At 32.3% G+C, this 72,089-nt stretch overlaps 5 protein-coding genes across 5 annotated transcripts; all 5 read right to left on the minus strand.

Moving 5' to 3' along the window:
* Positions 1–17,759: 17,759 nt before the first annotated feature.
* Positions 17,760–19,925, minus strand: LOC139842921 (uncharacterized). Its single transcript, XM_071833019.1, has 3 exons — positions 19,736–19,925; positions 17,973–19,649; positions 17,760–17,860 (listed from the first exon to the last, which is right to left on the minus strand). The coding sequence occupies exons 1-3, from the start codon at positions 19,923–19,925 to the stop codon at positions 17,760–17,762; spliced, it is 1,968 nt and encodes a 655-aa protein (XP_071689120.1).
* On the minus strand, positions 19,922–20,512 carry LOC139842922 (uncharacterized). Its single transcript, XM_071833021.1, has one exon. The coding sequence runs from the start codon at positions 20,510–20,512 to the stop codon at positions 19,922–19,924; it is 591 nt and encodes a 196-aa protein (XP_071689122.1).
* Positions 20,513–28,499: 7,987 nt separating this feature from the next.
* Positions 28,500–28,862, minus strand: LOC139842923 (uncharacterized mitochondrial protein AtMg01250-like). Its single transcript, XM_071833022.1, has one exon. It carries the CDS (start codon positions 28,860–28,862, stop codon positions 28,500–28,502), a length of 363 nt encoding a protein of 120 aa, XP_071689123.1.
* Positions 28,863–31,120: 2,258 nt separating this feature from the next.
* LOC139845614 (uncharacterized) lies at positions 31,121–33,991 on the minus strand. Its single transcript, XM_071835874.1, has 3 exons — positions 33,391–33,991; positions 31,481–31,552; positions 31,121–31,398 (listed from the first exon to the last, which is right to left on the minus strand). Exons 1-3 carry the CDS (start codon positions 33,967–33,969, stop codon positions 31,396–31,398), a joined length of 654 nt encoding a protein of 217 aa, XP_071691975.1. The 5' UTR covers positions 33,970–33,991; the 3' UTR covers positions 31,121–31,395.
* A 1,863-nt stretch (positions 33,992–35,854) lies between these two features.
* On the minus strand, positions 35,855–39,122 carry LOC139845615 (protein ALTERED PHOSPHATE STARVATION RESPONSE 1-like). The gene is made up of 4 exons (XM_071835875.1): positions 38,012–39,122; positions 37,323–37,498; positions 36,748–36,971; positions 35,855–36,663 (listed from the first exon to the last, which is right to left on the minus strand). The coding sequence occupies exons 1-4, from the start codon at positions 39,048–39,050 to the stop codon at positions 35,904–35,906; spliced, it is 2,199 nt and encodes a 732-aa protein (XP_071691976.1). The 5' UTR covers positions 39,051–39,122; the 3' UTR covers positions 35,855–35,903.
* Positions 39,123–72,089: the final 32,967 nt, after the last annotated feature.

A 72,089-nucleotide genomic window follows, 5' to 3' on the forward strand; every position in this document is an offset into this window, starting at 1 on the left:
GTGAAGAAAGAGATCATAAAGCTCCTTGATGCAGGTCTGATTTACCCGATTTCTGATAGTCCGTGGATTAGCCCGGTACACTGTGTACCTAAGAAAGGTGGTATGACTGTTACCACCAATGATAAAAATGAGTTAATTTCCACCCGGACTATCACGGGGTGGCGTGTTTGTATCGACTACCGTAAGTTGAACGACGCCACATGTAAAGACCACTTCCCGCTACCTTTCATGGATCAAATGCTAGAGAGGTTGGCGGGAAACAGTTTCTATTGCTTTCTCGATGGTTTCTCGGGCTATTTTCAAATTCCTATCTCGCCCGAGGACCAAGAGAAGACTACTTTCACGTGCCCGTATGGCACGTTCTCTTATCGACGCATGCCCTTTGGCCTTTGCAATGCTCCGGCCACTTTTCAAAGGTACATGATGGCCATATTCCATGACATGATAGAAGATTGCATGGAGGTGTTCATGGATGACTTCTCGGTCTTCGGTGACACTTTCGATTCATGCCTTCTTAATTTAGAACGGATGTTGGTCAGGTGCGAAAAATCTAATCTTGTGCTCAACTGGGAGAAGTGCCATTTCATGGTTCAAGGGGGCATCGTTCTCGGGCACAAGATTTCTAAAAACGGTATAGAGGTGGATCCCGCAAAGGTTACCGCTATTAAGAACCTTCCACCCCCTACCGATGTTAAGGGTGTTAGGAGTTTTCTCGGGCACGCCGGTTTTTACCGACGATTCATTAAAGACTTCTCTAAGATTGCAAACCCGATGAATAAACTCCTTGAAAAGGACACCCCGTGGAACTTCTCCGACGAGTGCCAAAAGGCATTCGAGCTTTTGAAGGAGAAACTCATCAATGCGCCAATCATAATTGCTCCGAATTGGTCCCTTCCGTTCGAGCTTATGTGCGATGCATCTGATTTCGCTGTTGGCTCAGTTTTGGGTCAAAGGGTCGAGAAGCATTTCCGACCCATCTACTATGCAAGCAAGACCTTGCAAGGAGCGCAATTAAATTATACTGCCACTGAAAAAGAGCTCCTTGCGGTGGTCTTCTCGTTCGATAAGTTCCGGTCCTACTTAGTCTTATCTAAGACTATTGTTTTTACGGACCATTCTGCTCTAAAGTACCTTTTTGCTAAACCGGATGCAAAACCCCGACTTCTTAGATGGATCTTGCTTTTGCAAGAATTTGATGTTGAGATCCGGGATAAAAAGGGTGCTGAAAACATGGCGGCCGATCACCTTTCACGTCTTGAGAACCCCTCCCGTGAGGTTCTCGATGAGACGACCATTCATGATGATTTTCCCGGCGAATATCTCATGAAGGTGGATAAGGTTGATGAGCCGTGGTACGTGGACATTGCTAATTATCTTGTTGGGAGATTCTTGGAGAAAGGGTGGTCAAATCAAAAGAGGAAGAAATTCTTTAGTGACCTTAAGTACTATTTCTGGGAGGATCCCTATCTTTTCCGTTGTTGTCCCGATGGGGTTATCCGCCGGTGTGTTTCCGGTGATGAGTGTATGCGTATTTTAACCGAGTGCCATAGTGGGCCTACCGGTGGGCATTTTGGACCCCAAATTACGGGGCGTAAAGTCTATGATGCCGGCTTTTATTGGCCGACAATCTTCAAAGATGCCCACCTGGTTTGTAAGTCATGTGATTCGTGCCAAAGGGCCGGTAAAGTCACCAAACGAGATGAGATGCCTCAACAAAGCATCCAAGTTTGTGAAGTATTTGACGTTTGGGGAATTGACTTTATGGGGCCATTTCCGAAATCTCAGAATTATAGTTACATACTCGTTGCCATTGACTACGTGTCTAAATGGGCCGAAGCGCAAGCTTTACCCACAAATGATGCACGAGTTGTGATTTCGTTCCTTAAGCGTTTATTCTCTCGATTTGGAACTCCTAAAGCTTTAATTAGCGATAGGGGTACTAATTTTTGTAACGCCCAAATGGAGAAGGTATTGAAGCGATATGGAGTTCTCCATAAAGTTTCTACTTCATACCATCCCCAAACGAGCGGACAAGTTGAGAATACAAATCGAGCTCTTAAAAGTATTCTTGAGAAAACTGTGGGTTCGAATCCGAAGGAGTGGGCAAATAAGCTCGATGAAGCTTTGTGGGCGTTTAGAACCGCCTTCAAAACGCCACTTGGTACCACTCCTTTTTCGGTTGGTTTATGGGAAAGCGTGCCATCTTCCATTGGAGATTGAGCACAAGGCTATGTGGGCACTTAAAAAGTGCAATTTAGATTTGAAGGAAGCCGGACGCCTAAGGGCGGGGCAATTGAATGAGCTTGGTGAATTACGCCTAGATGCGTACGAGAATTCATTGATCTATAAAGAGAAAACCAAGCAATGGCATGATAGGAAGTTAAAGGGTCCAAAAGAGTTTAACGAAGGCGATCGAGTGCTTTTGTTTAACTCTAGATTAAAGCTTTTACCGGGAAAACTCAAGTCCCGGTGGACGGGACCATTTGATGTTGTTAAGGTGTACCCATACGGTACGATCGAGTTAAAAAATGCTAATGGTATCACCTTTAAGGTTAACGGACATCGTGTGAAAAAGTATTTTGATGGTACGTTAGAGATTAATGATGAGGTTCACGTTGAACCCGATCCCAACGCCACTTGAAGTCAGGGACGAGTCGCGTGAACGACTCGTTAAATAAGGTTCACATTGTTGTATAGTTTGTATAATTCGGTGTGATCACGGGTTTGCTGCGTCTAAATTGCTAATTGATTGTTTTTGATAGATTCCTGGTTGGTTTTGTGGTTGTTTTGAGCTTTAAGGTTAAATAAAGGTTGCTGAATAAGTGAAAACACGAGGTGTCAGGTTTCAGAGTAACGTCGCGGCGCGACATCTTGGTCCACGGCGCGAGATTTCGCGTGTTTTGGTAACAGAAAGGGGCTTAAAAATGGTTTTTACACGCGTGTATTACCGCGTCGCGACAATTGGGGTCGCGGCGCGAGGTATAACTGGTTTTGAGTGTTACGTATTTTTATAGAAGTTGGAGTCAGGTTAAGCGTATGGCCGTGGCGCGGCATTTTACGTCGCGGCGCGACGTTTCAGGCGCCCAGATCCTGAACCACCGGATATTGTTGAAAGTTGAATGGGTCAACCCGATTTTGTACATAACCCGACGCATATTACACCCTTTTTAGGGTTTTTGCCTCAGTTTTTCACCCACAACTCTCATACTTATCTTTCAAACAAACCTAAGGCTTTCAAACCCTAACTTCAATCAACCCAAATTACTACCTAATTTCTTCAATTGCTTGCTTAAACATGCCGGTTAAGGTCCGATTTAAACTAATCTCTTACTTTTTCTTCCATGTATCTTGATTAATCTTGTTAATTCTAGGGTTCATGTTTGAATTTTTAAGGGGTTATGTTTAATTGAATCTTCTATGCTTTAATATGAATTAATTGTTGATGAATATGATATTATTGTGTTTTCTTCATGATTTATTGTGTTGATTATGCATAATGTTGATTTTTGAGATTAGGGTAATGATTATATCCGAATTTTATGATTACTATTTGGGGATTTTGTTTGTAAGGGAGTTGATTGTTAATGATGGTATGTTTTAAGATAGTGTGGGGTAATTTGGGCGGGTTTTATGTATGAATGTGAATTTGGTTAAGCTTGATGAGATTTGTTCTTAATGCAATGTTTTCTTGAATGTTGGAATTGTTTAATCTTGTTGAAATTGGTTAATTGATATGATGAAGTTGTTAAATTGAGTTTCCTGTGAGTTGTTTAATGAGACACTCTTATGCTTTAGAGTTTGGAGTTGGTTTGAATTGGTTAAATGGAACACAAACATATGTTTTGGATACTTGCTATTGTTTAAATGATTAATTGAAGTTGAAACGTGTATTGATGGTAGTTGATGCAAGGGTGTGAAACATGTTGATTCGCTTAACGCTAACTATTCAATGTTTTGTGTTTGGTTTGGTTCTTTGTTTGATTTGTGTAGAGAAGCAGAACTGACGCTCCATCAACCTCCATGGCTCAAGCCCGTAGGGAGGAAGAAAGAAAAAGGAACCCCGAGTTTTGGTTACAACAAGTGCAGGAAGAATTTTCTAATTACTATGAATTTATTTCGGCTAGAAATATCCAAGCTACTTGTAGTATAGTGGTAAGTATTCCCGCCTGTCACGCGGGTGACCCGGGTTCGATCCCCGGCAGCGGCGCCAAAAACTTGATGTGTGAAATCTAGTATATAAATTATCTCTGGAAATATGCCTGGTTAAAGATTACTACACACTTACGGGCAGTGTACCCGATCGTGCAATAGTATAAAAATGGTAATTCCAAGTATCGTTCCAAGGACAGTATTAACGTGAGAATTAAGTTTGTAAATAAAAGTAACTAAGTTAAGCTATGAAATTTGAAAGTACGAGATAGTTTGTTTTGCGGCTATTTAATGATTAGCCAAATCAAGATAGCTTTAAAAGTAAAAGACAATATTTTTGGGTTTTAAGTTTAGATAAAAGAAATGCAGACTCAACGGAAAAATAAAGATATTTGAATTCAATGGATAAAAGAATGTTCGCCTAGATATCCTATTCGCAGTGTTGGATGATTTGTTATTAAGCACTAGTTCTATTAATCAATGCACGCAATTATAGAGTCGGTTTACCCAGAGTTCTCTTTTAGCAAACACGTCAAACTAGGATTTATTGGCTTAGGGTTCCCTTTCACCAAAAACCATCTTTCGTTTGTGACTTAGTAACTAGCTAATTATAAGATTAAGATTCAATTGGTTACGCGTTCGCTCCACACAATTCACCCCTATTTTGTTCAATTACGTTACCCGGTTTACCCCCTTGGTCCAGTAAGCACCCAATCGGTTAAGACAAATCAATTGGGAATTAGATCACTAAATTGAAACAGGGTTCCCTTTGTTCAAACAAGATTCACTAATCAACCTAGTAACAATAATCAACACCCACAAGAATGGTTCTTAATCAAAACTCATAATTTTTATGCATCAATTAATAAAACATCAAAGTAACATCCAAACACTTGCAAATATTCAATCTAGACAAACATTAAGAGTTTAGCCTACAATCATGGCTAAAACCAAAATAACAATCAAAGAAATAGAGAAATTCATTGTTGATAACAAAGAGATAAAACTAATCAAAGATTGAATCCTGAAAGATAAACGAATCGAGACTTGTTCCCGGAATGATTGGTACCTTAGAATGACCTTGAAGATCCCCAAAAATCACCTAAGTTCGTCAAAAAGTGGCTGGAATTCGTCTGGATACGATAATGATTGATTAGGGTAAAATTCGGGCCTTTTATACTTGCCAAATAAACTGAACCGACAGAGTCTCCGCGCCGCGACCCTAATTTTCGCGCCGCGACATTGCTCATAAAATAATGACCTTCTTATCTCAAGTTCTGATCTGGAAACAAGTGAATAGCCGCGCCGCGAGGCCCATTATCGCGCCGCGGAGATGTACTGGAATTGACTCCTTCGTTTATTTTTCTCTTTTTCAGCTTTAAAACTAACTTAAAACCAAACTTCCCAATAAATACTAAACGTTTTCCTCCTCGGTGCACCTTTAGAAACAAATAATTAACAAAGTGCCTCAAAAACTTCATAAATCACCACTTTCCAACAATTAGCTTTTCAAACTCGAACCTTCGCAATATTATCAATATAAAAGCCAAATCGTATCCGAATGGACTAAAATGTAACCGATATTGCTAATGAAAATGTGTATAAAATACGCGATATCACCTCCCATTCCAAGAAACGAAGAAAAATGTGAACAAGAAATTCAAATAGAAGTGAAAGAACCAAGGAAAGAACACCCGAAAAAGGTTTACAAACCAACTCGACTTACTAAAGCAGGAGACCCGGGTGAATTTATCATTTCTTGCTTACTTAATGATGGTGCTGTATATAATGGACTCGCAGATTTAGGAGCAAGTGCAAATATTATGCCTCTTTCCTTATACAAAAGATTAGGCATGGGTAAATTAAAACCAACCAAAATAGGTGTTCAATCATTTGACCAAACCATTAAACACCCGGTTAGAATAGCAAATAATTTACTTGTTAACGTGGGAAGTTTGATCTTTGTTGCAAACTTCATAGTGATTAATATGGAGAAAAACCTTGATATTCCTCTAATTCTAGGTCGCCCATTTTTAGCAACCACCGAGGCATTCATTGATGTAAGAGAAGGTAGAATGACACTTAGGGATGGTGATACATCGATCACCTTTGTGAACCGAAAGTTTAGATCTCCACCAATCAAAAATGTTAGACCAATAAAAACGCATAAGTGTGGGGAAGATGAAGAAACACTTAATGATGATCCAATCACAAAGAATGCCGTTGATGATACGAAATTAGATGAACCCATTTTTAACTGTTCAACAAAGAAACTTTATAAACGGATTCACGATGCTAAGATTAAAGGAAACTTTAAGTTATATAACCGATTAATATCCAATTTATCGTCAAAAGAAAAGGTGATGTTAGTTGAATTTGTGAAAGTTACGGAGGAAATCAACAAATGGATTGAAGTAAAAGTCAAAGATATACAAGTTGTTGATGATTCAATTGAAAATAACAATTTCAACTAAGTATAGAGAGGTTTATGTATTTCTATTAGAGTTAGATTTTCTGTTTTCGTGTAGTTCTCGAAAATGGAACTCGAATGGTCTTTCCCTAGCAGACCCTAAAGAACTAGTCTTCTTCCCCCATTCTGAATTTTTATTTTTTTTTAGGCTTTTACGAAATGAAGACTGCCTGTGAACTAAACCATGGTCTAATGCTACACGCTTTGATCACTAAACGTAATAATGACACACTTCCGAGTGAAATAGTATTAGTAATCAGAGAAAGATTGGACGGAGTAAGAAAAGAATCCAGATGCGAAGATAATAAGTTACAATTTGGTAAAGAAAAATCAAAATCCGCAGCGAAAAGAAGAGCACGACACCTAGAAAGATGTCACAAATGCGGAAAATGGTCACATGGAGGTAAATGTTCAAATAATCAAACCTATTCAAACACCGAATTTGTTACTTTATGCAGAGACGGACCGTTCATATGTTTAGAAGAAAAAACACTGAATGCTCGAGGTTACACTTATGTAGCTATGGAAAACCAATTAAACCGACTATCTTATGAATGGGATAGATCATATAACTAAGAATACTATCTCACAGGTAAGTCTGTACAGTTTTTATTTTTATTTTTAACCTTTTGATAATAAACACTAATTTGTTCGCTATAAAGTATTAAATTGGTATTGAATAAAATTAGGTTTGGCGACCAAAATTATTGATATCATTCAAAAATTTATTACATCACTGCGAAATTTAACGTTTATTCTTAAGGTATAAATATCTTTAATCAATCAACCCAAAATATTTTAAAAATTCGTCATGAGTTAAATTAGGTCTTGGAACCGAAATTACTTTACCGAAAAGAGGGGCGCATATTTTTGATAATATTTGATTGATTAAAGTGGGATAAAAAGCCAAAAAGATTTTTAATTTTATTTTTACCATGTTTTTAAAATTAATATATAAATCTTAAATTAATATTGTAAACTTTGTAAAAACAATATATTTAAAATTGTAAATATTTGAAAAACGTAATATAAGTTGGTGTGATTTTATAATATGAATTTTCAAATTTTAAGTTTGGTGTGAATTTTTAATATTAATTTTGAATTTTATGTATTTTTAATTTAAGTTGGTGTGAATTTAAAAACAAAAATTTACTTTATGTCGCTAAGTTAAAAATATGACTTTAAAAATTCGTCGTAAGTTGAAGACTAGGTCTTTGAACCGAAATTGCTTTACCCGAGGGAGGGACGAGAACTTTTATTATCATTATTTTTAATCTTATTGAATTAAAGTATGCCAAAAACTTTAAAAAAAAAACCCAAAAATTTTAGCTTTTAAAACAATCGCTACAAAAAGACAAATTTTAAAATTTTGTGGAAGGACGGACTAGGACATCGATCCGAAACGACCTCGTCCTAAATAACAAGGGAAACAAAATTTTAAAATTAATTATTTAATTGTTTTAATTAGTATAAGATATAAAAAAAATAAAAAAATAAAAAAATATACAAACTCCGCGACTCGCGGAGTTTGAAGGGTCAAACACCGCGACTCGCGGAGGGACCAAAACCTAGAAAAAAAATAAAAACGTAAAGAACAGCTCAGTTGCACACCACAACACAAAAATACTGCGAAATAAACCCGAAAAAACACTCCCAAATTCACAATTTTTGACCGTTAATCATCAAATCTTTTACTAAAATCATGTTAAGAAGGATGCTATCAAGGAATTACTCAAGAAAAACGGTAAATTTCTACACCTAAACACCATTTAATCCGAAAATTGGTGTTCTTGAGCAATTTTATACCCAATTTGATTTTGATGCTTTTGGGTGTAATTATGCTTAAATTATTTATGTATTATGCTTGTATAACCTAGATTGATGCTATTTAACATGATTAGAAGCCTTAAACTTCAAATTTTGAGTAATCTAGGGTTTGTGTTCTTGAGCAAATTTGGGGCTTTTTGATATAAACAGGTTATGGCCGATTTTTGTCATGAATTGTTGCTAAATTAAGTAGTGTAACATGTTTAGGTAGTTAAATGATCCAAACTTTGAGCCTAAACATGATTTTGAGAATTAAAGTGGACTTTTTCAAGTCTAAAATTCATGAACTTGATTTTTGAGAGATAATGTCATTTGAAACTTGTTTAATTGCTAGTAATGATTATTTTGACATGTTATTTGAGTTGAATGCTTATGAACTTGGCGAACATTTTCGTATATGCTTTTTTGAAAAAATGTAGATTTGATGAAAATATGAAAATGAGCTTAAGTTTGATATAAATTGATCATGTCATTGTAATTATTTTGATTGATGATTTTGCTGACACTAATGAATATTTGGATGCACAAAAATTGTGTTTGATGTGTTTTGCAGACTGAAAGGGGGTGAATCTTCATCCCAAGCTCGCAATGCTCCTGCTGAGAATGCGGAACAACAGGAGGTGGATAACTACTACAAACAAGATATACCTCATCCAGTCATGACATTTTCTGATATGCACTTGGAAGATTTGCACCCGAACCTGAGATTTGACAGACTTTGGATAGATTATCCAAAATACCAAAGGGGCTTGCATACTCTTCATTCTAAAGCTGTTGAAGTACCTAGGGTCATAGAATGGGGACCATTAGAAGCTGTAGAATTGGCCGGGCCAATTAGGGAATTACTTGCACAGAGGTATGGTAATTCTACTTTTAACGATTGGGTACGGTTATTCAACATGCGTAGACCTGTATATAAAGTATGGTGTGAAGAATTGTTGTGTAGTATAGAATTAAATGATCGGGTAGCTAGTTTAACCGATCGATCTTTTATTAGATTTTTGTTAGGAGGTTCGATGCGCCACATGTCTTTACTAGACATGGCTCAGGCTTTACGTATATATACGCCTGAGGAGTTAGCATCTGCCGATTGTAGAGGGTTGATATTGAACGGTAGGAAGATAGACGAAAATTTTGATACGCATGGTGTATGGAGTCAAATGACTAGCCATCACCGATTTAAAGGGGGAAATTACTCTTATTTGGATATAGATAGAGCTGAATTAAGAGTAATTCATAGGTTTTTAGCCAATTCGATTACACAACGAGGTAAGAACAAGGAAAAGGTAAATGAACAGGATTTGTTTTACCACATGTGTATTCGAGACCCACAAAGCACTGTAAGTATACCTTATTGTATGGGTTATTATTTATCAGCTATGGTTAGGGGGATGAGACCGCATAGCATAATAGGAGGTGGTATATTTATTACTTTGATTGCTGAATATCTCGGTGTGGATGTAAGTCGGGGGGATTACTAATCGAAGAACCAGAACCCCGAGATACAATAGGTTTAAATGTATTCCATGGTGCGAAAGTTTTGAAGAGGCGAAATAACGCCGCAGTACGATATAATGGTAGACATCCACAGGTTGAGAGAAACCAACAGCAAGGTAATGTAGGAGGGGGAAATGAAATGGCAAAAATGCAAAGGTTTATAGCTTCACAAGAGTATGAAAATGCTAGACATAGAGCATTTGAAGATTGGCAAGTTCATCAAAACCAAATCATAGCTTATTGCCAACATATAGGTAGAAACTATATTCCTACTCCATCGCCCATATTCCCTCCCTGGTCTATAGAGATCCAACCACCGTATCGTACGTATAACCCAGCCGAAGCATTTTATAGCACATATGGTTATGCATGGAACCCCTTATGGTATCAGTATCATCCCTAGTCTACTTAGTTTTTTATTTATTTTATTATTTGTAATGTTAATACATTTAATACTTATGTTGGATTTGTAATAGTTTTATAATTTTCTAAATTTTATTATTAGATTTTAATAATTTTTGAATGTGGGGTAATATACCAAACTTCAAAAATATGTATATATGTTTGCAGTTTATCTTATGTACACAACAGGGTAAAACAACGCATTTTCAAAGACTGACATTAAGTTCAGCAAAAGCAACTAATTTTGACGACAAGATGCAAAATATATGTGAAATAACAACAAGACGGAATGAACAAATGATATGCACCATTTATCATTCAGCAAGCAAACACAAATATGTTTGGAAACTTTGGTAAAATTTAATCATTTCTACGCTAATCACCCTCAATAATTTAAATTGTTACTGATTTCTTGCAAATGAGGGCATTGCAAGATCTTAAGTGTGGGAAGGGGTTAAATTCTTTCGGATTTTAAAATTTTTACTTTATACACTTGGTTACCATTAGAAATACTAGTAAAGTAGTAGTTGTATTAGAATCTATTACTCTCTGATAATAAAGAACAGCCCTAGTCTTATATACTGACTACCCAATTCTAGTAAAATTTTTCAAAATTTTCAATTAAATGAACTCAAAAGCATGTTTATACATATTTATGAACGATAAAACTAGGTGTTAACACCGAAATTATTGTTACCTTGGAAAGGACATAAATTGAGAAACAAACCAAAATGTTAGAATTCATTTAAAATGGAATAGAGGACAATAAAAAGGAAAATAAAAGCCAAGTGTGGAAAAATTTACCAAGATATTTTAAACATATGTCACATATTTCTGTAACAAATAACTGAAAATACTTTTGCTTTGGACTAAACTAAACTGTTTTACCCGATGAAAGAAAAGAAGAGATGGATCTACACGATGAATCAATTCCATCATTAAAAGAAAGTAAAGTCTTCCGAAAAAGAAACGCGCTTCTTGATTTAGGTCAGGAAGTTGTCGTCCAGACCAGCTGTAGGTTGACGAAAAATCTAGAAAAGTCATCACTAAAATCAGCAGGAAATCCACGGACCTCAGCATCAAACAGGGTCGCCAAGTGGTCAGATTTATCCTAACCATGAGAAGGATTTATCTCGTACAATGGGAGAGCACCGTGCAAATTAGCTTGATAAGACTAATGAATCAGATCCCCAGAAAGGATAATCTCCTTAAAGATTAAAAATCAGCTTTTAAGACTGATATTACTCAATCTTTGAGATTGACCTTAAAGATTGAGAATTCAAACTCATGGAATTCAATGATATCTAAACTCGAGCTTGAACGAGAAAATATTTTGATCAAAATTATAAACCGATTTGTTTTCTGAAAACTCATTTTCAATGCGTTCATTACCATTGAACGTAAAATCCTAGGAATTCACCTGGAATTCATTAGGTCACCTGAACCAAATCGGGTGTCAACCGTAAGAACGGTGATTGCATAGCATGGTCAAAGACAGGACCTTATGCCAGACCGAAAAATCATAAGGGTGAGCTTTACTATTGCTCCTACCAAGGATAGTAATTGCGTCCGACACGTTATAGACCATAATTAAAAGCATGTCAGGGGACATTGCCTTAACAGTTGCTTGTTCAACGCTTTCCTTTACAACCGAACGGTAGTTTACCGAAAGGTAATATACGGAGCAAGTATACTGGACGTGTTGCTTTCCTAATACAAGGTTAGCAAGTGGGTGACACAAAACCATAAGTTTTGAGCCCAAATTTTCAAATCTAAAACCCACCAAACCCACAAAAACAATTTGCAAACACCGGTGAAGGGTTATTCCGGAAAACTTATCTAGGGTAAAAACTAGATTTAATTTTCAAAAGATCAAATGTTTTCATAAAGATCCAATTTCTTAAAGGATCTAAATTTTTATAGTCATGTGGGACTGTAAACCACATCGTTACTACCATTGTTTATACCGCCGTAAAGAAATCACTAATGTACAAAGTGTGAAGAATAAAGAAGTGATTCTTGTATTTCAAGACTATATTGCTTGAGGATAAGCAACGCTCAAGTGTGGGAATATTTGATAATACTAAAAACGAACATATATTTCATAGCATTATTCCTCAAGAAAGACAAGCTTTTAGTTGCAATTGTTCTATTTAAAAGTGATATTCGTTTAAATAATAAAAGGTGAAGATAAAAGACAGATTCGACGAATTGAAAACGCAAACGACCAAAAAGCTCAAAAGTACAAAATACAATCAATGAGGTTTCAATTATTGATAAGAAACGTCTCAAAATTACAAGAGTACAAGATTCAAAACGCAAAGTACAAGATATTAAATTGCACGCAAGGACGTTTGAAAATCCGGAACCGGGACCAGAGTCAACTCTCAACGCTCGATGCAACGGACTAAAAATTACAAGTTAACTATGTATATAAATATAATATAATATATAATTAATTCTTAAAATTAATATATATATTATAATATATTTATAAAACGTCGGCAAATTAAAAGACAAACCTTTGTGAGCTGGAATTATGAACTCCGCGAGTTGCGGAGTATGGAGGCCAAAAATGCCACGACTCGCGGAGCAGCCAAATACGAAAATCCCTATAAAACCCAACGAATTCTGATCATTTTTATCATCCAATATATGAATCTCTCTATATCTATACGTAATATTTATATTTATATTTATATTTATATTTTAATTTTAATTTTAATTTTAAATCCTAATAATAAGGGTATGTTAGCGAATGTTGTAAGGGTGTAAGTCAAAATTCTGTCCGTGTAACGCTACGCTATTTTTAATCATTGTAAGTTATGTTTATATTTTTTTCATTAATGTCTCGTAGCTAAGTTATTATTATGCTTATTTAATACCGAAGTAATCATGATGTTGGGCTAATTACTAAAATTGGGTAATTGGGCTTTTGTACCATAATTGGGGTTTGGATAAAAGAACGACATTTGTGGAAATTAGACTATGGGCTATTAATGGGTTTTATATTAACTAAACAATACCTTGTTAATTTAATATACAAACTTATAATTCGACGTATTTATATATAACCACATACGCTTGACTGGGTACGGTGTGCGGGATATTTATAAATACCAATAATTATTCATTTTACCGGACACGGAACTGGATTAATAGTTAATAGACTTGTTGAAACAGGGGTGAATTACATTCAAGGGTAATTGGTGTAATTGTTAACAAAGTAGTAAAACCTTGGTTTACACGCAGTCGATAACCTGGTGTATTCATTAAATAAAGTATTAAAACCTTGTTACAATTCGAATCCCCAATTAGTTGGAATATTTGACTTCGGGAATAAGAATAATTTAACGAAGGCTTTCGCACTTTATATTTATGACTGATGGACTGTTATGGACAAAAACCAGACGGACATATTAAATAATCCAAGACAAAGGACAATTAATCCATGGGCATAAAACTAAAATCAACACGTCAAACATCATGATTACGGAAGTTTAAATAAGCATAATTCTTTTATTTCATATTTAATTTCCTTTATTTTATATTTAATTGCACTTCTAATTATAGCACTTTTATTTATTATTATTGTATTTAATTGCACTTTTAATTATCGTACTTTTTAATTATCGCAAGTTTATTTTATCGCACTTTTATTATTCGTAATTTCATTATCTTTATTTACTTTACGCTTTAAATTAAGTCTTTTATTTAATATTTTACATTTGGTTTTAACTGCGGCTAAAGTTTTAAAATCGACAAACCGGTCATTAAACGGTAAAAACCCCCCTTTATAATAATAATATTACTTATATATATTTGTATTTTTATAAATTTAAACTAATATAGCGTTAAGCTTTGTGAAAAAGATTCCCTGTGGAACGAACCGGACTTACTAAAAACTACACTACTGTACGATTAGGTACACTGCCTATAAGTGTTGTAGCAAGGTTTAAGTATATCCATTCAATAAATAAATAAATATCTTGTGTAAAATTGTATCGTATTTAATAGTATTTCCTAGTAAAATTTAAAGCTATTTTATATACACCTCGCATAACATCAAGTTATTTTTGGCACCGCTGCCGGGGAATCTTAAACGCCGAAAGCGCAACGCTAAATATTTAAAAAAAAAAGATTTTTATTTTTATTTTACTTTTATAAAAATACGTTTTTGTAAAAATACGTTTTAAATATTCAAAAACGTAGAAAAGAAAAATAAAAATATAAATATTTTTAAGAGTTTATTAAATATTTAAGTTTTATAAATTTTCTTTATTTTTATTTTATAAAAATATAAGTTTTATTTAAATATTTTGTGTTTATTTAGAACATAAAATTAAAAACCGAAAAAAAATATATATATATATATATAAATCTAGTTTTAAGATTTTTATTTATAAAATTATAAAGTATTTCTATTTTTATTTTAGTTTTTAAATATAAGTTTTTATTATATAAATAATTTTATTTAAACAGAAAATATAAAACAGAAATATATATAAAAAAACGTCGAATTAAATCCTGTATCTGAGTTGAATTTTGGAACCCCGCGACTCGCGGAGTTTGCAGCTTCGAATACCGCGACTCGCGGAGACACTCTGACATGCCGACAGAAACCATAATCAGGCATTAAATACGGGGTAATTATTAATTATTATTATTATTAACCCTAATTACTTATTATTATTATAATTAGTTTTAAGTTTCTTTTTATTTAATTTATATATTTAGTTAAATTAGTTTAATTAATGTAAAATTACTAGTTTTAATAAATAAATAATATAAAAATAATATTTTTATAAAAATTGTAATTTTCACAACTTTTAGTATATTTTTATATTTTTTCCCTTTTTAATTGTTTTAGCGTAATATTTGTATTTTTCGCTCGTATTTAGTTTTAAGATATAGTTTTTGCCATAGTTATTTTTTTACTTCTAGATTTTTAGGCTTTGCCGTAAAATTCCTTAAGTGCTTTTTCTTTAGACTAAGATTTAGGTACTTTAGAATTTTGAGACGCCTTTTTAAGTTTTAGTACCTTTTTAAGTTATTTCCATTTGGGATATAGTTTTACTTGTAAGCTTTAATATTTTTAAACGCCTTTTACCTATGTATCAATTATCATTCCAATTAGTAATCGCAATTTGCGATTATAATTTTAAGTTAGTGGTAGTAATAAGGTTGGGTTAGGCAAGTGTTTTAAAGTTTTATAAGTCACTCTTTTTATTTCTTATTTTTTGACGCCTTTTATTTTTTCGATCTTTTATTTTTCGACCTTTTTCGACGCGCTCTTTTTCTTTCTTATTTCTCGGGTTTACCGGGAGTTGAGATTCCCCGGCTAACACAATTTCTTCTTTAATAGGTATTGGAACGCCCTTTTCAGTTGTGGATATAATAGATTCAGTGTCCGATTCTGACTCGTACAAAATGATAGGATTAGAAGAAGTCATCTATCACATAATTGAAACAACAATTACGTTAGCATATAAATATATCACATATAATGTTTTTGACCAAATGATAAGCAAAAATCAGTAAAAACAGATATGGTCATAGTCCAGACTCACTAATGGATCCTAACAATTACTAGTTAAACACACTAATGTAATTTCTGGTTCCCTATGACCTCAAGCTCGGATACCAACTGTTGCGATCCGTCAAAATCGTTATTGACGCGGCACGTTAATCATTGATTCCACAGTGAGGTTTTGACCTCTATATGATACGTTTTGATAAAATATTGCATTCATTAAAATAAGTGACTTTCTAAACATAGAAAGTTATAAACATGTGGGCGAGTGCTTAGGTATAAGCAAAACCCCAAACTATATAAGTCTTTAATTTACAGGTTGACATCACAGTCCAATTATTTATTACACAACGCAGTTTTATTTTGAATGCAATAAACTTTGTACAAAGCATGAGAGACTCGATGCAGGCAACAAGCACATCACAGCGGAAGCAGTCTAAGGACCTGAGAATAAAACATGCTAAAAAGTCAACACGAATGTTGGTGAGTTATAGGTTTATTTGCTCGAGTCATAAACATATAAAGATAGACCACAAGATTTCATCAAAACTTTATCAATAGATTCTACGTAACAGAGCACCCTGGTAACTAAACTTAACGCTATAGTGATAATTACCCCATTCGTTTTAATACACGCAAATCAACGTGTCATAAACTCAAATAACATACGTCCGTTAAAAGGCTAGCGCTCTAGCTCGGACGGGGATGTCAAGCCCTATGGATCCATATACAATTATTCGCGCCCACCAGTCTATATCCTATGTACTGGCAGCAACTAGTTACCAAAGCTAAGGGATTTTTAGTTTAACTCAGTGTAGAATTTAGTATGTACTTGTGTCTTATCGCGTTTAAAATAAATTGCATGTATTCTCAGCCCAAAAATATTTAAAGTATTTAGAAAGGGACACTATAACTCACAGTTCAATATTGAGACTCAATATTGTAGGCAAATTGCGTAGACGTAATGATGGTAGACGACTGTATGGTTGGCCTTGGATTCAAGAACAATACCCCGAACAATACCCAATATTTCCTTAGCTTAAAGCGGTTTGAAACCCGAATTAAAATACCCTCGTATATACTTTATTATAATTAAACTTAAATTATAATTATAATTATAAATATAAGTGTTGATTACAGAGTAAATATTGTGTATTACATCGTCGAACAAACTGGCCTTTTATAGGCATGTTTCCTGATTTTGGTCCCCATGCGATCGCATGGGTTTTCAGTGCTTTTGCCATGCGATCGCATGGCTAGGCTGGACAGCTCATTTCTGCTTGTTTTCTAGTTTGTCGACATCAAATAGTGTGTTACTGCAGCAAATAGTGTTTAATGTAGCAATTTACTGTAGCACTGTAGCAAAATACGGTTTCACTGTAGCAAATAGTGTTTTACTGCAGCAAATAGTGGTTTACTGTAGCAAAGTCATTTTTACTGTAGCAAATAGTGTTTTACTGTATAATTGTTCATGAATCGTCGAGAGTAGTCAAAGGTAATTGTATATATGAAACAGTTCTAAAATTTTGAGACTCAATCTAACAGACTTTGTTTAACGTGTCAAAATAAAATATCGTATAGAGAATTGGTTTAAATAAGTCGAAATTTTTCGGGTCATCATAACATTGAAGTCGAACTAAAACTGAAAACCGAATTCGAATTCAGTTCGGATTCGGTTTCGGTTAAAACCAAAAAACAAGGAAAAAAAATCAGAACGATGATAATTTGATTTGGAGTTACTGGAGTATTAGTTATTAACAACCCAAAACAATGATGAACTATTAAATTATTAAGAATTCGACGCTTATTAATATGCAGTTGGCTGAAATAGGTTTGGCAAATAGTCTTATGGGACGTAGTGCGGGTTGGTGATATTAGTTTTCACTTTTTTGATGATGTAGCGGCAGGGCCGGTCCCGAGAATTTGAGTGCCCTGAACGATGCGAAGAAAAAGGGCCCCAAGACCCGAAAGAATAATATAAGCTAATTAAAATAATGATAATTAGATTTTCAAAAAAAATTATAAATGACAATTAACGTCATATAAATAAACATAAAGGTTTTAGCATTAAAATTACATACCGTAATAGTTAACCAATGATTTTTGAAGCTCTCCTCGCATTCTTGGTAGCAAATTGTTTAATTATATCTTCACAGTTTATACTCTCTAAAATTTCATTCTCGATAGTTATCATCGCCAATCCACTCAGTCTTTGTTGAGACATTGTCGACCGTAGGTAATTTTTCAATAACTTTAGCTTTGAAAATCTCCTTTCCGCAGATGCTACTGTAACTGGAATAGTCAATAATATTCTATATGCAATCCTTGCGTTTGAAAAATATTCTTGAGCCTCATTCAAATGCGTTAGAATATCTAAAGGATTCTTAAATTCACCGGCTCCTATTATGTCAAATGACTTCAACTCCATATAAAGTTCATGACCATTGATATCCGATTTTCCTTCATACTTAAGTTTATTTTCCAATTCGTTACAAAACAACTTTAGATCTTTATCTTCAATTCCCCTCAAGTTATGCGGAAATAAGAAACCAAATAACTTCTCATAATTTTTAAATTGATCAAATCTTGTTTCAAGAGAAAGAATAGCTTTATCCACAATGTATAAGAAATAATTTACTCTAAAAGCCTCTTCAGGTGTAAATGAAACGTCTTGGCTACTTGAACTCTCATCAAATCTTTTTTTCTTATGAATTACACGTTTTTCTAGAAATACTGGGTCAACATCCATTTTAATTGCAATCTCCTTAGCTTCATCAATAGCTTTTGTAAAACCAGTTTCTCTGTAATCCTTGAAGTACTCAATCAATCTGTTTATTTCTTTGATAGCAATCTCGATATTCATATCTTTTGATTGTAATGTTTTGCTCACAATGTTCACCTCGTTTAATACTTGGTACCAAATGACAATTGATACTAAAAAGTCAAATACACCAAGTTCTTTTTCTGCTATTGAATTTGCTTCACTAGCAATTACAGCATCTTTATCTTTTTCTCCAACTTCAAGTAAAGCTTCTCGTATGTCGACAAGTTGCGTTTTAATGGCTTTAAGACACTCAACACGACTTTCCCAACGCGTTTGAGACAATGGCTTAACAGTCAAATCTTTAACATTATGTTTCAAAATTTCCCACCGATTAATAGAATTATGAAAAGTAGTATATATACATTGAATCTGTCCAAAAAAGTTCTTTCCCTTAACACAACTATTAGCCATATCACATAATGTAAGATTAAGTGAATGACAACCACAAGGAGTGTAAAATGCTCTAGGGTTCTCCTTTAAAAACCTCATTTGCACTCCTTGATGTATTCCTTTCATGTTTGCACCATTGTCATATCCTTGACCACGCATATCATTTACATCAAGACCAATACGCTTTAACTCCTCAAGTGTAATATCAAATAGATCTTTTCCCGTGGTGTCATTAACATTCAAAAACCCTAAAAAAGACTCCTCAACAACAACAGATTTAGATGTAAACTTTACATACCTCACTATCATGCTCATTTGTTCTTGATTACTTGAATCGGGAGTATAATCAAGTATAATTGAGTAATACTTTGCTTCCTTTACCTCCTTTATGATTTGTTTTTTAATTTCATCACCCAACATAAGAATTAGCTCGTTTTGGATCTTGTGCCCAAGATAATGCACATGTGTCTCATAATTAGTGATTCGTCGCACATGCTCTTTAATAATCGGGTCAAACTCTTCCAACATTTCAATTAGACCCAAAAAATTTCCATTACCTGTTTAATACATTTAACAAATAATAAGTGAAAATGAAACAAAAATAATTAGAGGTCATGAACACAACACTGTTAATTATTATTACCTTTTTGGTACAACTTTTCCTTTGATCCACAGAAAGCTAAACTATGTTTAGCTAGAAATTTCACTACTCCAACGATTCTCAAAAGGACTTGCATCCAGTAATCTCTTTCTTTCATCAATTGTTCATATTGAACTTTTTCAATTGTTTCCTTCAACTTCAATCTTTTACGCATATCATACCATTTGCTCATATTTTCAAGATGAACCGGGGTACTTTCATGTATTCTGAGTTTTTCGGAGCATTTAACCAATTTCTAAAACCATTCCCGGCCAAACCACCTCTCGGCTGCCCTTTTCTAAAGACTTTACAACAAAAACAAAATATTTTGTCTAGCTCTTTTGAATATACTAGCCATGGTCGGTCACACTTCTCCAAATTTGATAAAGTTCTTGTGTATAAAGTTGCACAAAACCTTCTCTTTTTGGTATACGGACCAAACTCTATGTTATTATCTCTTTTAGGACCCTTCTCAACCACAAGTTTAATCTCATCAGAATTAAGTCCTTCCCAATTTCTCGGGTCAAATATATCAACAATGTTATGTATCACATCTTCTTCGTTTATATTTGTCTCAACGTGTTCGTCTATTTCCGCCTCTTGTTCATCAATATGCTTTTGCCCTTCAGTTTCTTCTAGATTTACTTGTACATGCTCGTGCTCTTCAAGAGTCGGTTTACTCAAATACTTTTCTAGTGCACCAGCTTGAGATTTTTTCATATCATCGTCTAGTCTTTTTCTCTTACGTTTTTGACAACCGGATAATTGTTTAGGCGCCATCCTTAATTCTATTTACCAAATCTATAAGACTATAAGACAATAACCATAAAACAATGATTGAGTCAAACAATACTCATAAACTCAAACATACTTATAATAAAATAAATAACATCAGTAAGAGTAATATAAGGGGGATGATTCTCACACACACTTTTTGATCCTCACACACCAATTTAAAGAAATGGAGTATTATTAGAAGAGTAAAAGGTTAAAATAGGTGTGTGAGGATTAAAAAATGGTGTGTTAAAATCATCCCCTGTAATATAAAGATAATCACATATATGAGCAATTTAACTACAAATAAAATAAACTATAAAGGCAAACTAAGGCAAATTTGAAAATTGTATGAAAAGTTTCAAGCTTGAACAGTTTATAGCATAAAAATAGCTACCAATTACCAAATAATGAAATAACAAATCCCCAAGGCCTTAAATAAATTGATGTGAAAGTAATATGATAAAATTTCTCATGTTAATAATCAAGTAATCAACGATTCAACGACCACCATGTGGTCTAGGTCCACCAACATCATAAATTTATAATTAAACATGCCAATTTTCAAAAGTCAAAAACCCTCATCTGCTTATCAATTATCATAATAAAACAGGTTACACCCAATTACGGATTATGCAAAAAGAAAAGAAAAAAAACAGAGCAAATATTAGAAACAAAAAAAAAAAAAAAAAAAGGAAAGAAAAATAGATACCTGGATGCGAATCGGGATTAGCAGATGAATACAGAATACGATTATACGAAGTACGAACCCTTGTTTTTCTTTTTAGTCGACTGGAATTCTGATTTGGAATGGAACCGTTTGATACGTTCGTTTGTAAAGCTTGAAAAAAGAAAAAAAAAAGGCCCAAAATTACATGAACTAGTATTGAGGGTATAATAAAATTGGGCCCCTTAAAAAATTGGGCCCTGAACATATGTCTACTTTGCATCCCTTATGGGCCGCCCCTGTGTAGCGGTGTGAATTGAAAATGTGGTGTTATGGTGGTGTAGGTGGGAGGTGTTGTGCTGACGCATAGTAAAATATAATTGAGAGTCTACTAAAAAAAAGGGGATGATTCTCACACACTGTTTTTTAATCCTCACACACCCTTTTACCCTATTATTAGGGAGGAGTTCAAGTAAATTGATGTGTGAGGATCAAAAAACAGTGTGTGAGAATCATCCCCTAAAAAAAAGTATAAAAATAATTTTATTAAAATCATCAATTACATAAAGAAAAAGGGAAAAAATAATTTTGGATCAATCAAAACTTTCCACTTGTTGTTGGTCCTTCCGTTGTTTTCCCATCTACACACGTCCAACGCCGAAAATCCACGATGTGTAACATCAAAATGGGAAGTTGGTTTTGCTAAATAGGCAACCTACGGCGTTGCAGCATATGCGTAACAAACAGTCTTATGGTGGCGTGAATTGAAAGTTTGATGCTGATGTGACAATTGATTTTTAAAAGTTAAATAAATAATTAAACAACAATAAATATTATTTAATCAAATTTGGGTGGGAATTGTCAAGAAATGTTACGCCTCATAACTTGGTGATGCTCAAGTCTGATTCTCTCACCTAACGCCTGCCCATAACACAAAAATGGATTGTGACTTTAGTGCCATGTTGGATCTCACGTCATGGGTATGTTCGCGTAACAAACAGTCTTACAGGATGCCCATTTGCTCTATGCATAATCTTACATTAAATAATAAGGAGTAATGTATCTCGTACCAATTATCTATGCATCATAGTCTAGCGTTCAAACCCCACAAGCAAAGCACGAAAGAGAATTTGACCAATTTTATATGGAGGGTGCGTTTTGTATAAATCTCGAGAATTAGTGACACATCAAAGATGTATCGATAATATGATCTTAAAGAGATAAATAAAGTGGTTTAGTCTATAGAAATATAGCTAGGTGTGACTATATGAGTAGTATTGTCAAAGTGCGGATACTTTTTTTTTTTTTTTTTTTTTTTTGTTGTTGTTGTTGCTGCTGCTGCTAAAATAGCGATTATTAGTAAAATTAGGATATAATCGTCAATAAATGAATGATTTGAAAAACCGATGCTAAGAAAGGGAGGCCACTAGCGCATGAGCTACAAAACAAGGTTTAAGTTTTTTTTAGTAGCACTTAAGGAACCAACATCAATAACTTCTTTATCAATAGCTTCCGAAGTACTTTATATATTAGCGTCTAAAAAACCGCTTCTTTCTTCGTCTCTTAATGACAACCAGTCGCTTGATTTCTTCCATTTTTGTTTTTTTCCGACTTTTTGGTGGCTTGAGATCAACAATTTTCTCTACAATAACCGACCCAACTTGTTCGTTATCATCTCTTAAAACAATGGATCGGAAGTAGAACCCAAATTCGGTTTGTGTTCAAAGTGCGGATGCATAGTCCTATACTCCTATAGTCCTATGTTAGACCACTCCCTATGGTTAGGTACCCGTTCATTACCCGTAATGAACCATAGGTACGGCTTAATTACCCGCACTCACTATGGATTTAATGGAAGAGTTTTGATTAGTTATAGGAATTGTGCGTCCCAATGGCTTTTTATTGTTAGACTTGATGCTTTATTGCTTGTACGTTGTATATTAAGAGGAGTATTATTTTAGCCATGATAGGGAGTGTTTAGTTATGAGTTAGTTATAGGATATTGGTGTTGATGTGGCGCTGATGTGGAAAATTAAGAGGATGAATAGTTTAGTTACGATAGGAAGTAGCCTTAGATACCATTGCAGCAATTTCTAAAGTATCGTAAATAAATATGGAGTACTGTATTTGACAAGAACAGTCACTAGTAACGTCACTATAGTTGGAAGATAGAATGTATGGGGCACTAGTACTTATTGTGTTTTTTTCAGTATATGATGACTTATATTTATTTATATTTATATTTATATTTATATTTATATTTATTTAGTGAGGTAGACTGCAGATATGATTTGAATTTGACACCTACAGACCAGCAGTAAATGGATTGGGAACGTCAAATATTCACGACTAACCATACCCCTATCTAATCTACTTTCTTTTCAAAGGGAGCTTAAAATTCTACTGTACATGTTTCGGTGTTTCCGAAAAAACAAATAAATAAAAAATAACTTAACAGTAAGACAATATGTCCATATTAAAATTAAAAGTATCCATTAAAATTGATGTATCAAGTGTCCAAATAATAACATGCCGTAAATTTTTTTAAGAACTCGAAATTTCAAGTGCAAATAGGCCACAATGATTTTCCAATTTCCATGTATATTTACGAGTTACAAAATAGGGAAAATTATTTGAAAATGTAGTGAACTTTCACCGAATTCTTATTGTATGCATTCAACTTTCAAATATTCTATTGTATGCATTCAAGTATTTAAATTCTTCTATTGTATTTATCTAACTTGCTACAACAGGTAAAGTTCCAGTCATTTTGAATTTCAATATTACATAATTGGTTCTTTATGTTTGTCAGATATTACATCATTTGTTTTTGCTAGACAAAATTACATCATTGAACCTCAAACTATTTATTTATATTTATATATATTTAAAAGTAATAAGTAAATAAAAAACACACTTTGAGGGTACTGGATCCGATTACACAAAAAAAACCCCACATGAACTGATTTTTTTTCTTCGAAAAGCAAGCATTATATAAAAAGAAAACGAATACAAATGAGATCCACGGATACAACGACAAGGAGAACGAACCGAAACAGAGACTTATACAGACCAAAAAACCATGAAGAAAAAAGAAAACACAAAACTAAACTTGAAGATATCTACAAAACAGACTTCAAAGCACCAGAACGAATTCGAAAATCTTGGATATTACCCGATTCCAGATCTATTGATTGACGGAGAAATATAGGAGCCCGGATTAATGAGTCATTGATGCCAATCCAACCAAACCTTTTTTAACCGATGTGAAATCCAACCAAAACTAGAAGATTGAATGTTGGTTAGAATTGCTGAAGTGCTCCGCACTTTATTCTTGAAAACGAGATCGTTTCGAGCTTTCCAAATATAGTAACAACAAACCCATTTTGAACTTTGCCAAATAGTTTTACCCGACGACGAAAGGTTTGAGAAGAAACTTGTGTCATCGAGAGCTTCATCCATTGAGTTTGCATTAACAAAAGGAAGGTTCCACCATTTTAAAATTTGATTCCATAACTCCAACACTCTGACACACTTCGTTAGGCAGTGATCAACCGATTCGGTTTCATTCAAAAAAATCGGACAAAGGATGGAGTCGAGATCAATACCTCGAGCATCTAATTCAACACGCATCGAGATTCTTTTTAAGCTAGCTCTCCAAATAAAGATTTCCACCTTTTGTGGGATTACTTTGTTACGACGAGTAGCTACCATCGAACCTGTGTTGCTTCAGAGATCATTAATTAAAGTTGCAAGAGTTTTTTTTTTTTGAATAGTCCCTCCGAATCGAGCATCCATTTCCACTTGTCGCATGAATCATTGTTTAAGCTTGTGTTTGATATAAGGTCAGTAAGTTGATCTAGATCAGATTGGGCCCTGCCACGAATGGGCCTGGCCTTATTCCATGTGAAAATTTTGCTGCCTTTAACTACTGCCATTCGGTCTACTACTGTCGCGAGCTTGATAGATTCTAATGCAAATAACCTACTGAAAGTGTGACGATCGCTCCAAATCCATATGGACAATACGTCATTCATCGATTTCATAGCGAGGTATTTGACCTCTATATGATACGTTTTATAAACATTGCATTCTTTTGAAAAGGTATACCATAAATGTATATTTAAATCCAAGGTTTTCGACATCTGATGATTTCTACATATAGACAATCACCGTAAATAATAGTTTACAATAATACTTCTGTTGACAACGCAGTCAAAATAGATACATCGTGATGATTTTGTGAATGCAACGTTTTCTCGAATAAAGCAAGTATGACTCCATGCACATAGCTTGTATAACATATAAGCAAACAGCGGAAGACTTCTAGGAACCTGAGAATAAACATGCTAACAAGTGTCAACACAAAGGTTGGTGAGTTCATAGTTTTAATGTTATGCATAATCCGTATATAAATGTGGACCACAAGATTTCAGTTGTTTCATCCAGAAACGTTTATCAAAATATTCTACAAGATTGAGCACCCTGGTAACTAAGCTTTAACGTCTATATAATAAGTACCCCTATTTTTAACATACATGCAACCAACATGTACAATACACGTAATCCAACATGTACTAAATTCAAATAGCATACGTCTGTTTTTTAGTTCAGGCTAGGGTTTCTATACCTGGAACAGACGGGGATGTCAAACCCTATGGATCCATATATAACTACTTGCGCCCACCAGTTCTTATAACCTGCAGTTACTAGTTACCAAAGCTAAGGGATTTTCGGTTTAACTCAGTGTAGAATTAAGTATGTACTTGTATCCATTGCGTTTAAACAGAGTGCATGTATTCTCAGCCCAAAAATATAGATTGCAAAAGCAATTAAAAAGGGAGCAAATGAAACTCACCTTAGCAGCACATAAAGTTGTTCATCGTAATGTGACCGAAACTCGGAATATCAAATAATCGTAGATCTCAACCTAGAGAACATATGTTGGTCAATAAATGTCTATCAAGGTAGGTCAGGTCATAGTGTATCACAATCCTAATGCTCGAGATCGACATACAAAAGTTATCCAAAGTCGTTTCAAAAAGTCAATTTTGACAATAGTTCAACAAAACGAGACGTACCTTATATAAGGATTCATTTACTCGGTTGGTAATATTCAAAAATCCAATTTATCAATCTTACAAACAAGTTGTTTAAATATTAATTGCAGGTTCAAAAGCAATTCTAATTAACGTCAATCATAATTCAGTTGACCATATCTTTTGATTCGTTCATCGAAATTACGCGATTTCTAAATGAAAATTTATTGATTTTTCGTCAGCTTTCCAAAAACATGTATATCATATACCTTTTATCAGTAACATATGTATTTAATTCGTGATTCATCATAAACTGTTTAACGATGAAATTTAGCATACAAGCATGCATAAATATATATACTCGAGCACTAGACATGGATACATAATTAATATATAAAAGATAAGATATGAATGCTCACGTATCAATATTGTGATTCAATATTGCAGTAAAGTACGTAGACATAACAGAGATGATAAACACTAGGTTTGACTTGAGAACAATACCCACGAACATTACCCATAACCTCCATAGCTATAACCCATAATTTTCCTAGCTTTAAACTATTTGAAAACCCATTTTGAAATCACTTGAGCATCACCTTGTCGTAATATTTTATGTATACTACTAATATTAATTTGGAAATGTAACTAGAAATATTACGGAATAAAAATATATGAAATAAATATATATGTACATATATGTGTGTGTGATTTTCTGCAATCGATCGATCGATCGATATATATAGTTAGAAAATAATATTATAATAATAAAAGGAATCAAACGTGTTTAATTATAATAATATAATAATATAATAAAGTAATAATATAATAATAAAAGGAATCGTACATTTATAATCATAATAATATAATAATATAATAAAGTAATAATATAATAATAAAATAATAATATAATAATATAATAAAGTAAAATATAATAATATAATAATATTTTAAAAGTCGTATTTTTAAAATACTTCAGGGGTATTTTATGTAACTTATAATTAATAATTTCAATCAGGTCGCTTTCATGAGAATAGTAAATGAATTAATTTCATTTCATTTACTATTCAATGAATAGTAAATGAATTAATTTAAATTCAACTATTTAAGCTACACGTTGTCGTACGTTGTGCTTTACAAATTGTACATTTTTAATTTAACTTCGTTTCTAAAAAAATTACAAAAATTATATCATAAAAATAAAACGACTTAATACGTAAAAATTTTAATTTGAAATTGCATCATTCAATAGTAAATTTTTATCATTTCCTATATAAATATTATAAAATTTAGTTTTCTAGAACTAATTATATTCAAAATCATTTTATTAAGAGGTTATAATAATAAAAATTATTATATCATAAAACGTCTTGTTTAAGAAAGTAAAATCATATATAAATCATGACGGGTTCGAGTTTTAACTTATAGGTTGTTCGTGAATCGTAGGGTAAAGTCCAAAGGTTAATTAAATGTATTAAAATATTTTAATGCAACACATCAATTTGCTTATCTTTTCGGAGTTATCAGAGTTTAAATTTGACCGAAATTTCCGGGTCGTGACAGAAAGAGTCTTTTAAAACAACATGATACAACCCATCGATCAGTCCAGAATTTAATTGTTTGACCGTTTCCAATTTCCTTGATGATCGACGTGGTGAAGTTGATACCAAGCGAGTCGATTGTATGTCCAGCTTTGATTATGTTTCGCCATGTTGATGTTCCCAGCTTGAACCTGCTCATGTTAGAAGATTCTAACCAGCCCCCTCCCCATAAATACTAGATATAACTTTCACCCATAAAGACTTATCATCGGTTTTGAAACGCCACCACCATTTACTCAATAACGCCAAATTTTTTGCTTTAAGCGTCCCTATATTTAAACCACCCGCCCTATAAGGAAGAGTCACTTTGTCCCATTTAACCCAACACAATTTCCTATTTTTACCCGTCCCGCCCCAAAAAAAAATTGTACCAGAGGGACTTGAGAAGCTTTGCCACACATGAAGGAGCTCGAAAGAGGGAGAAGAAGTAGAGAGGCAAACTACTAAGCACCGATTTTATAAGAGTTACCTTCCTCCAAACGAGATCGATTTTGCTTTCCAATCACTTAATCTTTTTTAAATTTATCAACGACGGGTTGCCAAGACGTGACTTTATTCATTTTAGTTCCAAGAGGCAAACCAAGGTATTTCAAGGGTAATGAACCTGCTGCACAATTAAGTTTTTTAGCCATTCTTTGGATTTCGGCATCCCCAATTCCGATGCCATAAAGACTACTTTTTGGAGATTAACTTTGAGGCCCGAGAGCTAAGCATTTGAGTAATTTCATGATACTAAGAGCATTTGTTTCGTTCCATTCCCCGAATAAGATCATGTCATCGGCGTATTGAAGGTGTGAAACAAAAACACCATTTCTACCAACTTTTACACCTTTGATGCTTTCTAGATCGATTGCTTTTTTGACCATCATGTTTAAACCTTCGGCGGCTATAATGAATAGGAGAGAAGAAATCGGTTCGCCTTGTCTTACACTTTTTTCCGATTTAAATTCGGTCGTTGGTGAACCGTTTACTAAAACCGAAATAGAAGTGGAAGAAAGGCAACTACTAATCCATTTAACCCATTTTTCGCCGAAGCCTAAATTCCTCATAGTATCTAAGATGAAATCCCACTTTAAGTGATCGAACACCTTCTCAAAATCGACTTTGAAAATGAGGCCACTCTTTTTTTCTCTCTTTAAGTCATCAATGGTTTCATATGCAATTAGAACACCATCAAGGATATACCTTCCCTCGATAAAAGCGCTTTGTTCTACTCCGATTACTTTATGAACTCTTTTTTAAGTCTTATTGCCAAGACCTTAGCAATGATTTTGTATACACTCCCGATGAGGCTTATAGGCCTGTAATCATCAAGGTTGAGAGGGTTATCGGATTTTGGGATTAGGGTGATAAAGGAGGCATTGCAACCTTTTGAGATTTCCATACGGTTCCAAAACCAATCAAACATCGAGACGACATCTTCTTTAACTAACTACCAGAATTTTTCATAAAACTTCATATTAAAGCCGTCCGGTCCTGGCGCCTTTGAACTTCCGCAATTTTGTATAGCTTTCCATATTTCTTCCTTACTAAATTTGGCTTCGAGAAATCTGTTGTCCTCTTCTTGACTTCGATGTTCCTTAAAAACAAAGTGACCATGCTCCCTGCTATCTTCTTTAAAGAGTTTTCAATAAAACAAGTGGATTTCATCTTTGATTTTTTGAGGATCGTTGATCCATACCCCATTGATTTGAAGACCCCGGTTTGTTTGTTCTTCGTTTGACTCAATTGTGAAAAAACTTTGAGTTCTCATCGCCTTCTAACTTCCATTTAACCCTGGCTTATTGTTTCATCATATTCGAATGGACATTTTCTTTTGTAAACCATTGTCTCCTTTCCTCTAGCCATAGAAGTCTTTCATCTTCGGTTAGACATCGTCTAACCGAAGATGAAAAACCACACTAGAATTCTTTCATCTTCGGTTAGACATCGTCTAACCGAACTGATTAACAAAAACCACACTAGACATTGAAGAAAAACATTGTCTTCAAGACATGATTACACCAAATACTATCGTTCAATATCTGATTCCGCCAAACACCTTCAGTGAGTTGGCCATTGTTTTTCGGAAAAACCCACAACGTTCTATATGTTCAAGATCTGATTACGCATATCGTTCAATATCTTCAAGCCTTGGTTACCCATATCGTTCAATATCTTCAAGATCTGATTACGCATATCTTGAAAACGAAGAATCCACATCTTGCAATCGTTCCGTCATGTTTCAGTGTGTTGGCGGCGGAGAGTTGGCGGTCGGAGTCGAGGGAAAATGGACTGAATTCGAATACCTGCTCATTCTTGTCTGACTAACATGAAATCTTTTGGTTGAGCCCTAAAAACTGTAGCTGCTATTGTTTCCCTTAAATAAATAGTGAGCTTAATTGATTATTCCGAATATTTACACATTATGTAATTGGTATTTAGTTGGAAGATGGGTGTAGAATTCAGCAACTTTGAAGGCAGATGAAGGTATATAATTTAACATTAAAGTTGATTAATGTTCATAAAACAAAAAACTAAACTTGATTGTACCAGTTGAGAATAATATATAACTGGAATAATATAATGGTGGTTGTTAAATAGGTGGAAAAAAGAATAATATAACTAAAAATGTGGAATTTTGGTTTTTGAATCATAAATTTGAATGTGTTTTTGAAATTATTGGTGATAAAAGGTGTTTTCAAGATGAAGACATTTTTGTAGATGAAGATTATTTTGAAAATGATGAAGGTAATGATAGGATGAGATAAGAATTGACGAAAAAATTTAACTGACGTTAAGCCGAAGGACCAACCACTAACTTTTTCTACATAGTTACTGGATACCTGATATACAGGTTAATGCGTACAATAAAACAATTTAAATAGTTGAATGTATACAATAACAGATTTGAAAATTGGATACATACAATAGAAATTTGGTGAAACTTCAATACATTTTCAAATAATTTTTCCTAGAAAATAAGTAGAAAAAAAGTGAGAAAAGGAAATAAAATTATTTCTGTTCTTTCACAACTATCAAGTTCCTCGACAAAAAAACACTTGCAAATCATTTGTTAAATGTTAGTATAAACTTACTGATCAACGTTGCCACCTTGGTGCAGGTGTGGCGACCATCTAGATTCTAGAAGGAACCTGAACAACACGAGATTTAGCAACAAAACCAGCTTAAATACTAACTATTCAGTTAAGCAAAACCCATTCTTCTGAAAAAAATTAATCCATTTAACAGTTCATGAATCTTAACTTGTAGTACTACGTAGGAATACCTTTCAATCACCAAAGACAAAATCTAATATCTAATCATCTAATAACAATAATAATAACAATATATAAACGAGAGCGTACGATGTTATTTACATCAGGTTATCATATGCAAATGAAGCAGAGTTGATATTATAACTAAACAAGAACAAAGGAAGTTCACACGAAACTAAGTTAACAAATATTTACTAAAAGAACTTGGCGTTTAAAACAGCAAAGCTCTTGGCTCCCTCAACGGTCTTTTGCTTGTTCTCATCCATCATGCATCAGCAATCACATAAAGCAAATTAGCATTACTTAATTTATAGTGAGGTATAGTTCACTGCAACAGAAAAGGCCAGAATTATAAACAAGGCAAGAGGAATTTTATATGATGAAAGTCGGGAAAAAGAGTCTCAATTTACCGCAGGATAACAACTTTGCCGTTCAATTGTTGAATTATGAGTATTCATGACTACCTCACATGATAACTTGGCCTGTTAAAGAATATTGTTATAGCAATATCAGAAACAGATGCATTCAAAATGACAATTCAGAAATAAAGATGAAGCAACAATGCAAGAATCAAGGTTGTACACTTCTACACAACACACATATGAACTAACTTCTACAAAGCGACTTTTGCAGAAGATATGAACATACATATTCATCCATGTTTAAAAGCCACTTTAGTGTGTAGACAAAAAATATAACTGAAAATTATTTGATCATATAACCAGTACACATTTTGGATATGTTTTTTTTTTTTTTTTTTTTTTTAACTAAATGGAGAGGATGAGACTCTACGATGCCAGGAGGCCCAAGACAATCAACCAAAATCATGCTTGTACTCAAAGTACAACTCCATTTCATATTACTTTACTATAGAATGAGCCTATATAGCATGGGCTTTTGAGAGCTTATGGATTTGTTAATATAAATAAGCTCTCATAAAAGTAAAACCTTCGTTTGGATAGTAAAGCTTGATCTTTTGTTTTGGCAAAAGGGAGGTGATCCTCACACACTAGTTTTTGTTCCATACACACCATTTTATGAAGATTATCTATTTTACCGTTGATAACAATTAACAATGTAAACAAAAACGTTACAACTAATGTACCCACAGAACCGCATGCAATTCCAAGAATCAATGCAGCAATTATCTTTACAACACAAATAATTATTTTCTTTCGAAACAACTTGTATCTGTTATTTTTGATTAACTTATTAATTCATCGGAACAAAATGCATACAATCATGAGCTCCGGATGCTTTATTTTCAACTATCAACTTTGCAGTTTATGAAGAATGTTTATTTGATGAACCCAAACCCACAAAATAACCACTTCAATTTCAGATTTTCAACAGATCAATTTGCACAAATAGGTGTGGTTCAATTGGTCGACTGTTGCTAATTCTATTCAGCCTAACCTTCAATCTTTCAGAGCCTGGTTAGTAATTGATCCAAGATTGTATTTTTTTCACTACCATTACTCACCGAATTGACAGAAAAGTTCATTGCTTTAAAGCACGTGAATGTTAATGAATCAATGGCAATATGATTTAATATGGGTCAATATGATTTTATAACCACTGCAGCAACAATCTTGGATACGTTATAAAAAAACTCAAAAGGCCGGATAAGGTTTTATAACTTAAAATTGATAATAAAGCTAAAATCAGAAATCTTTATAAAACTGTATTTGGAACAAAAACTAGTGTGTGAGGATCACCTCCCTTGGCAACAAAATAAGCAACTTGAAGTACAGAAAACGAGTACAAGCCTACAAATTTACAACCTTTGCTACTTTTGCGAAACACTTCCACACAACTAACAACTCCTCCTAAAAGCAACTAAAGAACAGATACCAACGCATAGATCCATATGGCTTAAACACTTTATATTGGTAGAGAACTCATGTTAATACATCATCATATCACATCGTATACTTACTATAAGCAAGAATATTCGTTTATTTATTTCTTAACATCAAAATACCCATAAACCTATCAGCATTAGTCACCAGTCACCACATCATTCAGTTAAGATTACCTCAGGGGTATCAATTTTTCTGTTAGTAGCTACAAGCTAAGACATGCTATGCAATGTAAGGCTATCTTTTATTTACTACATAATCTATAGTTTCACCACTCTCTAGCTGAATTGAGCTAACATCTCCATTCATAAAAGGTGAAAGCTTATGAGTATATAGTGCAACTCCATTCAATAAGATGCAGATTTGATATAATTCTAAAGCTTTAATCAATTTTCTAAAACATACTATATAAAAATATATAATAAATAAAGATCAAGGATTAAGATAGATATGCATACCGAAATCGGAAGATTAAACAACAGAATTCCAAGACTACCACGAATCTCAGAAGTCGTTGTAAACGGAATTGAACCTTTTAACAAATCTTCAATCAAATGAAACGCTTCTGATATAACTTCCGATCCATTAAGCACAAGCGTAGCGTCAATATATGACGTACCAAACGCCTTCACTTTTCCACCATCTGACGTCACAAACCCTAGCTGTTCTCCCCTGTAATCAACCGATACATTGAGAGACTTATAATTGAGCGAATAAACGTCAGGATTTCGAATTTTAATCCGCACACCTAACACGATATCGAGCGATATTTTAGGTGATGCGTTAATTTTAAAGCGGTCGAGACTAAGGTTGACGACTTTAAGGTAAGGATCGGATGGCCAAAGGAAGAAGAGAGCGGCGGCGAGTAGGAGGAGTGTGGTAGCGTAGGAGAGATAGCGACGGCATATGCGACGGTAGCCGGTGGGAGAATAGAATGGTAAAACGACGTAGTATTGGGGAGGTTGTTGAGGTGTAGAAGGAAGGGGATTGTATGGGTAGTTGGTTTGGGGCGGTGGTTCGGATTTTCCGGTCGCCATTTTTACCTTTTTAATGGTTTGTTTGTTTCGTTTTTATAATGAATAAAAATAAATAAATAAATAAATATATATACCTGAAAAATGTTTTGTGGATTTGGCACTTTTGGTCCTTATATTTCTCTAAACATCTCTTTTTGCCTTAATACTAGTAGTATATTCTTTTTGTTTAAAAATCTACCGTACAACAAATTGTACATAGCACAGTTATATCCAAACAAAACAACGCATTTTAAACATAGTTAAGGAGTTATTGTAGTGTACATGTAATTATAACAACATAGTGGGTAGTTTAGTTGTGTTTACTTGGAAGTCTCAAATTGAAGTTTAATCTTCATTAACTACACTTTAAAATTTACCTTAAAGAATGTAGGAGTATGTCTTCAGAAAAGTTGGTTGTTGGTTGCTTGGATCTGCGAGTTTGTATGTCTTCAGAAAAGTTGGCGGAGATGTTCTTGTCTCTTTTGATTTGGCTCTATGTTTAGCACTTGTTGATTGCTGCTTGTCTATCTAGTTCATATTTTTCCTGTAGTCGTGTCTATTCAGGTGGACTCGATGTTGTTGCCGACATGTGTCGACTTAGTTGACCTCGAAAAATTGATGTTTACTGGAGTGTTCTTTCGGGGTCCTTTTTTCCGCTCGAACGGGGATTTGATCTGATTCGACGGACTTGTGTCGGGTACGAGAGGTTATTTTGGTTTGCAGGCCTCGGGTTAGGTGCTGCTGGAGTGCCCGGCGTTCTTTTTACATGTGCGGTTCTTGAGTAGCGACGAATGCAGTGTTAGATACGAGATGGGTTTTATGTATGTTTTAGATTTAGATTTGGTGGTTTGTACGTATGTATTGTATCTTACAATTTCAATGTGCTCGCTCTCTTTCAATTTTCGTCCAATGTGTAAACGTTCAGAGCGAGACCTTTCAATTATTTGTCGTTCGTGTGTACCACCGGATCTTTACGATCTTTATATATATATATATATATATATATATATATATATATATATATATATATATATATATATATATATATATATATATATATTCGCCGAAAAAAAAAGAATGTAGAAGTAATTAAAAACATATTTAGTAAGCATCATGTTTGTTAACAATAATAGTACTTGTAGTTTTACTATCAAACATTTTTTATAAGTTATATTTCTTCTGTCTCAAAATAAAGTTTCATCTTACTATTTTATATTTGTGTCGAAATAATTTATTTATAAAAAGAAACCAACAAATATCATTACACTCTCTAAATTACTAACCTTGTAACAAAAATGACATTTATCAAAAATCGAAATTTTTTTTGAAAGGGGAACATTTTTTTGAGACTGGAAATAGTAGTATTATCTTACTAATTTATAATAATAAGAAATTCGAATTTTTATAGGTGGCATTTTCCTTTTGGATAAAAGGTAGACATGTAGATCAACAAATATCACATTTATCTCAACTGATATTCAAATTCAAAGCGAGTTGTTACGCAATCAATCTACAAACAAAAGAGATCATTACGTGTGAATTGAACTTGGATAATTGAACTTGGAATGCCGTATAAGATAGAACAAAATCATGCGTTGTTTCGTACAGAATCTTGCTAAAAAAATCATAAAATTGCCAAAAAAAAAAAAAAAAAAAAAAAACATTAGATTATTAAGATCGCATAATTCTATGACAATAAATCTACCAAAAGTTTGAAATTTTTTTTTTAGCAATACTTGTCATTTGTCAACCTTGATGGCACCTCAAAATCTAAAATGTCCCATTTTTTAGACGGAATAGTATCAAAAATGAAATCCCAATTTACAAGCAACTTTAGATAACAAAATATTTAGCTCGTATATGCTTCAATAATACACACAAAATTAATTACCTTTGCCAAAACGTATAAGCAAATTATTTTACATTATCATACCTCATGATAAACTTGCATTTCACTATTGTGGCTTGGTCCGAGACTTCAAGCTTCTATACATATGTGAACAAGAACGAGAAAATTCCGACATCGCCCTAAAAACCTCTGGCAAACCCGTCTTTAAATTCATCAATGACTTGTCCCTCACCTGAATACACTGTCTCTGGTACCCTTCTTCCTCCTCCTCTAATTTCTTCTTCAATAACTCAACCGTGATCTGCTGTTCAGCAATCACATCTTTATCATGATCCATCTCGTCACCAACTCGTTTTTGCATATATTTATTGTACCAATCTTCAAACTTTCGTGCTTTTCTTGCTAGTTCCCTTCTCGTTTCTTCACATCTCTCTTTCATTTTCATTTCATCTGTTTGGTACTGATATATGGTGTCCATGACAGCTGCAAAGTTGTTGATAGCGGTTATTGCACCTTCTACCGGAAGCTTCTCGAGAAAATCATGCCATGTCCTTAAAAGGATTTGGATTGGGGGTGTTGGAGGTCGTTGAGGAGACGAGACTTTTTCTCTTAGGTTGTTGTCTATGGGAATAAGGTTGAGTTTAAGCCAATTGTTGAGAAATTTAATGTATTCTTTTTGGTACAACATGAGTTTTTCAAACTGGGAATGCCACATTTGGACATGAACGTGAAGTTGGCGTGTGTTGTTGTAATGGTGTTCACTGGTTTCTTTAGGCGAATGGGAGATATCGAGAGATCTTAATGCCTGCACGATTTTTGATTGGTTGTCGTGCTGATATCTCATGTTTTCCCACATTATGGCCATCCTGTATGCAACCATTATATTGTACTACATGAAAAAAGATTGCAAATATCATATTTATGCTGATTTAAGCAAAATTTAAACCTACCCATCCACGAGCTGAACGAGTTTTGGGTACAATTGTTCATCACGAAGGCGGTTAATTTCTGAAACCGTGGAATCCATAGATTGCATATCAACAATGTATCTTGTGTGCAGGTGACTTACAGTTGCTTTTGTCCTCTCCAAATGATCAGTGCTTGCACCACGGTTCTTAAGTCTATTTAATGAAGCAATCTTCTTTTGATACTCGAATTTCATCAATTCACCTGCCTAATAGATCCACATTACACAACCAACATAAAATATTCATTAATACAGCCTTTTAAGTATGAATTATAATTTGATACCATGCTCATTAGTGTATGACTTTAAATGCAACCAGCAGACAGACATCACATATAACCTATTACTTGACAGATAAGTTGTGTTGCAAATTATCAAGATAACTGCATTTTCAGTTGAGTAATTAATACCTATTCTTCAACTAGATAGTAAAGTAATAATTGGTCCTCAGGAAGCAAAAACTTCTAAGACTGTTCGCACACCAAACTCACTTATGAATGAACACTAATACAAAGAAAAAACCGAATATGTACCATGATCTGAACAACAAAAAAGTACCTTCACTTCATCGTATAGCTTCTTCTCCCATGCAAGCATCTTGTCCAACACGGTAGCATGAGTTTCGTTCTCTTCAGAATCAAAGTCATCCTTCCTATCATCAGCATCTGGTAATCCCCTAAACGACCTATTCCATGTAATGACACGCATGACTCTTGCAGAATGATCTATATGGCCTAAAATCCCAAAATTACAGTCACAAATATCAAACAATGATAAACAATCAGCACTTAATGTCTTGAAAATCAGCGTAAGTCTAGTCCCGCAAAACTCAGAATCAAATTAATACATGCAATACAGTCATAAAAAAGTAGTAACCACTTATATCACAGCTCTTGCATTCACGCATCCTTTTATGTGCAATTTCAAATTGAACATTCAAATCAGCCAACACCGGTTTCAATATTTAGAGACTAATCTTGAAGAACAATATCTAATCTCTACTGCTCTTCACTAAGCTAAAGTTTTTACAAATACAATTGCTTGTTAAGAAGCTAGTTTCAATTTTAACTATCTGATAAATTCAATCGCCCCATTTCATAGGGCTTATTTTGATATCAGCTACCTATTTTGCTCAATTAGAAAAGTCATCCCAGTATGCCAGCATATCGTTAATTTTAACCAAAACACATCTATTGCATTAATTAACTATGCAATAAAATAAACAGCGACAGATCATATCAATATACCTCGGTTATCAGCAAAATTAGAGTGATAATGCAATCTATTAGCTTCAAGCATCTTTGAAACCTCGTTAGCACTTTCTGATGCTTTCAAAAAACAATCATCAAGCTCAGTAAATATCTGCAGCAGGTTGAATCCCTGTGGACCACCCTTCCCAGTTGATCTCCTCCCTTCAGTCGGAACAGGTACCGGAACCCTCACTTTCTTAACAACTTTAGGCGGAGGTGGTTGCGGTTCTTCAACCACTTCCTCCACCACTTCCTCAAATACATTATCACCATTTCCTTCTTCCTCGCCACCATCTAACTCATCATCATCATCATCGTGATTCATTGACCTCCGTTTCTCCACATTATCATCCACAACTTTTCGATTATATCGATCGTTTTCATGCTCAATTTCAGATAAATTCGGTCCAGGCACGTTCTCCATATCCGGAAAAAAGTAGTCCCACGACATTCCGTGCTGTGGCAGAGGAGGCGGTGCAGCACGATTTAAATTATTTTCCGGCTGTCGAGGTGGCACCGGTCGCGGTGGAGAAGGTGGAGGTAAATCCTCCTTTTCAATCTCTCGTTTCGAACTACTCCTCATTCCACCGCCGGAGCTTCTAGAACTACTCCGGTGCTTCAAACTCCGATCATCAATTTCATCATCTTCATCGATATCTTCCATGATCGGATCAGGATGAGAGTGCAATTCCGGTTCGGACATCATGAACTCCGGCATAGTCGCCGCACGTTGAAGCGGCGGTGGAGGTGGCGGAGGTAGGGTTTCATACGGTGGTTGCGGTGGTGCAGGGGGTAAAATTGTAGCTGATGACGCCGCAGCGTCAACAGCCGACGGATGACGGTGGTCACCGATTTCAACTTCACCTTGAGCATAATCACTTAACGCAGCGCCGGTGTTTTTTAACGCGGCGGCGTATGAAAAGTGCGCGGCGGCAAAAGCGTTCCGAGCAGATACTGATTCCTTCATCACTGTTTTCCGTTCCTTGCATCGGTTCACGATTTCTTCATTTTCGATTTTTGATTGTGTACAGCCCATCGATACTGAAATTGAACTGATGTGTAGATACAAAATAGATCGATTGATTGTGTAAATACAAATATTAATATTAATATTAATATTAATATTGTCGATTTTTTTATTTAATTGTAATAAATAAAATATTGAGTGGTCAGTACAGCCCAGGGGAATTGGGAATTACTGAGAAACGAATGTTAGCCAACGCGAACATCCATGACAATTGTCAGAGCTCAGAAACGGCGTCGTTTTAGAGACCGACATACACTGGAAAGTTCCTGTACATTAAAAGGTCAAAATGAGTTTGCTGTGTAATTTTATTTTAGCCACGATAGGTAGTTTTAAATATTGTGATTTCACTGCCACCAACTTATTTACTACTTACAGAGTTACAGTACTTAGTTTTAAAGTTAAGATTATTGATGAATTAATGATGATATGATATATTTAAAGTGGTTTTTAATAAATATCAACGTGTATACTACAAATATTAACGCATAATTTGTAGTATTTTCATTAAAACTTATGTGGATATATCAAATTTTCTAAAATTATTTGAATTAAAGTGCTTTTATTTTTTGTATTTTTGTGTTTGTTGGGTTGGGTTGGATAGATATTACTACTCCGTATAACTCTTATGATTTAACTCACGAGTTAAAAAATGAAATTACGATTCATCATAAATTAACAACTATGTCTATTTGTCCATCACCATTTGCCAATAAAAGGTTTTTTATATTATTGTATAACCTTCATATAATAATTTAATAAATGTATTTTAATTTTTAAAATAATTTCAAGAAACATTTTTTATTACTAATAATTATTATTAAAAGTATAAATACTCAATTTCTCTATTATTATAATTATAATTATATTTGTAATTATAATTATTTTTATTATATTATTATTATTATTATTATTCAAATATGAGTTTTCTTAATTACGAAATTAATTACGTTACATATGTATGAGAAATACATGTCTCAATAAAAGGTTGTAATGTAGACTTTTATGACAAGGAAAATAGTAATTGTGATTAACATTGGAAGAGGGTGGTGGGAGAATAAATGTTTTTTAGTTATTCTGATAAATTTATGTACATTAATATGTTTGTAAAAACAACGTCAAACTTTTTAGTCGGAATCCGTGGTTCCATGGGTCATTAAATTAAATGACTTTGACAATTACATTCACTTAATACCTAAAATATATCATTAAACTGTTTCGTTTAAACAAACTCGTAGTTTTACAGGTCATTTTACTAGTTATTATACTATTAATATATTAATAGGGTAACGATAAATCCACATGTGTTTTTGATACATCTACTTTTTTAATGCATTAGATATTTGTACTGTACAACTATTACTGCATAATTATGAGTGGATCTATCAAATAATCAAGTGGATATATCACATCCCTAATATTTGATATTGTTGATCGAAAGAGTAGGCAATATTTTTATTTTATTTAGAAAGGAATTGGGACATATTTGGCCCCCTCTTATTTCTACTAAGCAAAGTGGCTTTTGCAACGACACTATAAAGATTCGTTGGTTTGCATGTGAGAAGGTGCTTTGCTTGGTGAGGAAAAAGTGTGCCCCAATACAATCAAATGTTATAATCTCTTTATCGCTTTAACCCGTCATGTTGTCGATCTTATGTGACAAGAAAACCAATATCTTGTATACATGACACTTACAAAAGGCATGTATGAACCTTTTTATAAATATATGGAAATGGAATATTCGTTTAGTTAAATTCATGAGATATGTTTTCTATAACTATTGTAAATACGATAGATCAAAAGATGTTATGTTAAAGTTATAAGCTCTTATTACTCGTAGTTTCCCATTCAAGTTCTTACACATGATATTTGATATCGAACTTATACACACATGAAACTTTTGAGACGTTTTTCTTTTGAAAGTAAAAAACTTTTATAAAAGGTTTGCCATCGACACACAATTAAGTATTTAGGGGTATAACGCATAAACCAGATGTTAGCACCAAAAGCATTATCACTGATTACGCATTGAACTAAAAGATCCAGGGTGTTAATAATGTTATTTTTAGTAAGAAGCATTCATTGTTTGATGGAGCAGCAAGAGAACACGCAAACATTCAGTTGTGTGCCATAGCCATGAATGTTTCACACAAATCCTATAAGTCAGCCCGAAAGCTCAGACTCAATTCCCAAAGTCGATTGGCTCGTTAAGTGGTTTCACGTTAACATTGTGAAACGTTAACATTGTGAAACATACGTGTCAAATTTTATAACAACAAGAAGGTCAACAATAAAGTCAACTGCAAGTTAAAGGACTAATTCTGTCATTTCTTGTTGTTTAGGGACTGCAGTGTAACTTATGTAACTGAATTAGTTTTAGACGGTTAACTTCTGTTAGGGCTAGAAATGATAAATTAGGGCTTGTAAGCACAATTCTGGATCAATCAATTTGTTCAATGAAATTTCAATTAATTTATCTCTTGTGTTCATCTTGATCTTGCTAAACTTCTCATGGTATCAGAGCGACCGAGTTTAACTTGATTCGTTTTAATTTGATTTATGGTTGCGTAAATCATTTCAATTTGATTTCGTTCAATTTCTTGCTTCCGCGGAGCTATGGATCCAGCTGTGTTTCAAAATCCTCTGTTTCTTTATCCATCGGACGGTCCAGGTTCATTATCTGTACAAGAGAAGCTTATTGGATCTCAAAATTACAGATCATGGAGACGTTCAATTGAAATCGCATTATCCATGAAGCGTAAGCTTGGATTTGTGACTGGAACTGTTGTTAGATCTGCAGATTATCCTGTGAAAGCTGAACAGTGGGACACCTGCAACAACATGGTGATTAGTTGGATCATGAATTCTGTTAGTGATTCGATTGTCAAGTCTATCATGTTCATTGGGACTGCATCTGAAGTATGGAAGCAATTGGAGAAGATGTTTGCTCTAAGCAATGGATCTAGAAAGTACAAGTTACACAAAGAAGTTTACTCATGTGAGCAAGAAGGATCTGCTGTAAGTGATTTCTACACTAAGATGAAGTGTATTTGGGAAGAGATTGATTCTATGAGTGATCTTCCTAGAATTGCTGATGTGACAACTGAAATTACTGCTTTCATGACAGCTGTTAACCTTCAGAAAGAAGAACAACATCTTTTTCAGTTTCTCAATGGTCTGGATGATCAGTACAGTGCTCTAAGAAGTCAATTGTTAATGCTAAATCCACTACCTAGTGTTGAGGTTGCTTGTTCTGTGCTTCAACAAGAAGAATCTCAAAGGGAAATATTTACATCTGTTGAGTCAACTGCTTTGTATAGTAAGTCAAATACAAAGGATAAATGTGAGCTTTGTGGTAACAAGGGGCACTCTCCAGATAAGTGTTGGGAGAAACTTGGTTATCCTCCATGGCATTACAAGAGTAGGTTGGCTTCTAAACAAGTTAATCAAAGGACTAAGCCTGTAATTGTGAATGCTAATAAAAGGACAGCTACTGCTGCAACTGTTAAAGGAAACAATGTCATCTTTACTTCAGAACAATTTGAACAGCTTTTGAAGTGCTTGCCTCAAATGACTCATACAGATGTGCAGGGCACAGTGGCTGGTTTTGATGATGAATTAGATCATCACTTTGCAGCAGATATAATCACTAAGTCATCTATTGATAGTAAATGGATACTTGATACAGGTGCCACAGATCATATGACACCTAGTAGTGATGAGCTAATTGAGTCCAAGTCATTATTACTAAAACCACATATTAGGTTACCAAATGGTAATACTTCAGTGATTACTCAAATTGGTAAAGTGAAACTAGGAAATCAAATGGAGTTAAATGATGTACTTGTTGTGCCATCATTTAAGTTCAGCCTTCTATTTGTTCCTAAGTTGACTAAAGATAAGCCAGTTGTGGTTATCTTTTATTCAAAATTTTGTGTGATACAGGACTTGAAAACCAAGAAGGTGATAGGACTGGGTGAAAGGCATGAAGATCTCTATTATCTGGTGAATGTTCCACTTCATCAGGTACATCAGAGATTAGTTGACATCATGGCAGCTTCTGTTTCAAATACTTGTTTGTTTTCAATAAAGGATGGATATAGTGTTAATTCTAGTAAGCTTGTAATGTCTTACAGTCTATGGCATCATAGATTAGGACATGTATATGATACACAGCTGAAATACATTCCTTCTGTTTCTTCAAAATTGATTAATGAAAATCAAGTTGTTTGTGTATCTTGTCCAATGGCTAAATTTACTAACTTACCCTATCAACTTAGTGATTCTCATTGTGATGGAATATTTGATATGATTCATATGGATATTTGGGGGCCATATAAAGTACCTACACAAGGAAAATATAGGTATTTTTTGACTATAGTTGATGATTGTAGTAGAGCCACTTGGATTTACTTACTTGTCAACAAAAGTGACTGTTTTGAAAGGTTTAAAATGTTCTTAAAGTTTGTGAGTACACAGTTTAATAAAACTGTTAAGATTGTCATATCTGACAATGCTTTAGAATTCATAAGAGGAAAACTTGGAAGTTATTTGTCAAAAGATTGGATTGTGCAGCAAACATCTTATCCTAATAGGCCTCAACAAAATGGTAGGGTTGAAAGAAAGCATAGGCATATCTTAGATATTGCTAGGGCTATTAGATTTCAGTCAAGTCTTCCATTACAATTTTGGGTGATTGTGTGATGACAGCTGTTTACTTGATCAATAGAATACCTTCATCTGTTTTTCAAAACAAAACTCCCTATGAAATACTTCTCAATAAAGTTCCAACTTATGATCATTTGAGAGTATTTGATTGTCTAGCAATTGCAAGTAATCCTTCAAGAAACATTGACAAATTCAGTGAAAGAGGTGTTCCTTGTGTATTTCTTGGATATCCAGCACATCAAAAAGGATATAAATTGTACAACTTGTTAACTAAAAGTACATTTATATCCAGAGATGTACTTTTTTATGAACATATCTTTCCTTTCTCAAAGTCCACTCAAGATCAAGTACTACATCCTCTGCATATTGATAGGTTTCCTGCTCCTGAAAGACATGTCAACAGTTATGATGATATTCACATCACTGCTCAAGATCAAACTACTACATCTGCTCACACTGTTGTTGATGAACCTTCCACAAGTCAAAGTCAACCAACTTTAAGAAGGTCAACAAGACAGTCAAATCCTTCAGTTTGGCACAAAGATTATATTGTGCAGCAAGGTAATGCTGTTCTCAGTCATGTTCCTATGGCTAATAAAGTTACCTCTTTTTTTCTAGAAGCTACCTTTGAAACATACATGACTGCCTTAATGGAAAATTCAACTCCTAGATCATTTAAAGAGGCTATCTTTGATAAAGAATGGTGTAGTGCTATCAATAATGAGATTCAAGCATTAGAATCTAATGATACATGGGATATCACTGATTTGCCTAAAGACAAGAAAGCTATACCTTGTCACTGGATCTATAAATTCAAGATGAAGGCAGATGATTCCATTGATAGAAAGAAGGCCAGGCTGGTTGTTGATGGTAACAGACAAAGAGAATGAGTTGACTATAATGAAACTTTTGCTCCTGTTACTAAAATGGTTACAGTAAGATCTTTGTTAGCTGTTGCTGCAAAATTCAACTGGAACATTTCTTAAATGGATGTTTCAAATGCTTTTCTCCATGGTGATCTTTTAGAAGAAGTCTATATGAGAATGCCTTTGGGGTATGTGTGATGACCCGGGAATTTCTGACCAAATTTAAACTTAATCTTAGTAAGTTTCCGACATGATAAGCAAAAGTTGTAATGTTAAAGTCTCATAAACTTTGAACTGTGTTCATGCATCCATTTAACCTTTGACGATTCCCGACGATTCACGAACATTTGCTGTAAATAAATATGAATGTGTATATATATATAAATATAAATAATAGTATGCATAATAAATTAAAATATAAAATACAATTTAATCATTTGAATTAAAATGAATATTTAAAGTAATACATAAAATAACTAAGTTACTATTAAAGTGAATATATACATATATATATATATATATATATATATATATATATATATATATATATATATATATATATATATATATATATATATATATATATATATATATATATATATTAAAAATATATAATAAATATTTAATATATATTATTGAATATATTACCAATATGACATAAATAATAATATATAAATATATTAAATTTAATTATTAGTTTAAGTATAATTATTATATATTATTGTAGTTACTTTAATTATTATTAATATTAATGTTAATATATGTAACATCAATATTATTATTTGTGATATATAATACATAGATATAAAATTAGTATAACTCGTTATGTCTACAATATTACTTATAGTAGTATTATATAGTATTATTATCATCATTTTGATAATTACCATTATAAATATCATTATTTATTTTTACTAATATTGGTATGAAATTTATATCAAGTTAACTGAAATTATTTGTAAAATACTTTTATACTTTTAATATTTTTACTAACATCTATTATTATACTTGATATTAATAATATTATTATCATTTTAGTATTATTAATAATAGTAAAGGAATTATTATTATTATAAATATTTACTAAATAATTATATATATTATATGCATAAAATCAAATAACAGAATTTGAAGTCAATCTTTATAGCCTTTATACTGTATGGATTTTTGTTTCTGTCTACCATTTTGTTGAACATCACATTCAGCTCGTATCAAGCAGATCCGATTTACACAGCAAATTCCAAAATCTGTTAGCAATCAACATCCAGCTTTCTTATTTTTATATTTTTCTTTCTTTTATTTGCTGTTTCTGATTGAATGTGTCGATCCAATAATCCAATATATGACAACTGATTCTCTGTACCATTGAGGAACCATTTTCGTTTCCTCCATCCTCTAAACCAACTACAAGTATTTCAAACAGAACCCAATTGTTAAATTAATCCAATTTTTTTTTCTTTCGAAGGCATCTGTTCTTGAACCAAATTTTAAAAAGCTCGATCAAACATTGAATTCCAAAATCTGTTAATGCAATCCTGTTAGGAATTTCCTATTTAATCTATCTGCAAAATCTTACCATCCAAATCGTCAAAACGATGTCGAATTTTCAAGTCAAAGTTCTAGTTCCAAAAGTCAATTATTTTGTTCATCATAAAATTTGAACTCCAGTTGATGTTTTGATTTCAATCGATGATCCCATTAGTTTCTATATATGTATAGCAAACTAATTCGTGTTGTAACATTTGTCTAAAAAGCTTTCAAAATCGAAATCACATTTTTTTTTTAAAGAAAGCCGTCGGCAGTAGCAGTGCAGTTCTCTTTTTTTTCTGTTTTAATTAATTTTAATCCATCTATAATTAGTTCTGTATCAGTATTAAATCCTAAAAATGATTTATAATTTGTTGAGAGAAGGGATTTGATCCCTGGTCGAATTCAGTTTTGAGAAGAAAGAGAGATAAAGGGAAACAGATAGAGTATAGATAAATATAACTCAGGTGCTATATAATTGAGAAAAACAGAATGGATCAGTTGGTTGGGAGGATGTGTTGGTTTTCGAGAGGTCTCGGGTTCAATCCCTTCTTGGTGCAATTCTTTTTTAAATGGGCTTTCTAAGGTAGTTACATTGTTAATTCTATTATTATTATTAGTAATTTTATTATTATTGTTATCATTATTATTATTATTGTCAATCTGATTATTATTAATGATATTATTATTAGAATCATGAATATTAGTATTGTTATCATTATTATTATTATTGCTATTAAAAGTATTATAATTATTATTATCATGTTTAGATTTGTAAGCGTTGGGAACATTATTAATAATATTATTACTACTAATATAAGTATTATGATAAAAAAAATTTCACTTATTATGATTATAAATACAAGTATGAACATTATTATTATTATCACTAACAGATGTGTTATTATTATTTTTATGATTAGGATCATTATTACTATCATTATTATGAAGATAATACAAGTTATTATTATTTTCATTAATATTAAGTATTAGTAACACTCTTATAACTATTAGTATTATTATTGACAATATCAATATTATTATTATTAATATTATTATCATTTGTAACAAAGTTATGATTATTAGTAAATCGTTAATATCAGAACTAATATTTTTAAACAAATAAATATTTGGTACATAAAATATATTTATTATATATACTTTACTTATATTAAAACTTCACATAACTATATAAATAAAATTTACTAAAATAATTTATATAAACACTTACAAACAACAAATTTTCGATTTTAAATATAATATTAAACAAGTATATATATGAATATATTAATATAACTATAAAAATATTAACCATTTGAATGAACATACAAATTAAAAAAAAAATGTATGTTATTAATTTAAAAATAATGTAATTAATAAATTTATATGTATATTCATTCGAATATGATTATGTGTATTAATAAATATACAATTGATATAGGTTCGTGAATCCGAGGCCAACCCTGCATTGTTCAGTTGTTCAATATAGTCGTATGTATTTTTACTACAAAATACATTAAGTGAGTTTCATTATTCCCTTTTTAAATGCTTTTGCAATATATATTTTTGGGACTGAGAATACATGCGCAAATTTTATAATTGTTTTACGAAATAGACACAAGTAATCGAAATTACATTCTATGGTTGGATTATCTAATCGAATATGCCCTTTTATTAAGTCTGGTAATCTAAGAATTAGGGAACAGACACTCTAATTGACGCGAACACTAAAGATAGATCTATCGGGCCCAACAAGCCCCATCCAAAGTACCGGATGCTTTAGTACTTCGAAATTTATATCATGTCCGAAGGAGAATCCCGGAATGATGGGGATATTCTTATATGCATATTGTGAATGTCGGTTACCAGGTGTTCAATCCATATGAATGATATTTTTGTCTCTATGCAGGGGACGTATGTTTATGAGAAATGGAAATATGAAATCTTGTGGTCTATTAAAATTATGAAATGATTATTTATGTTAAACTAATGAACTCACCAACCTTTTGGTTGACACTTTAAAGCATGTTTATTCTCAGGTATGAAAGAAATCTTCCGCTGTGCATTAGCTCATATTAGAGACATTACTTGGAGTCATTCATGACATATTTCAAAAGACGTTGCATTCGAGTCGTTGAGTTCATCAAGATTATTATTAAGTCAATTATAGTTAGATGTATTATGAAATGGTATGCATGTCGTTAACTTTCGATGAAATGAAATATTGTCTTTTCAAAAACGAATGCAATGTTTGTAAAATGTATCATATAGAGGTCAAGTACCTCGCGATGTAATCAACTGTTGTGAATCGTTTATAATCGATATGGACTTCGTCCGGATGGATTAGGACGGGTCATGACAGTTGGTATCAGAGCGGTGGTCTTAGCGAACCATGTCTGCATTAGTGTATCTAACTGATAAGTCGTTAGGATGCATTAGTGAGTCTGGACTTCGACCGTGTCTGCATGTCAAAAGTTTTGCTTATCATTTTGTGTCAAAAATTACCTGCTTATCATTCTTAGTCTAGACACATTTTACTGCATTGACTGCATGAATAGTGTATAGACAAAATTCATATCTTAGCGTATCTGCTACTTCATATCTTAGCGTATCTGTTACTGTAACTTTGCCTAATAGCTTTCGTAGATTCCTCCGTAACTTATGGGATTCTAGTATTATATATGCATATGTAAATTATGTATTGCAGGGTACTAATCTACATCCTATAATCTATTTCTTATCGAAAATCCTTCATTTGATCATACGAGATGAATCCCTCAACTAGTTCGACAGCTATTCCGACAGCTATTCCGACATAGATGTTCACCTAAGCTCCGAAAACAGCGTCATCGACATGAATCAACCAATCAGCCATTATCAATTCATCTGATGGGTTTGTAGTCGACTTAATTAATGGAAACGCGCAGAAGGCAATCCCTTCCACCAACCGAATTCACCTATTGACAATGAACCTGAAGCGTTTACCAGCGAATCTGTTCGAGACACCATTTTCAGTCTCATTTCCAGGGTAACTCGATAAGATCATATTCTATCCACAATTCTGAACCTTATTCATCCGCTCGTTCCGACCAACAATCATCCTGGAGTAATAAGTCAACGAACTTCGCGCTCGAATAATTAATTCGGAGAATATGGTGCAAAATGTACCAGCTTCAGCAACATCACCGGCACCAATAGTATCATCAATAACAGCACCAGTACCATCAACAATCCATGCTTCAATATCATCATCTGTACTTTGAGTATGATCTTCGTTCTACGTATCGTTCTACCTCATTTATCTTCGTTCAACATGGCGAATATGTAATCTCTAAAGTTTTAGAGATTATTTATTCTAATTCCAACCGAAAAGCAAATGAGTTTAATATCATATTAACTCATCAAATTCATGAATACATCTGAAGAAAATATATATGTATATATATTTTCATAAAGATTGTAATTAAAAATTCTTTCGTACAAAGTGTTAATTGTGAAAATATTTTAACGGGTAGGTAATACCCGAGAAATATTTAGATTTCACATTAAAAAGATATACTGTACATTCTTCGAATCTGATTCAACAATCATTTACTATCCTATTTACATCTACCGATATACGAATCCGTTCACCACAGAATAACCATTTTCATTCAAATACAATTTCATATTTGGATTTTGACTTACCAGAATCCAACAAGTGGCATAATGAAGAAATAATGAACACAATAAAAATTGATTAGAAACAGACTAATTAACAATATGAAATTTTGTTAAGAAACCACGCTAACAAGATCGTAGCTAACTGTTCCTAGCTAACTGATTATATTTTATTTATAGCAGTTTATTTATCGCAATTTAATTATCGCAATTTACATTCTCGCAATTTTATTTATCGTTATTTAATTTCTGTTATTTATTTTACGCACTTTAAATATCGGGACACGTATACAAGGTTTTGACATATCATATCAATGCATCTATATATATTATTTGGAACCACCATAGACACTCTATATGCAGTAATGATCGAGTTCTCTATACAGGGTTGAGGTGGATTCTATAATAATATATATACTTTGAGTTGTGATCGAGTCTGAGACGTATACGGGTCACGACACGTATTAATTCGAATATTATATATTAAACTATATATGAATTATTGGATTGTCAACTGTGGACTATCGACTGTGGACTAATAACATTGAACAATTAAAATGAATTAAAATATTGATTATAACATATGAAACTAAATAATTCTTCAAGTTGCCACTTGATTTCCTCTTAAACATCATTTGTATCTTCACAATTACATTATGCGTTCAAACCTTTCATGATTCTTGAAAACACCTCAATCGAGAGGATGAACCAACCGCACTTCATTTATGGGAGAAAAGATTGATGCATATAGTTATGCACCTGAAAACACTCGGAACCTGAGTAAACGTTTAACACGTAGCTGTGCTAATTCCTTGAGCGTTATTATTACCGAAAATAACTTTGCATCTACTATTCGAGATAGCCAGTTTTGTCACAGCTCCAGCAAGTCAACTTCGACTTTTCATTCGAAGTAGTCTTATTATAATCCTGATATATACGATTACCCTTTTGATACCGGAGAATTCTTTTATATTCCACCATATTACCAGCAGACGTACGAACAACCTCGATGCTTCTTGGCTTAAATCTCTCTGATAAATCATTATATTTATTCATTAAAACCCTATCATATACTCATCCGCATCTTGTAACGAGAACTGTCATACCAATTACGGGGAATCAGCAATTAGTACTTTGAAAACTCACATCATAGCTACATCAACAGTTATATGTATGATATTTATCTCTTAGAATTATGATCTTTCATTCTGAAATTCTGAAAAGCACTCAGTCACAAATCAATACTCTGAATGTTGAAAAAGATGAATGAAGCAGTAAAAACCATAGACAACCGTAAACGACCTTAATCATCGGGAGTTTGATGATAAAGAATAATATGTTGGAAAAGCTCAGAAACGTTGGAACTGGAAAACGGATAGAGTTAACCACGAAGGAGACCAAGGACAAATACAAGGACCATAACATATTCAAAGAATCCAGGTAATTTTGGATCCGATGAAACCTTCAACGAATATCTTACTTCGAAGTCATGTTAAAATCTTGAGGAAAATCTTTCTCCATCAACCATCGAACTTAGAAATTCCAAAATATCATTATCAATATCTTCGATATTTCTGAGGATATTTTCATAAATATTCTCGTCTGAAATTATATACCTTCTCGTGCTTCTCGTGTATCATTATATTGGAAACATTCAATAGAAAATTTAGTACCGAAAAGCAGATTATGCGAAACTAAGAAAGAAACCGTGGACAAATCACAAAGAATAAGTTTGACTTCAAAGAATCTAAATGATTCAATGTTTGTTGAAGTCTTTAGCGAATATTTTGCTCATTACTCTAAACCCTTGCGGACAATAGTCTCCATCATCCTCTGATCTTAGATATTCAAAGATATTATCGTATCTTTCATTATAAATATTCTCGATATTTCTGAATATATTTTTGTAACTAATACTATCTGAAATCATCTATCTCTTCGTGCTATCAGTGTTACATCATATAGAAACTGTTAGTTTCTATATTCTGTAAATTTTCGAACTTAAAATATGAATGTTATTGAAGTAATGTTGGGAACTGACGCATGAGTTAGTATAATATAATGACACTTGATCAACGTGATTATATTACAGTAAGTCATGCTGAGTTCTAATGGGACATGATGGTTCACAGTAGATCATACCACCATCATGTGACATGTTACATAACTCTTTTATTCTAATTAACTTCTGAACATATCAAGAAAGTGTAGTGACCCAAACTTTTCCATGTTTATATATATATTAATTGAGATTGATATTTACATGATTAAATGTTTCCAACATGTTAAGCAATCAAACTTGTTAAGACTTGATTAATTGAAATATGTTTCATATAGACAATTGACCACCCAAGTTGACCGGTGAATCACGAACGTTAAAACTTGTAAAAACTATATGATGACATATATATGGATATATATATAGTTAACATGATACTATGATAAGTAAACATATCATTAAGTATATTAACAATGAACTACATATGTAAAAATAAGACTACTAACTTAATGATTTTTAAACGAGACATATATGTAACGATTATCGTTGTAAAGACATTTAATGTATATATATCATATTAAGAGATATTCATACATGATAATATCATGATAATATAATAATTTAAAATCTCATTTGATATTATAAACATTGGGTTAACAACATTTAACAAGATCGTTAACCTAAAGGTTTCAAAACAACACTTACATGTAACGACTAACGATGACTTAACGACTCAGTTAAAATGTATATACATGTAGTGTTTTAATATGTATTTATACACTTTTGAAAGACTTCAATACACTTATCAAAATACTTCTACTTAACAAAAATGCTTACAATTACATCCTCGTTCAGTTTCATCAACAATTCTACTCGTATGCACCCGTATTCGTACTCGTACAATACACAGCTTTTAGATGTATGTACTATTGGTATATACACTCCAATGATCAGCTCTTAGCAGCCTATGTGAGTCACCTAACACATGTGGGAACCATCATTTGGCAACTAGCATGAAATATCTCATAAAATTACAAAAATATGAGTAATCATTCATGACTTATTTACATGAAAACAAAATTACATATCCTTTATATCTAATCCATACACCAACGACCAAAAACACCTACAAACACTTTCATTCTTCAATTTTCTTCATCTAATTGATCTCTCTCAAGTTCTATCTTCAAGTTCTAAGTGTTCTTCATATATTCTACAAGTTCTAGTTACATAAAATCAAGAATACTTTCAAGTTTGCTAGCTCACTTCCAATCTTGTAAGGTGATCATCCAACCTCAAGAAATCTTTGTTTCTTACAGTAGGTTATCATTCTAATACAAGGTAATAATCATATTCAAACTTTGGTTCAATTTCTATAACTATAACAATCTTATTTCAAGTGATGATCTTACTTGAACTTGTTTTCGTGTCATGATTCTGCTTCAAGAACTTCGAGCCATCCAAGGATCCGTTGAAGCTAGATCCATTTTTCTCTTTTCCAGTAGGTTTATCCAAGGAACTTAAGGTAGTAATGATGTTCATAACATCATTCGATTCATATATATAAAGCTATCTTATTCGAAGGTTTAAACTTGTAATCACTAGAACATAGTTTAGTTAATTCTAAACTTGTTCGCAAACAAAAGTTAATCCTTCTAACTTGACTTTTAAAATCAACTAAACACATGTTCTATATCTATATGATATGCTAACTTAATGATTTAAAACCTGGAAACACGAAAAACACCGTAAAACCGGATTTACGCCGTCGTAGTAACACCGCGGGCTGTTTTGGGTTAGTTAATTAAAAACTATGATAAACTTTGATTTAAAAGTTGTTATTCTGAGAAAATGATTTTTATTATGAACATGAAACTATATCCAAAAATTATGGTTAAACTCAAAGTGGAAGTATGTTTTCTAAAATGGTCATCTAGACGTCGTTCTTTCGACTGAAATGACTACCTTTAAAAAAACGACTTGTAACTTATTTTTCTGACTATAAACCTATACTTTTCTGTTTAGATTCATAAAATAGAGTTCAATATGAAACCATAGCAATTTGATTCACTCAAAACGGATTTAAAATGAAGAAGTTATGGGTAAAACAAGATTGGATAATTTTTCTCATTTTAGCTACGTGAAAATTGGTAACAAATCTATTCCAACCATAACTTAATCAACTTGTATTGTATATTATGTAATCTTGAGATACCATAGACACGTATACAATGTTTCGACCTATCATGTCGACACATCTATATATATTTCGGAACAACCATAGACACTCTATATGTGAATGTTGGAGTTAGCTATACAGGGTTGAGGTTGATTCCAAAATATATATATAGTTTGAGTTGTGATCAATACTGAGATACGTATACACTGGGTCATGGATTGATTCAAGATAATATTTATCGATTTATTTCTGTACATCTAACTGTGGACAACTAGTTGTAGGTTACTAACGAGGACAGCTGACTTAATAAACTTAAAACATCAAAATATATTAAAAGTGTTGTAAATATATTTTGAACATACTTTGATATATATGTATATATTGTTATAGGTTCGTGAATCAACCAGTGGCCAAGTCTTACTTCCCGACGAAGTAAAAATCTGTGAAAGTGAGTTATAGTCCCACTTTTAAAATCTAATATTTTGGGATGAGAATACATGCAGGTTTTATAAATGATTTACAAAATAGACACAAGTACGTGAAACTACATTCTATGGTTGAATTATCGAAATCGAATATGCCCCTTTTTATTAAGTCTGGTAATCTAAGAATTAGGGAACAGACACCCTAATTGACGCGAATCCTAAAGATAGATCTATTGGGCCTAACAAACCCCATCCAAAGTACCGGATGCTTTAGTACTTTGAAATTTATATCATATCTGAAGGGTGTCCCGGAATGATGGGGATATTCTTATATATGCATCTTGTTAATGTCGGTTACCAGGTGTTCACCATATGAATGATTTTTATCTCTATGTATGGGATGTGTATTGAAATATGAAATCTTGTGGTCTATTATTATGATTTGATATATATAGGTTAAACCTATAACTCACCAACATTTTTGTCGACGTTTTAAGCATGTTTATTCTCAGGTGATTATTAAGAGCTTCCGCTGTCGCATACTTAAATAAGGACGAGATTTGGAGTCCATGCTTGTATGATATTGTGTAAAAACTGCATTCAAGAAACTTATTTTGTTGTAACATATTTGTATTGTAAACCATTATGTAATGGTCGTGTGTAAACAGGATATTTTAGATTATCATTATTTGATAATCTACGTAAAGCTTTTTAAACATTTATTGATGAAATAAAGGTTATGGTTTGTTTTAAAATGAATGCAGTCTTTGAAAAACGTCTCATATAGAGGTCAAAACCTCGCAACGAAATCAATTAATATGGAACGTTTTTAATCAATAAGAACGGGACATTTCAGAAAGTATATTCTTGATAGCTCTATTCTCAATGATTCTGGTTATTTGACGAATCAAATCGTGCTATTACGTTATCTCTTGATTATAACATTAAATTCATTCGAAACTCCATACTTACAAATTCTAGACCATTACTCGTTTTACTAGAGATCGAGAGGAGATTAAAAAGACGAAGAGCTCCAAAACATAAAGGAAGATATAAAACTCGACAACAACATTGAAATTACAATAACTAAAAATTAAAACATCACGACAATTGAAAATTTAAAAGATTACATTCAAATTACTCGTCGTCGTCAATTGTCATCTGCAAAGTAGCGTTCACCAGTCATTTCACCATCCGTGAGGTACTCTGGAGACATAGGTATTTCTCTTGATAACCCAACGTCTCTTCAGCTGATTCATCGATGTAACGATAACCCAACGTCTCTTCATCTTCAAGAACCGCATACAAAGAAATGCGTTTACCGCGATCTTCAATAGTATCTTTTATAAAGTACCATTGATCATCGGTACACAGAAAACTTGCCCTACAATCCGCATCATAATCGTCTTTATAAAAGAACACATACGTGAATTCACACGGAACTTTTTCCTTCAGAAAGGATAGCAAGTCTTGTAAACCAACATCACGAATGTCGATATTTTCAAATGAAATACTGTCGCCCCACTTATATTCCTTCATTTGATTATTAAAATCACCTCCGTAATGAACATTGAATGAAACAATCATTGGGGGAAGTGTTAACATTTTTTTTTTCGGTTTGGGAGTGTTTGATTTTGATTTTGAGAAAGGTGGAAATATAAAAGAAATATATGTTTGAGTGTATAAAATGAAGTATATGGTTAGTGTTTTTATAGTGTAAAAGTGACCGTTGGGATAGCCGTTGGAATTTTTTATTTTATTTTACTAACGGCTAAAAATTTGGGCAAGTTTTTGGGCGAAGGTGGACGATGCCCGTTGGGACCTCTCTCATGATAGTTTCATTCGTGCTCTTCGAATAATCGAATTATTTTATCTGTATTATTCTGTAATGATGAAAACTCTATTTATCAGCTCATATTCGTCAGGAAAACATATTTATTGTTAGCCATGACGACCTCACTCAAATTTCGGGACGAAATTTCTTTAACGGGTAGGTACTGTGATGACCCGGGAATTTCCGACCAAATTTAAACTTAATCTTAGTAAGTTTCCGACATGATAAGCAAAAGTTGTAATGTTAAAGTCTCATAAACTTTGAACTGTGTTCATGCATCCATTTAACCTTTGACGATTTCCGACGATTCACGAACATTTGCTGTAAATAAATATGAATGTGTATATATATATAAATATAAATAATAGTATGCATAATAAATTAAAATATAAAATACAATTTAATCATTTGAATTAAAATGAATATTTAAAGTAATACATAAAATAACTAAGTTACTATTAAAGTGAATATATACATATATATATATATATATATATATATATATATATATATATTAAAAATATATAATAAATATTTAATATATATTATTGAATATATTACCAATATGACATAAATAATAATATATAAATATATTAAATTTAATTATTAGTTTAAGTATAATTATTATATATTATTGTAGTTACTTTAATTATTATTAATATTAATGTTAATATATGTAATATCAATATTATTATTTGTGATATATAATACATAGATATAAAATTAGTATAACTCGTTATGTCTACAATATTACTTATAGTAGTATTATATAGTATTATTATCATCATTTTGATAATTACCATTATAAATATCATTATTTATTTTTACTAATATTGGTATGAAATTTATATCAAGTTAACTGAAATTATTTGTAAAATACTTTTATACTTTTAATATTTTTACTAACATCTATTATTATACTTGATATTAATAATATTATTATCATTTTAGTATTATTAATAATAGTAAAGGAATTATTATTATTATAAATATTTACTAAATAATTATATATATTATATGCATAAAATCAAATAACAGAATTTGAAGTCAATCTTTATAGCCTTTATACTGTATGGATTTTTGTTTCTGTCTACCATTTTGTTGAACATCACATTCAGCTCGTATCAAGCAGATCCGATTTACACAGCAAATTCCAAAATCTGTTAGCAATCAACATCCAGCTTTCTTATTTTTATATTTTTCTTTCTTTTATTTGCTGTTTCTGATTGAATGTGTCGATCCAATAATCCAATATATGACAACTGATTCTCTGTACCATTGAGGAACCATTTTCGTTTCCTCCATCCTCTAAACCAACTACAAGTATTTCAAACAGAACCCAATTGTTAAATTAATCCAATTTTTTTTTTCTTTCGAAGGCATCTGTTCTTGAACCAAATTTTAAAAAGCTCGATCAAACATTGAATTCCAAAATCTGTTAATGCAATCCTGTTAGGAATTTCCTATTTAATCTATCTGCAAAATCTTACCATCCAAATCGTCAAAACGATGTCGAATTTTCAAGTCAAAGTTCTAGTTCCAAAAGTCAATTATTTTGTTCATCATAAAATTTGATCTCCAGTTGATGTTTTGATTTCAATCGATGATCCCATTAGTTTCTATATATGTATAGCAAACTAATTCGTGTTGTAACATTTGTCTAAAAAGCTTTCAAAATCGAAATCACAATTTTTTTTTAAAAAAGAAAGCCGTCGGCAGTAGCAGTGCAGTTCTCTTTTTTTTTCTATTTTAATTAATTTTAATCCATCTATAATTAGTTCTGTATCAGTATTAAATCCTAAAAATGATTTATAATTTGTTGAGAGAAGGGATTTGATCCCTGGTCGAATTCAGTTTTGAGAAGAAAGAGAGATAAAGGGAAACAGATAGAGTATAGATAAATATAACTCATGTGCTATATAATTGAGAAAAACAGAATGGATCAATTGGTTGGGAGGATGTGTTGGTTTTCGAGAGGTCTCGGGTTCAATCCCTTCTTGGTGCAATTCTTTTTTAAATGGGCTTTCTAAGGTAGTTACATTGTTAATTCTATTATTATTATTAGTAATTTTATTATTATTGTTATCATTATTATTATTATTGTCAATCTGATTATTATTAATGATATTATTATTAGAATCATGAATATTAGTATTGTTATCATTATTATTATTATTATTGCTATTAAAAGTATTATAATTATTATTATCATGTTTAGATTTGTAAGCGTTGGGAACATTATTAATAATATTATTACTACTAATATAAGTATTATGATAAAAATTTTCACTTATTATGATTATAAATACAAGTATGAACATTATTATTATTATTATCACTAACAGATGTGTTATTATTATTATTATGATTAGGATCATTATTACTATCATTATTATGAAGATAATACAAGTTATTATTATTTTCATTAATATTAAGTATTAGTAACACTCTTATAACTATTAGTATTATTATTGACAATATCAATATTATTATTATTAATATTATTATCATTTGTAACAAAGTTATGATTATTAGTAAATCGTTAATATCAGAACTAATATTTTTAAACAAATAAATATTTGGTACATAAAATATATTTATTATATATACTTTACTTATATTAAAACTTCACATAACTATATAAATAAAATTTACTAAAATAATTTATATAAACACTTACAAACAACAAATTTTCGATTTTAAATATAATATTAAACAAGTATATATATGAATATATTAATATAACTATAAAAATATTAACCATTTGAATGAACATACAAATTAAAAAAAAATGTATGTTATTAATTTAAAAATAATGTAATTAATAAATTTATATGTATATTCATTCGAATATGATTATGTGTATTAATAAATATACAATTGATATAGGTTCGTGAATCCGAGGCCAACCCTGCATTGTTCAGTTGTTCAATATAGTCGTATGTATTTTTACTACAAAATACATTAAGTGAGTTTCATTATTCCCTTTTTAAATGCTTTTGCAATATATATTTTTGGGACTGAGAATACATGCGCAAATTTTATAATTGTTTTACGAAATAGACACAAGTAATCGAAATTACATTCTATGGTTGGATTATCTAATCGAATATGCCCTTTTATTAAGTCTGGTAATCTAAGAATTAGGGAACAGACACCCTAATTGACGCGAACTCTAAAGATAGATCTATCGGGCCCAACAAGCCCCATCCAAAGTACCGGATGTTTTAGTACTTCGAAATTTATATCATGTCCGAAGGAGGATCCCGGAATGATGGGGATATTCTTATATGCATATTGTGAATGTCGGTTACTAGGTGTTCAATCCATATGAATGATATTTTTGTCTCTATGCAGGGGACGTATGTTTATGAGAAATGGAAATATGAAATCTTGTGGTCTATTAAAATTATGAAATGATTATTTATGTTAAACTAATGAACTCACCAACCTTTTGGTTGACACTTTAAAGCATGTTTATTCTCAGGTATGAAAGAAATCTTCCGCTGTGCATTAGCTCATATTAGAGACATTACTTGGAGTCATTCATGACATATTTCAAAAGACGTTGCATTCGAGTCGTTGAGTTCATCAAGATTATTATTAAGTCAATTATAGTTAGATGTATTATGAAATGGTATGCATGTCGTTAACTTTCGATGAAATGAAAGATTGGCTTTTCAAAAACGAATGCAATGTTTGTAAAATGTATCATATAGAGGTCAAGTACCTCGTGATGTAATCAACTGTTGTGAATCGTTTATAATCGATATGGACTTCGTCCGGATGGATTAGGACGGGTCATGACAGTATGCAGGAAAAGGGGAGTTGGTTCAAAATATTTCTCCCATCAAGTCTAAAGTGTGCAAGTTAAAAAAATCATTGTATAGATTTAAACAAGCACCAAGGCAATGGTTTGCAAAGCTCACTTATGCTCTTTTATCTTTTGGGTATTCACAATCTAAGGCTGACTATTGCTTGTTCACTAAAAGAGATGAGTTTCAGTTTACTGCTATTCTTATCTATGTGGATGATTTGTTGATAACTGGAAATAGTACTCTCCATATAGAATAGTTGAAAGAACAGCTAAAGACTCAATTTCACATGAAAGATTTGGGAAATGTGAGCTATTTTTAGGACTGGAGGTGTCAAGATCTGATGAAGGCATATTTGTTTCACAAAAGAAATATACTATAGATTTGTTAAAAGAGTATGGTGTACTCAATTGCAGACCATACAAACTGCCTTTAGATCCTAATTCAATGCTACAAGCTGATGTTGGCTCTCCTTTACAAGATCCAGAAATTTATAGAAGACTTATTGGTAAGCTTATCTATTTGACTATCACCAGGCCAGATATTTGTTATAGTGTTCAAGTTCTTAGTCAGTTTATGCAAAGTCCTACAAGTGTTCATTTCCAAGCTGCCAAACACTTGTTGAGATATTTACTTTTGGCTCCTGCTCAAGGTATCCTCTTGGCTAATGATAATGCTGTTGAATTGAAAGCTTAATGTGATTCTGATTGGGCCAGCTGTCCTATGTCAAGAAGGTCAACAACTGGTTACTGCATCCTTTTGGGTAACTCTCCGTATTTTGGAAATCCAAGAAACAAGCTGTGGTTTCAAGATCTTCTGCAGAAGCAGAATACAGAGCCATGGCATTAACCTGTTGTGAGATTACTTGGTTAGTTAGTCTGCTAAAGGATATGGGTCTTGATGATTTGGGTCCTGTTAACATGTTTTGTGATAATCAAGCTGCTATTCATATAGCAGCCAATCCTGTGTTTCATGCACGTATAAAGCACATTGAGGTTGATTGTCATTTCATAAAGGATAAAGTCAAAGCAGTGTTCATTAAGCCTCAATATGTTCATACCAAAGCTCAATTGGCAGATGTTTTCACAAAGATCGTGACTGTTGATCAACACAATACGTTATTGAACAAGTTGGGAGTTACTCAAGGTCACCACTCTCAACTTGAAGGGGAGTATAACAACAAGAAGGTCAACAATAAAGTCAACTGCAAGTTAAAGGACTAATTCTGTCATTTCTTGTTGTTTAGGGACTGCAGTGTAACTTATGTAACTGAATTAGTTTTAGACGGCTAACTTCTGTTAGGGCTAGAAATGATAAATTAGGGCTTGTAAGCACAATTCTGGAATCAATCAATTTGTTCAATGAAATTTCAATTAATTTCTCTCTTGTGTTCATCTTGATCTTGCTAAACTTCTCAAATTCCAAATATAAACTTTATAAAATCACTCACAACCATTTCCTTATTTACTTTCAAAATAGAGGGTCACATCCACACTTTTTTTCGATACATAATTACTGTCATTCATGATACTTTTCCTAAAAAAACTAATACTACTCATAATTACCGTTATTCATGACACTGTTTCTTACATAGCTAATACTACTATATCAATTAAATATACCATTATATCATAGTATATGTTGGAAAGCCAAAAGTATAACACGAATTAAAATAACATTGGTTCTCATAATTATTGAAATATTGAGAAAATAACACGAAATGGTGAGGGCGACTTGAAGACACACGAGGGCCTGTAGGTGCCCTTTAGCGGTTTGAGGACGACAAATCAATGCTACTACTATAAATAGTACGTAGTACCTTGTGTTTACAATATATATTCATATACACTCTACTTATTATGCCTTGCAATATTCTATATATAGTAATACACAAAATTATGAAATGTACTCTTTTATCTTTTTTTATTGAACGACAATATCAGCATTATTCGGAGGGGACTTAACCAAATTCGCGATCATATCCCACCCACACACGCATTAAGAGGAAACCCAAATTGCAATAACTCTGATAGTACGGTTGAAGGTTGAGAAAAGTCTATATGAGAAGCTAACTGATGGATGTACCAATTAGATCCGGCCATTGGAATTGAACTTGACATACTCGTTGAAAATATACAGGCCGTTTCCTCATAGCCTTGGTACCCCTTTATCTTTTTGCTATTTTCCCTTTTTTCTTACATATAGTACCCATTTTATTGAAAGTTTCACTTTATTTAATCATTTTAATATTTTATATCTATTTTTAGTAGAGAAATATTCAAATGAATCCAACTTTTAAGTTGAGATCCAAGAGAATAATCAGAGTGCGACATGTGACGCGAAAATCACATGTGATTGAAAAAAAAAATGAGTTAAAAAAATTTATTTTTTTTCGATTTTTTTCAATCACATGTGATTGGATTTGACATGCAGTAAATCACATGTGATTCTGTATGCTAATCACATGTGATTGTAAAACTCAGTCACATTTAACTCTGCATGTCAAATTCAATCACATGAGATTGAAAAATAAAAATTTGAAAAAAAAAATTGAATTTTTTTTCCAACCACATGTGATAGAATTTGACATGTAGAATCACGTGTGATTGAGTTTTACAATCACATATGATTGGATTTGACATGCTAAATTTAAAAAGCAAAAAATTTAAAAACAAAAGTTTTGAAACAAATTTTTTTTTTTTTTTTATTTTTTTTTCAATTACATGTGATTGTCGCGTCACATGTCGCGCTCTCATTAGTGCGTTGGATTTAAACAAATTGTTGTATTCAATGGATTACAACTATTTTTTCATAATAATACACAAAATTATGAAACAATACTCCTTTGTCTTTTTGCTATTTTTTTTTTTCTTTTTTTCTTACATATAGTACCCGTTTTAATGAAAGTTTTGTTTATTTAATCATTTTAATTTGTTATTTAATCATTTTAGTAAATTGTTCCTATTAATAAATTATATTTATATTAAATTAAAAAACATTCTAAGAAATTGCAGGAAATCGCATACGAAACTAATCGTCTACTAGATTTATTTCTCTACACTTATTGTGAATGTATAATAAGAATATTCTATTCTATTTATTTATACGATTGTTATTTCTCTTTCGCAATTCAAAAGAGATATAGTTCAATTATAATTCGTCTGTTAGGGTTTATTTATATTCTGGAACAATTTTTCAATTTCATTCGCAATTCAACACCATGGTGGTGGAGGTATCTTTTTTTTTTCTCTGTTTATGATATCTATAATTATCGATTTATTTATTCAAAGTTTGAATATATTACGTGTATATATATTACACACACGTAATTTTATATAATTGAGTCATCATGAATGAAAACAATGCACATACAAAATAAATATGATGATTGAGTCATCATGAATGAAACATTGAGAAAAATATACTAAGAAATCTGAAATCAAAATCAAGATACAGTTACTCGGTAACGGTGGTGTTGGATAGGTTTGATAGCTCATTTAGTTTCTTGGCTTTTTGTCATGAACTGGTTTGTTGATTTGTGTATGTTACAAGAAGATGGATATGGATATGTTTTGATTTGCATGCTAATTACTCCCCCATTTCTCCATATTAGCTTCTCATCTAGTGTTCCCATCAAACTTAGGATATAATATATCTGTCTCGTGTTGATCGAAAGAATGTAAGGTTGGTGTTCTCAAGAGGTCCGTTTATGGATTCGTATCCTTTCGAGTAGTATCTAGATCCTATGTTGTTCCTGCAAGTAGCCATTCGTGATAAACGAAATCAAGCCTTTTACTATTACAAATAAGTTGCAAAAAGACTTACAGAAGTAATCTTTAACGATCGTTTTTAATCATGGTTGTATAAGTTCCCCAACAAGACTGACTAGTCGAGATTTTGAAGTAGCACAACTAATGTTTGACTAGTCTCCGATTTGGCCTTTTTATTAGGTCTAAGTCGTCAAATATTCAATTTAGTAGGTTAAAGTCGTATTTCTAAGTTTGTAGTCGGATTTATTCGGTCAAAGTAGGTCAAATATAGTCAAAGTCAAAATAGGTCAAACACAATAAAGTCAAAGTTTGTCAACGTCTGGCTAGTCCCCGATTAGTCCCGGACTTAGCCGATTAATCCCATCTAGCTACTTCTACAACCTTGTTTCTAATTACCTGTTGCAGCAGTTGAATTGTGTGAAATTTTCATTTCTAATTATCGTTTAATTTTTCTCTCTGTTTATGATATCTATTTATCGATTTATTTAATTAAACTTGGTTGGTTGGTTTGTTGATATTCTAGGAGACTACTATGATCTGTATTGACAATTCTAAATGGATGAGGGACCTAAATCGTTATAGCTATGGGCTTCAACTTGAGTGTATTCGATCGTATTGCCGAGCTAAACTTGAGGTATATACATATACATCTACATATATAAAAATAGGTTAACAACTAATCACGTTTATTGATTGATAAGTAGTATATATTCAGCAATTAATTGTTGAATTTTTTTCTCACGTAACGTACAGTCTAATAATCCAAAGAATCCGAAGAATGCTATAGGCATATGGCCAATGGGTACTTTAGATCAGGATAACTATCTTGATATTACTAGTGATCTTGATGAAGTCCTGGATCTCCTTCAAAGTTTTTATTCAACGGAGTTAAATTTATGTAGTGATTTGGACTTTATAGGAGGGATACATTGTTCCTTGGCGGACCTTGTGCTTGATGAACCAAGTGAGCTAAAAAGGATGTTATTGTTTGCTGGAGGGTATGTATGTATTATGATTTGATTTGATTTGATCTGATTATTATTATTATGCTTAAATGTTTCACCAATATATAGTAATAATATGTTTGCTGTTGCTTGCAGTCCTACAAATCTTGATTTTACAACAGCAGAAAGGTCTGGAGAAACGTTAAAGAGATACAGTATAGCTGTTGATGTTGTCAATTTCTGTGATACCGAAGAGAACCGTTATTGCAAGTGGGCACTTCATGCATTTGTTGCTGCTGCTGATAATAATAATAACTGCACCATCAAACACATTTATCCCGATTTTTCTACACGTATTGATGACGTCCTTTCCAGGTTATATATATATATATATATATATATATATATATATATATATATATATATATATATATATATATATATATATATATATATATATGTGTGTGTGTGTGTGTGTGTGTGTGTGTATATATATAGGGAAGGGATCCCCTGAGAACTCCAATCTTGTGAGAACCCTGAGAACTGGCGGACGAACAAAAACAAGCAAATTCGAACAAAAAAATTGGTGGCCGAACAATTTTGAATTAAGTCGAACAAATAATCAAAAGCACAAAATCAATTTTCGTTCTACATTTCTGTTCTACATATCATGTTCTACATATTTTTGTTCTAATTTCCTAATTTTTGTTCTAATTCCTCCATGTTCTACAAAAATGTAGAACGTAAAAATGTTCGAATTTCACAAAATTTGTTCGAATTTCCCATTTTGTTCGGTTCTACAATTATTTTGTTCGGTTCTACAAAATTGTAGAATGAAAATTAGTTCGAATTGAAGATTTTTGCTCGAATCACACATTTTTTGTTGGAATTTCACCTTTTTGTTCGAATTTCACCTGTTTTTTTCAAAATCAACTTTTTTTTTTTATTTAGCCCGATTTAGAGTTTAGGGTTTAGGGTTTAGGGTTTTCGGGTTTACTCCGTAAACCTTAAACCCTAAACTCTAAACCGTTCGTGTAAAAAACTCATTTCGAAACCCTAAATCTAAACCCTAAAATGTAAACCCTAAACCCTAAAATCTAAACCCTAAACACAAAAAAAACAAAAAAACGAAAAAACAAAAAAATAAAAAAAATAAAAAAATAAAAAAAAACCTTAAACCCTAAAATCTAAACCCCAAACCCTAAAATCTAAACCCTAAATCTAAACCCTAACTTAATTTGATGAAAATTGATGTAGAACATGTGTAGAACACATGTTCTACATGCTGTTCTACATCCTTTTCTACATAAAATGTAGAACCAAGCAAAAAGACCAAAAATAAAAATCGTTCGACTACAAGAATTTTTGTTCGGCCGCGTCCTATTTTTTGCTCGACTACCTTAGTTCTCAGAGTTCTCATTGCTTAAAAGTTCTCATTTGATCCCTCTACTATATATATATATATATATATATATATATATATATATATATATATATATATATATATATATATATATATATGAGTAGGATCAATGGGGAAGTAACCAATCGGGGGAAGCAAAAAAAAAAAAAAATTTCTTTTTTTTTTTTAATTTTTTTTTCAGACATCAAGATCACACGAAAATATGAACATTTAAAAAAGACACTTCGTGATGAATGTTATTATTTAGGCGGGAAAATGATCGACAAAAATAACATTCAAGATAATATTGATCGTGAAGAATGTTAACGTTTTTTTCATGTTTTGTGAAGTAAAATCAAGAGGGAAGTAACCAATCGGGGGGGAAGCAATTTTTTTTTTTCGTTTTTTGAAAAAAGTTTGTTCACGAACATTATAGATTAGATGAAAATATGAACATTTAATAAAGACACTTTGTGATAAATGTTTTTATTTTGGCTGGAAAACGCTCGAAAAAGTAATATATAATAATTATCTTGTTTTTCGAGCGTATGTTGAGGTTTTAGATATTAGGGTTTATAGGGTTTAGATATTAGGGTTTAGAAATTTAGGGTATAGGGTTTAGATTTAGGGTTTAGATTTAGGATTTAGATTGAGTTTTTAACACAAACAGTTTAGAGTTTAGGGTTTAGGGTTTAGGGTTTGGTGTTTTGGGTTTATGGAATAAACCCAAAACACCAAACCCTAAACCCTAAACTCTAAATCGGGCTAAATTTTACTTCACAAAACATGAAAAAAAACGTTCACATTCTTCACGAACAATATTATCTTGAATGTTATTTTTGTCGATCGTTTTCCTGCCTAAATAATAACATTCATCACGAAGTGTCTTTTCTAAATGTTCATATTTTCGTGTGATCTTGATGGCGGGAAAAAAATTCCAAAAAAAAACGAAAAAAAAAAAAAATTTGCTTCCCCCCGTTTCCCCCCGATTGGTTACTTCCCCATTGATCCTGCCCATATATATATATATATATATATATATATATATATATATATATATATATATATATATATATATATATATATATATATATATATATATATATATATATATAGGGTTATAATCAAGAGGGAAGCACTTTTTTTGCGGGAAGAGGGAAGCAAATTTTTTTTTTTTTCGTTTTTTGAAAAAACTTTGTTCATGAACATTATAGATTAGATGAAAATATGAACATTTAAAAAAGACACTTTGTGATGAATGTTATTATTTTGGCGGGAAAACGCTCGAAGAAAAAAATAAAAACATTCAATGCATTGAATGTTTTGCTGCTGAGTTTATTTGCATCGTTTTGTTTTCATCTTGTGTGAAGTGTTTTTTTCGAATTTAGCCCGATTTAGAGTTTAGGGTTTGGGGTTTAGGGTTTAGGGTTTAGGGTTTAGCTCAACCCAAAACCCTAAACCCTAAACTCTAAACCGTTCGTGTTAAAATATTCAATCTAAACCCTAATTTCTAAACCCTAATTTCTAAACCCTAAACCCTAATTTCTAAACCTAAAACCCTAATTTCTAAACCCTAAACCCTAATTTCTAAACCTAAAACACTAATTTCTAAACCCTAATTTCTAAACCTAAAACCCTAATTTCTAAACCCTAATAACTAAACCCTAAATTATAACCCCTTAATTTCTGAACCCTAATTTCTAACCCCTTAAAAAAAATTCAGCAACAAAACATTCAATGCATTGAATGTTTTTATTTTTTTCTTCGAGCGTTTTTCCGCCAAAATAATGACATTCATCACAAAGTGTCTTTTTTAAATGTTCATATTTTCATCTAATCTATAATGTTCGTGAACAAAGTTTTTTCAAAAAACGAAAAAAAATTACTTCCCCCCACTTCCCTCCAAAAAAGTGCTTCCCTCTTGATTATATATATATATATATATAGTGGTAGGATCAAGAGGGAAGTAACCATTCGGGGAGAAGCAAAAACTTTTTTTTTTTTCGTTTTTTGAAAAAACTTTGTTCACGAACATTATAGATGAGATGAAAATATGAACATTTAGTAGAGACACTTTGTGATAAATATTTTTATTTTGGTGGGAAAACGCTCGAAGAAGTAATATATAACAATTATCGTGTTTTTCGAGCGTATTTTGAGGTTTTAGCTATTAGGGTTTAGATATTAGGGTTTATAGGGTTTAGATATTAGGGTTTAGGGTTTAGATTTAGGGTTTAGATTTAGGATTTAGGATTTAGATTGAGTTTTTAACACGAACGGTTTAGAGTTTAGGGTTTAGGGTTTGGTGTTTTGGGTTTATGGAATAAACCCAAAACACCAAACCCTAAACCCTAAACTCTAAATCGGGCTAAATTTTACTTCACAAAACATGAAGAAAAAAAAACGTTCATATTCTTCACGAACAATATTATCTTGAATGTTATTTTTGTCGATCGTTTTCCCGCCTAAATAATAACATTCATCACGAAGTGTCTCTTCTAAATGTTCATATTTTTGTGTGATCTTGATGCTGGAAAAAAATTTTCAAAAAAAACGAAAAAAAAAAAAAAAATTTGCTTCCCACCGCTTCCCCCCGATTGGTTACTTCCCCATTGATCCTGCCCATATATATATATATATATACACAACAACAACAACAACAACAACAACAATACCCAATCCCACCTATATGGGGTATGGGGATATATATATATATATATATATATATATATATATATATATATATATATATATATATATATATATATATATATATATATATTGCTTGTTTATATATTTGATATTATTATTATTATAATATAATACATGCACTGTGTTTTGATTACTAGTTTTTGTGTGAACATCTATATATATATATATATATATATATATATATATATATATATATATATATATATATATATATATTGCTTGTTTATATATTTGATATTATTATTATTATTATTATAATTATAATATAATACGTGCACTGTGTTTTGATTACTAGTTTTTGTGTGAACATCTCTAGTGTCAGCACTCCAGAAGAAATCGTCTCTCTTGCTTCAGCTGAACAAGAGGAGATAATCACGAATAAAAACGCCAAACATCCAAAGGAGAAGAATCAAACTGCTACTGTTCATGATGAGTATGTTGTTAAATATACCCCTGTCGAATGTAAGAACAAATTTGAAGCATTACAAGAAGAACGAAATGGGGAAGAAATCGTCTCTCTTGCTTCACCTGAACAAGGAGAGATACCGAGGAATAAAAACACCAAAGATCGAAAGGTGAAGAATCAAGCTGATGTGCATGATGAATTTGTTGTTAAACATAGCCCCGTGGAATGTAAGAAAAATTTTGAAGCATTACCAAAAGAACGAAATGGGGAAGTTAGGCAAAAGCATTATCCGCTGCTGAATTGTACCCTTATACAGTGGCAGAAATAGCATGGGGGCAAGGGGGGGCAGATGCCCCCAGTCGATTTGCAATTTTTAGTGTAAAATTTTTGGGTTTTTCGACTTTGCCCCCAAAACCTCCGTATTTTTTTTTTTGCCCCAAAACCTCCGTATTTTGCCCCAAAACCTCCGTATTTTGCCTAAAAACCTCCACATTTTGCTCAAAAATCACCATATTTTTCCCAAAAACCTCCATATTTTACCAAAAAAAGTTGATACGCTTTAAAAAAAATTTCGCCCCTGGTGAAAAAAATTCCTGTTTTCGCCACTTCCCTTGTATATGGGTGTTTGTTAGCTATTACTATCTGGTGTGTTAAACAAGCCATTTTAATAGGTTGTCCACAGTTGTGAACATATAGTTGCTGGAGGTTTTGAGGTATTTGTTCTTCAATGTTGTATTTTTTCATATTTTTGTTGATTGTACTTGCGTGATTATCTATTTAGAATGTTGGTTACTGCATGTTTTTGAGGTGAATTTTTTGATTATTACATGCTAAACCGTTGATGCAGATAAACAAACAACTGACTTTAGATAATTGGTTCTTGCATAGGTGACTTCAAGGCATCTATTATTGTGTTTTATATTTAATATTCATAAATTAAAGCAAGATAGCTTACAGTCTACATTTATAACATTTCATAGATCTACAAGATACAAGGTCCCATATTATATTATAAACTAGTTTGGAGGTCCGTGCTTCGCTACGGAGACCAAATCCACATACACATATAATTTCAATACTTTTCTTAATCAATAATAAATAAACGGGTTATAAAATAAGGTAAATTATAAGTCGACTTCCAAAAATAGATAAAAATAATCATTACCTTTTGTATATAAGATAAAAATATAGGTAAAAAGTAAGTGGTTAAATGGTAAAGTAATTAAAAAGCATAATATAATGAATGTAATGTTTTAAACTGTGTATTTTTACCTAAAGACTATTAATATTGGACCGAGGAGTAACATATAACAATATTTTATAATACTTAAAAAAGTAAACAATTTTTCTATTTTGTATGTACTATTTGTATATGTTCGGTTTCATATTGGCCGGTGGTCTTTTTGGAAGCAATCTATCAACCCGTCAAAGAGATAGATGACTTTCTCTGCTTTTGTGAGTGTTTCACTTGGGGTTGAGAAACGACATTTCTTTATTGAAGGATAAATGAAGGATTATCAACGTCTCACATCTCCTATAATCCATTCATGTGGGATTGAGTTTTGTTGCTGTGTTGTTGTGTACACCAAATTTTATATTTTAAAGAAAAATCAAAGAAATCATTTGTTCAATTACTCAACCAACGTTTTAACCTCCAAAACCTACCAATGGACCTCTGGGCTGACCCATCTACTAAAAACCCTAATCAGACTATATATTATACAAACAAAATCACTTTTCCATTAATTAACTTATTTCTCCAGTGTTCTTTTCCTCTTCTTTCATCCCATATACCACATTCTCCTTCTCATTCTTTTCTTGTTATTCTTTTACTTATCATCTACTAAATGTCTAATATCTAATATCTAATTAGGTAATTAAAATTAGTTCGTTATGAATACTTGAAATATTGAAGGTTTTTAGATCTGTTGTATAATCCTTTTAGCCACACGACTTCATTTTAGTTAATCTAGTTCGTTTAAAAATTATGCTATGGTGTGTATATATATACGGGGATGATTCTAACACACCATTTTTTGATCCTCACACACCTTTTACCCTATTATTAGGGGGGTAGTTCAAGTAAATTGGTGTGTGATATATATATATATATATATATATATATATATATATATATATATATATATATATATATAGTTTTTCGACTCAAATTTTTGTTTATATATCGATATACATAATATGTATATTTATAGTTGCAAAATACAGAGCAACTGCGTTTATCTATGAATTTATATTTTATATTCCATTGTGGTAAGGGAAAACCCAAAAGATAATTCAGAGCAACTTTGTTTATCTATGAATTTATATTTTTATACTCCATTGTGGTAAGGGAAAATCCAAAAAAAACAAAAATGCTACACTAGCTACAGTGGTGCTACAGTAGCTACAGTGAATTTGGGTGAGGTAGCGGGGTATGATTGGTGGGTTTTGTCCATATTTAGTGTATAGTATAATTATAAATGTATTCAATCAGAAAATTATCTACGGTACCGTCAAAATCGTTGTCAATTTTGACTTTTAAAATCTGCTTTTTTAAGTTCATATATAACTACTGTTGTATAGTACGGAGTAAAACATAAAGTCTACATTGGAGGAGTGATTAAACTTGCTTGCTATAGACCAAGGGGTCAAAGGTTCGAAGCCCATCTCATATCTCTAAAAGAAAAAAAAAAGTTGTACCCACAATGCCACCACACTAAACATTGATAACCATTATAAACTTTAAGGGGCCAAATGTAAATTCCTAGAGTAAAAAATTTAAATCCATAGGATCGTAACTTCTTTATTTTTCTATAAAACCCCCCAACAGATCCACCTAAATTT

Source organism: Rutidosis leptorrhynchoides, chromosome 4 (assembly GCF_046630445.1).
Source record: "Rutidosis leptorrhynchoides isolate AG116_Rl617_1_P2 chromosome 4, CSIRO_AGI_Rlap_v1, whole genome shotgun sequence".
Classification (NCBI taxonomy): Eukaryota; Viridiplantae; Streptophyta; class Magnoliopsida; order Asterales; family Asteraceae; genus Rutidosis; species Rutidosis leptorrhynchoides.

What these genes read in the sequence shown, in the direction of transcription:
- LOC139845614 (XM_071835874.1), bottom strand. Translation starts at nt 33,969, where the DNA reads ATGGCGACCGGAAAATCCGAACCACCGCCCCAAACCAACTACCCATAC. An exon ending in TGTTTAATCTTCCGATTTCG is followed by an intron (nt 31,553 to 33,390) that starts GTATGCATATCT and finishes ATTCTTTAACAG; the next exon opens with GCCAAGTTATCATGTGAGGT.
- LOC139842923 (XM_071833022.1), bottom strand. Translation starts at nt 28,862, where the DNA reads ATGAGGAATTTAGGCTTCGGCGAAAAATGGGTTAAATGGATTAGTAGT.
- LOC139842922 (XM_071833021.1), bottom strand. Translation starts at nt 20,512, where the DNA reads ATGGCGCCTAAACAATTATCCGGTTGTCAAAAACGTAAGAGAAAAAGA.
- LOC139842921 (XM_071833019.1), bottom strand. Translation starts at nt 19,925, where the DNA reads ATGAGCAAATGGTATGATATGCGTAAAAGATTGAAGTTGAAGGAAACA. An exon ending in GGAAAAGTTGTACCAAAAAG is followed by an intron (nt 19,650 to 19,735) that starts GTAATAATAATT and finishes TGTATTAAACAG; the next exon opens with GTAATGGAAATTTTTTGGGT. An exon ending in GAGAGCTTCAAAAATCATTG is followed by an intron (nt 17,861 to 17,972) that starts GTTAACTATTAC and finishes TATTTTAATTAG; the next exon opens with CTTATATTATTCTTTCGGGT.
- LOC139845615 (XM_071835875.1), bottom strand. Translation starts at nt 39,050, where the DNA reads ATGGGCTGTACACAATCAAAAATCGAAAATGAAGAAATCGTGAACCGA. An exon ending in TAATTTTGCTGATAACCGAG is followed by an intron (nt 37,499 to 38,011) that starts GTATATTGATAT and finishes TTGGGATTTTAG; the next exon opens with GCCATATAGATCATTCTGCA. An exon ending in AGCTATACGATGAAGTGAAG is followed by an intron (nt 36,972 to 37,322) that starts GTACTTTTTTGT and finishes TGGATCTATTAG; the next exon opens with GCAGGTGAATTGATGAAATT.